The sequence below is a fragment of the Elaeis guineensis genome, chromosome 12, assembly GCF_000442705.2.
Source record: "Elaeis guineensis isolate ETL-2024a chromosome 12, EG11, whole genome shotgun sequence".
NCBI classification, from domain to species: Eukaryota; Viridiplantae; Streptophyta; class Magnoliopsida; order Arecales; family Arecaceae; genus Elaeis; species Elaeis guineensis.
Genome location: NC_026004.2, coordinates 19,199,160 through 19,271,248, shown reverse-complemented (window position 1 = coordinate 19,271,248; position 72,089 = coordinate 19,199,160). Strand labels below are relative to the sequence as shown.

At 39.2% G+C, this 72,089-nt stretch overlaps 2 protein-coding genes and 1 pseudogene across 2 annotated transcripts; all 3 read right to left on the bottom strand.

Moving 5' to 3' along the window:
* Nucleotides 1-4,043: 4,043 nt before the first annotated feature.
* LOC140850890 (uncharacterized) lies at nucleotides 4,044-21,497 on the bottom strand. The gene is made up of 3 exons (XM_073246380.1): nucleotides 20,584-21,497; nucleotides 4,977-6,633; nucleotides 4,044-4,459 (listed from the first exon to the last, which is right to left on the bottom strand). The coding sequence occupies exons 1-3, from the start codon at nucleotides 21,460-21,462 to the stop codon at nucleotides 4,044-4,046; spliced, it is 2,952 nt and encodes a 983-aa protein (XP_073102481.1). The 5' UTR covers nucleotides 21,463-21,497.
* Nucleotides 21,498-40,064: 18,567 nt separating this feature from the next.
* Nucleotides 40,065-43,801, bottom strand: LOC105036435 (receptor kinase-like protein Xa21). The gene is made up of 2 exons (XM_010912204.4): nucleotides 41,038-43,801; nucleotides 40,065-40,530 (listed from the first exon to the last, which is right to left on the bottom strand). The coding sequence occupies exons 1-2, from the start codon at nucleotides 43,784-43,786 to the stop codon at nucleotides 40,157-40,159; spliced, it is 3,123 nt and encodes a 1,040-aa protein (XP_010910506.2). The 5' UTR covers nucleotides 43,787-43,801; the 3' UTR covers nucleotides 40,065-40,156.
* Nucleotides 43,802-50,896: 7,095 nt separating this feature from the next.
* LOC105036664 (actin-7-like) lies at nucleotides 50,897-70,703 on the bottom strand (annotated as a pseudogene).
* Nucleotides 70,704-72,089: the final 1,386 nt, after the last annotated feature.

The following is a 72,089-nucleotide window of genomic DNA, read 5'->3' as shown; positions in this document are numbered from 1 at the left end:
CGACCCGGATGTTGGGTTCGGGGCGTAACATTATGAAAGTTGAAACATGCAATATCCTGATTTTTTTTTATCGCACGAATCTCAAAGCAGTCTAAAATGAAAAGGAAAAAAAAGAGAGGAAGCAAACGAAGAAGACTCCCAGCGGGAGTCTTCTTCCACCCAAAATCATCAGCGAAGTCGAATCCAGAGGGGATTTGGCCTGCCCTTCAACCTATAAATCTGTTCTCCTCTCCTTTAAAGCTGGCCATGACGAGCATCGAATCTCCCTTCTTATTTTCTTCGATTTTTCTTGTTGAAGCCGCGAACGCTCTTATCATATTCATCTCAAATCCTCGCTAGAGACCTCATCGGTGGCGAAGGTAAGCCCCAACCCTCCTTCCTCTCTTCCTTCCCCTCCATTCCACGACGTCGTGCACCCCTCCGACCGTCGGATTCATCAAAAAATCCATAAAAAGAAGAACTCCTATTTTTCTCTATTTTGAATGAGCCTTCTCCCTCCCTTTTCCGACTACCAGTTCCGCCGCCCATGGTGCCGCACCTCTGGATCATGACCTCCACCTCCCTAGCTTCCTTCTTCAGAGGTTTAGCCATCGATGATCGATCGATGATTGGGAGAATCAAAGAAATGGGGGTGCATTCTCTGTTTTTCAAGATATGCCTGTGAATCCCGCCATTCAGCCCTTCTCACCGGCCATCTCTTGCCCCACCATCGTCGGCCACCACTGTCAGACCTCCGATCGTGCTGTCGCATCATCGAAGCATGAGCCACCAAGCCACCCCTGATGTCCCTCTGTTCGGTCAGGAAAAGAAAGAAGAAAAGAAACGAAAGAAGAAGAAAAGGAAAGGAAAAGAAAAAAGAAGAGAGAGAAAAAGATTTTCTCTCTTTTTCTCTCTCTAAATCTTTCTACTCTCTCTCTTTCTCTCTCTAACTGCATCACGGATCCTAAGACAAACTTGAGATGAAAATAAAATGACTTGAAATTGCTTCAAAATTCATGTAGTAGGTTGGATCCCAGTCCGGTCCTTATTCAAAATTTATAGTATTTGATCATAGTTAATCCATATTGAGTCACCTTGATATGATCTCTAATGATTTCAATCATGATTGCCTCTTCTGAAGAATACAAAAATTTTCTCTTCACTTTCTCTCTCTATTTTCTCTCTCATGACCGACTTACTCTCTTTAAGAAGATCTATGAATCCTATACTAAGTCATTCCTTCATCTTTTAGGGACTGATGTTGACTCCAATAAAATGATCCGAAGCCACTTTGATATTCGTACTGTATATCAACCTCATTTGGCCATATCAAGTATCTTTCAAATCCATTATTAATGAACCCTATTGATTGATCTTGATCCGATCTGTGCTTCATGATTCTTTGATCAAGTCACTTAAATCTGATCCTCAGCTCAGAGATCATGAATTGCTCTGGTGTCTAGATGGTTCGATACGTCCGGTCAACAATCCTCTTTCCTTATGATTTAATCTTATTATATTTATCGAATAGAAATTGATGATGATTTGATATTTTAAATAGAATTAACTGATTCTTCTAACGAAGTCGAAAGATCTAAGACGAACGAAGTAAGTAGATCTTACACTCCTAATTTATTTTTAAATTTTCATACATATGTCTTTTTGTTGACGAAATCATATTTTTCATAAAATAAGGATCAGTATATGTGACATGAAAAAGTATATTTTATTATGAGCATTGATTCTATGAATGTATTTTATGAAAATCACATGATTATGAAGCATGAATTTTATTATTTTTTTATCTATGTATATGTATGTTTTAAAAAATATATATAAGGATTTCAAAGGTTCTTAGATAGCTATGGTGAATCCCTTCAGAAAGATCGACATCTGGAGCTAACATCCACACGAAACATGACCCCGCTAACGAGTATAAAATTGGCATACGAAACAAGAACTCTATCGATTAAGAAATATAGCCCTGTCACGGGTATAATAGTGACCTTAGCACAAATATCTGTGAGCAATATTTTGAAATATGATACGAATATCTGACAAGAATAATTTATGATTCATATTTATGAAATAATCATGATTTATGCAAGCATGATTTGACTTATAACTTATTTTATTATATACTTTATGAAATATTTATTTTTATAATATCTGTTATATTTTTGTAATATTTGTTACTTTTTACATATTATATTATTATAAAAAAATTTATGCTTGATCCAATAAAGAAACACTAGTTCTATTTACTGGACTAGTGTAGCTCATATTCTTTTTATTTTTTTTTTTACAGAGAAAAATGGTTAGGATCAATAAAGGATTTAAACTTGGGGATCTGCGTAGTAAGCTTGAAAATTTGGTAGCAAAAGTTTAATTTATTTTATGATCATGGATTTGTAGTTTTTTATTTACGAATATTAAGGTTTGGGTTGGTACTTTTGGATTTAGATGCTCTGAACCAATATTAGTTTAATTTTTTAATGAATAATAGAATCAAATTTTTTATTTGATGGATTTTAGCTGATTATGATTGATTGGCTTCGTATTATCATGGGCCCCATCTCTCAGTAGCATGGCCGTATTATGTCTCAGATTTAGGACGTGACAAAACACTCCAAACTCTGATAGATATCATAAAATTTTCTTGAGACCTTGGGTTCAAAGATTCTTTTAACAGCAACTCAATTATATTTGAACATGAATCAAGAGGACCATTTAATATGCTGCGCAATACTTCCATCCAATACTAAATACTGATGGAATTTTTGTAGATGGAATAAGCATGGAATTTTCAACAGTCAAGAACACATATACTATTTTGATAAATGGTGGCAAATTATCTCCTGTTGCATCATTTTCTTGGAAAACATATCTACCTAAAAGGTTAAAAATTGTATTATCCTGTAAAGAACTCGATACAGTTGATAAACTCTGAAACAAAAAATATTTGGTCCTTACATCTGTGTGCTTTGCAAAAATCATGAAGCATATTTGGATCATTTATTCCTTAATTGTCCTTTCTCAGCCAGCATCTGTAAACAGTTTTAATGTTGACTCAACCTACCCAATTTACCATGCAAGGTTTTAGCCTGTGGACAACTTGGAGACAACAAATTATCAAGAAAAAGATGAACGAATTAGTTGGGACACTATTTAGAATATATGTGCTAGAGATTATCCATTCAATTTCTGTTTTGAATGAATGGACTGGTCTTGTGGCTCTAAAACACAGAAATATTATCTTTCAATAACTTTTGTAATTTCTTCCACCTTCATCTTTCTTCTTCCCCCTCCAGTTCTCTTCTGTAATCTTCACTTTAATTTACTGAACAAAGGCAATGAGAACAATTCAAAAAAAAAAAGGAGGCAATGAGGCTTTTGCCTGCTCTTTTCTTAACTGAAAAAAAAAAAAAAAAAGAAAAAAACCTGGTCCAAGAGAATCTTTCAAGTCAATCATTCCCTTCTTGTATTTAACCATTCTAAAAATTAAGGAGACTCATGATTGCTAAAAATGAATTTAAAATGATTAGGTGCAGTGGAAAAATTGAAGACATTATTGAGATGCATAAGCATCATATATATCATAACTTATGTGTTATCCAAACCTTTTTCCATAAAGATTACAAAATCTAAAAAATCCAAGAATAATTAACGTCCAAAAATAAATACATAAAAGCATCATGTAAGCAGTACTGACCTTTAAAATAGTTACATGTGTATAACAAAAAGACTTCTTTGAATTTTCAAAAGAAAAAAACAGTCACATTCTTTTCAAAATTCAGAATGAAGGAGTTCTTCCAGGGCAAACAAATGCAGATATGCCTCTGATTCATTCTCAAAAGTGATTAGATTATCATTGACTTATCATATTTCCATTCTCTTCTCACTTCCCCAGCAAAGCACAACACTAAAACAGTGAAATAAGGTAAAAACAAAAGACAAACCAAACAATGAAAACAGATCGAAAGAGATGAGCGCAAGGAGCAACAACAAGAACAAGCGGCTTAAGGAAGTAGCAGCAGCTATATAATGTATGTTTATGTAAGTCTTCATAATGTCTTACCAATATTTGTGGACCATTCTCTATGACTTTTGACCCTACCAATTATCTCTCTCGCTTCAGTCAATTTTTTTACAATATCTCCTGTATGCATTCGTTCTTCGGCTAATTTGTTGGAACATTGTAGCCCAACGTTGATCACTGAAATTAAGCATTCTAGTATCTTGTATTGTTTAGACCTTTGTTGTATGTCATGGACAATCCCATACTCTTCCTTTCGTATCAACTGCGGATCTATGATGTTCATAATTTGAGTAGGAAAGGCCGTCTCAACGAATTGATGAAGATCTAGGCTTTCATTAAAGATTTCATCAGTGGGTCTCTTTCCCGTAAACATCTCCAAGAGAAGTATTCCATAGCTGTACACATCTCCTCGAGTTGATATTTCGCTTCCCAAACCGTACTCTGAGATTCATTTTCAAACAAGGTTATGTGTTTGTACAAACACTATGTCAAAAACATAATTAACCGTTGAAGATAATGTTTCGCTTGGAAAACAAAACAAAGAAATGGATCATGCCTCCGTGCCACCCAAAGATTATATTAGAAAGCATAAATTCAAATCATAAGGTGGAAATATGTTGTAATATAATCAATGAGCCAGATTATTTAACGTGCGAGTAGATGGCATGAAGATATATCGAAAATGATCAAACTCAAACTCGAGAACCGGGAGTCCACACAATAGAAGCTTAATATGAATGGGACAATCATGAGTTAAATAAGACTTGCACAGAGATTTTCAACTACATACAATTTGCAAATGGAAAATGATGTATTAGATTCAAGTACGAATAATGTTCAAACTATGGCAATGTTGCTTATATTTCTTCGTACCGGTCAGCTTTCTTCCTGTCTTTAGCTTCTCACTATTAGTAGAAAAGTAGAAAATGACAAGTAGAAAAATTGTGTGGAGTCTCACCTGGGGCAATATATCCAACTGATCCTTTAATTGCCACCAAGCTTGCAGATATGGAGAATGAGTTAGTAGATCCAGAGAGAAACTTTGCCAGCCCAAAGTCACTCACACGGGCAGTCATGTCATCATCCAGAAGAATGTTGCTCGGCTTGAGATCACGATGCACAATTGGCACTGGGCTGTGATGATGAAGGTAATCCAGTGCAGAAGCCACATCAATGGCTATGCTCACTCTCTGTTCTAAATTCAAAATCCTCATCGAGAATCGCTCATTCAGTTTTGGATGCAACCATTGTTCCAAGCTTCCATTCTCCATAAATTCAAGAACCAATGCTTTGAAATCATTACCTCTAAAATCAACACCAGAGCATGCAGTTACGATTTTGACCAGGTTCCGATGACGGATGCTCCTCAAGGCCTCACATTCAGCTATGAAACTCCTTGAAGCCCCCTGCTGCTGAAGGTTCAGTATCTTTATAGCAGCCATCTTTTCATCATCCCACTCCATGACCCCTTTATATACGGAACCAAAGCTCCCAACACCAATCAGATTTGCTGAAGAAAACCCATCAGTTGCTTTGACAAATTCGGAGTAGGAGACTCTAATAAGTTCTGTTCTCAAGGTAGCCATGGATGGATGTCTCTTTCTTGATTTTTGTGTCCAGTAAAGTAAAATGAAGAAGAGAATCAGAGTCAAACCTAGAACTCCACTGGCAACTGTGATGATCACTGCCGAGATAGCAGCTCTGTGTTTTGTCCCATTTGGTTGGGCAGAGGAACAGGGTGGTAGGTGCAGTTCAGGGATGCCACCACAGATCTTTGGATTCCCAATGAGTGAAAATGCACTCATATTTGCAAAGACCCCGTCTAACGGAACCTCGCCTTCAAAGCTGTTGAAAGAGAGATTCAGAAATTGGAGCGAGTGAAATATTTGGAGATATCCTGGTACATGCCCCGATAGGTTGTTGCTTGAGAGGTCCAGAAATTGAAGGCCTTTTAGATTGCCCAATGATGTCGGGATGATCCCTTCAAAAAAATTACCACTCATATCGAGGTTTGCAAGGACCACGCATTTGCCAATGCTATCAGGGATTTCACCATACAATCTATTCTCAGAAATATCGAGGTTATTGACATTTATCAGGTTGCCAATTTCGGAAGGTAGGAGCCCATGTAATGCATTGTGTGATAAGTATAGGCCTAAGGATAGAGAAGGCAGGCTAAGAATCTCTATGGGTATAGTGCCTGTAAGCTGATTGTCAGAGAGAGCGAGAAACTGCAAGTTCTTGCAGTTTCCAAGTTGGGTTGGAATGCTTCCACTCAATTTGTTTCCTTGCAGTTCAAGCCGATTCAATTGACTAATGTTTCCGAGTGAAGGTGGAATTTGGCCGAGGAAATTGTTGTGAGACATATTCAGTACATGCAGTGCATTAAGATTTCCAAGAGAGGCAGGAATATTACCTGTGAGAAGGTTTGAATCCATGCCAAGTGCCATCAGGTTTTTCAGGTTCCCTATATTTGAAGGAAGGCTTCCAGATATCTGGTTATTGGAAAAAGCAAGGACCTGGATTTCTGTGGAGAGGTTGGATATTGAATTGGGTAAGACACCAGCAAGACTATTCTCGTCGATATATAGTTGTAGCAACCCGTTTACTTGGGCCTGTAGCCCAGATGGCCCAACAACACAAAAAAAAAAAAAAAAAAAAAAAAAAAAAAAAAAAAAAAAAAACAGAACAGAGAAGGAGGAAGACTCCTAGCCGGAGTCTTCTTCCTTCATGATTTCCGGCAAAATCGGACTCAAAGAGTCCGGCTAGGGTAGAAAACCTCCACTATAAGATCCTCCAACCTTCCTTTAGGAATTTACAACAAAAATTTCGAAGTAAATCAAGGGATTTGAGGGATTTTTCTCAGAGATTTCCGTGGTGGTTGATCGGAAGAAAAGAGGTCGCCGGAGCTGTTTTGGCCGCCGGAACAAGGTATTTCCTCTTCTCCTTGTTATTCTCCGGTCACCGGTGTTTTTGGAAGCCGGCGAGGTGCCGGTTCGGGCTTCCGGTCGGGCTCAAACAGGGATACCCTGTTTTTATGATTTTCTTCCTTCTCTGCCGCAAGCAACAAGGAGGGTGACCCTGCCGCCGGCCAGCTTGCATGCTCGGCCGTCGTTGCCGGATCTCCGGCCAAGTCGTCGGAGCCCGAGCCACCCTCTTTTTCCTCCCCTGTTTTGGCCCAACGGAACCCGTGGGAAGAAAAGAAGAAAGGAAGAAGAAGAAGAAAAGAAAAAGAAAAGAAAAAGGAAAAAGAAAAAGAAAAGAAAAAGGAAAAAGAAAAAGAAAAGAAAAGAAAAGAGAAAAATAAAAATAAAAATAAAATAAAATAAAATAAAAAAAGAAGAAGAAGGAGAGAATTTTCCTCTCTCTCCTTTCTCTCTTCTTTCTCTCTTTTCTCTCTCCTCTCTCTACCTTCTCTCTCCAATTTCTCTCTCTAGATTCTCTCTCTATTTTCTCTCTCTAGATCTTTCTCTCTTTTTGTGAATTTTATCTCTCTAGAATCTTTCTACTCTCTCTCTGATTGCATCACAGACCCTAGGATATATTTGAATTAAAAATATGATGAATTGAGGTTGCTCTGAAATTCGTGCAGTAGGTCTGATCCCAATCCAATCCTATTTGAAATTTGTAACACTTGATTCATATTAAGTCACCCTGATAGGACCTCTGATGGTCTCGACCATGATTGCCTCATCGGAAGGATACGAAGGTTTCTCTCTTCACTTTATCTTTCTACTTTCTCTCTCTAGAATTTTCTCTCTCTTCATGGATTTTCTCTCTCTAGAAGTCTTATGAATCAGTGGAGGATCCAGATACTTAGGTAAATCCTAATTTTGGTTAATCCTAAGAGAGATCCTAGATTTGTGTTATCAGATCGATTATCGATAATTTTCTCCATGTATGTGATCTTTATATTGATCAGGGTTATGAAGAGATGATTGTCTGCATATGATATCGAGTGGAATATCTTGTTAGAGAAATTCAAAAATCAAAGAAGAACATTAATTTCTGTGTTTGGATCAGTCACCGGTAAAGATAAGAATCCCTGTACATGATCACTATTATATATGCTATTTTACTGTTGGTCTTGCATTATTGGTTTTGCGTTATCGGATTTGAGATCGATGAATTTATTATACCTGAGATACTGTTATTTGATTTTGAGCATGAGTATGTTATGTCAATATATATGTATCAGAGATTGATGGCATGATTATATGGATATGACATATCTGAATTGATCATAATGCAAGACAGAATTGATTGATGAAATCAACACATAATGATTAAATGAAAAGAAAGAGATATATGGTATGGACTAGCCTTGTCATGTGGAACAGCCGGCCAGGAGCTTATGCCTGGGACAGCCCGCCAGGAGCTTATGCCTGGGACAGCCCCCACTGGCTTACAGGTGGATCAGCCGGCCAGGAGCTCATGCCTGGGACAGCCCGCCAGGAGCTTATGCCTGGGACAGCCTCTCACGGGCTTTGGTACGTGGGACAGCCGGCCAGGAGCTCATCCTGGGACAGTCTTGAAAGACTTTTTAAAGTGGATTCGATCCGGATGATGACTGAGGTATAGACTTGGATAGTCCAGAGCCAGAAAGAAAATGTTAAAATCATATGATTATGAAAGGAGAAATGAAAGATAAGATATGAAACAATTGTTGAACAAAAGTGTTTCACCGGTTAACATATGATGATGCATCTATTTTGACAAGACAGAAAATTTATGAATGTTTGCATTATTCTGGACATTGAACATGAGATTTTATATTTTATTGCTTATCCTTATTTTCAGACTATATTACTATATCAATGTGATATGGGAATTCTTACTGGGCTGTAAAGCTCACACCCCTTCATCTTTCTTTTTCTTCTCAGAGTTGCAGGATGACTTAGATTGGCTATGGCTTGGATTTACGGGTGAGCAGAAGGATAAATAGAGTGTCATAGTATCTAATCAGAGAATTGAAGGAATGTTAATTGTTATTATGCAAGTTTTATGAATTACTGTTGAAATTAAATATTATGGTTGATAAGATTGTAATGATTTATTTTGGCCTTGCATATTCTTTAGGGCTTGCTCTAAAGAGTGTGTGGCCATCACGTATCCGACCCGGGTGTTGGGTTCGGGGCGTGACAGAATGGTATCAGAGCATAGGTTAGGATCGTTAGAGATTATGATATAAGTGATTAGAATATTATAGAGTGATATTAGAGCTTAGGTTATGATCATTGGAGATTACGATATAAATGATTAGGATGTGATAAAGTAATATCAAAGCTTAGGTTTAAAATTCCTAAGATTATGAAGTGATATTAAAACTTTATGTAAAGATCAGTAGGATGTGACGGAGTGGCATTTGAGCTTAGAGCTTAGGTTACGTTTATTCGGAGACAATGATACAAGTGATTAGGATATGACAGAACAGTACTAGAACCCAAGTTTAAGGTCACTAGGAATTGTCATATAAATGATATCAAAACTTTGGGGTTATAATCACTAGAGTATGATTGATAATATCAGAGTTTAAGATTTGGATCATTAAAGGTATGATAGAATGATATTAGAGTTTAGGTTATGATCACTAGAAAATATGATTTAAGTGGTATTTGAGTTTAAGGTTATAATTATTTAAAATTGTAATTCTAGTGATATTTAAACTTAGGTTATGATCATAAGGAACATGATAGACATAAAACAAACGATCCGGTAATTAGATTTTGAATCAATAGATATTAAGATAAAATTTATGCATAAGTGGCATATGATATCTATAATAGAATTGACGAGTTATATCTTGGATTTCAATTAGTAGGGTGGCCTGAATATAAGAAGAGTTGACCTTGGAATGAAGTGGGAGGTATTGATAAGTTATGTTGAGTATACTAGATGATTTTGGAATGTTAAACTTATATGATTGAAGATCATGATACTTTTCTAATTTCGATAATAATTGTCTGAGCATTATGAATTTTGGACTTATCAAAAGAAAGTTAATTAGGGTATGGTCTAAGAAGAAATTACATCATATGAGAGAGAAATATTTTTGAACACTGAACTTATAAAAGGTCATATATGAAACTCAATCTTAGATGAAAATATACTTAAATTTTATTATGAGAATATGAGATACACATCTTGATAAAATTTTTGGTTACTCAAAATATCATATTCTGAATATGATTCTTTGATCTTTCAAGTTGCATTGAATTTCAAGTCAATAGTTTATTTTTTAAGTGGATCAAAAGTCTTTTGATATTGTTGTTAAATTAAAGAAGAAAATTTATTTTGTCAGAGTATGATATACAGGTTATGATGAAATCTTTAATAATTTGTATTATTATCTTTGGATTAGATTTTTTTTTTTTGTGACTGTTGAAGATGATGAAGTGTATTAATTATTCAAGTCAAAGTTTGAATTTTTAAATTGATCTAAGACATCTTACTAGTGTTAAAGTTTGAATGACTTATACAAGGGACAAGATTTTGTATAGATTTATTGATTAATATTAAGAGTTATGATGAAGAGAATTCTATAAGAAATAATCAAGTTGATTCTACTTAAGGATGTTGGCTTGAGTCCTTCTAGTTTGTCAAGTTAGAAGTAATTCTTTTAAAAAGAAAGATTGATTTAGAAATTATCTAGATGATTGTAAGGTAAATCTAAGGTTAACTCCAATCGATTCTAGACATGTCGGATTCTTGAAAGAGTGATGAAACTTATACAATAATTTCAAATATAGGAAGTAGATCAAGATTTAATTTTTATATGCTATACCCAAAGGTAGTAAAGATGAAGAAACTTAAAATTTTGCCCTAAGTTTTATCTGAAATTTGAAGGTTGGATCTATCTTGGATCGATCTAACATATAAGGATATTTTTATCTTTGATATAATTATATAATTTGATAAACCAAGATCAGAGTGCGCAGCAAAAGCATGGTGGGTTAAATTGATTAGAAATATTAATCTTTTAAATCAAAAGATATTATGATGGAATACATTAGTTGTTAATAAAGAATAATTTTTTAATCTGATCATAGTCGGATAAATTTTGTTAGTAGGTTGCTTCATTGTAGATAATGCCAAGAAATTTTAGATATCTCAAGTTTATTAATAACTTGATAGTTCTGATATTAGTTCAAATTTAGAATGTCCTGACATAGATCTCATATTTTTTTTTAAATTTAATATTATTACTCGAACTGATATAGAAGATTGAGATTTTTCTTAAGATGAGAGTCTATATATAAAATTTGTTGGAAAATCAAGTGAAGAAAGAAATCGATGATGGTAAAGAGTGCTCGATGTTTGATCTTTATTTATCAGGGGTAGTACGAGATAATTATGAATTTCGAGTGAAATATATTAGACAAATAACGGTGGTATATTAATACAAGTTTAAAATGTTACAGTTCTTCAAAAAGTTGAGAAATCAATAAGAAGGGATGAGTTTGAAATTTTAAATAATTTTGTTATAACAAGATCATGAGAAATAAATAATATATATGATATTATCGTAAGCTTGAGAATGACATGAAGAATGTATACTTTGAAATAGATATCTCAAACAACATAATCTAATTTCGAGGACGAAATTTTTTTAAGGGGGGGAGATTGTAGCAACCCGTTTACTTGGGCCTGTAGCCCAGATGGCCCAACAACACAAAAAAAAAAAAAAAAAAAAAAACAGAACAGAGAAGGAGGAAGACTCCTAGCTGGAGTCTTCTTCCTTCATGATTTCCGGCAAAATCGGACTCAAAGAGTCCGGCTAGGGTAGAAAACCTCCACTATAAGATCCTCCAACCTTCCTTTAGGAATTTACAACAAAAATTTCGAAGTAAATCAAGGGATTTGAGGGATTTTTCTCAGAGATTTCCGTGGTGGTTGATCGGAAGAAAAAAGGTCGCCGGAGCTGTTTTGGCCGCCGGAACAAGGTATTTCCTCTTCTCCTTGTTATTCTCCGGTCACCGGTGTTTTTGGAAGCCGGCGAGGTGCCGGTTCGGGCTTCCGGTCGGGCTCAAACAGGGATACCCTATTTTTATGATTTTCTTCCTTCTCTGCCGCCGGCAACAAGGAGGGTGACCCTGCCGCCGGCCAGCTTGCATGCTCGGCCGTCGTTGCCGGATCTCCGGCCAAGTCGTCGGAGCCCGAGCCACCCTCTTTTTCCTCCCCTGTTTTGGCCCAACGGAACCCGTGGGAAGAAAAGAAGAAAGGAAGAAGAAGAAGAAAAGAAAAAGAAAAGAAAAAGGAAAAAGAAAAAGAAAAGAAAAAGGAAAAAGAAAAAGAAAAGAAAAGAAAAGAGAAAAATAAAAATAAAAATAAAATAAAATAAAATAAAAAAAGAAGAAGAAGGAGAGAATTTTCCTCTCTCTCCTTTCTCTCTTCTTTCTCTCTTTTCTCTCTCCTCTCTCTACCTTCTCTCTCCAATTTCTCTCTCTAGATTCTCTCTCTATTTTCTCTCTCTAGATCTTTCTCTCTTTTTGTGAATTTTATCTCTCTAGAATCTTTCTACTCTCTCTCTGATTGCATCACAGACCCTAGGATATATTTGAATTAAAAATATGATGAATTGAGGTTGCTCTGAAATTCGTGCAGTAGGTCTGATCCCAATCCAATCCTATTTGAAATTTGTAACACTTGATTCATATTAAGTCACCCTGATAGGACCTCTGATGGTCTCGACCATGATTGCCTCATCGGAAGGATACGAAGGTTTCTCTCTTCACTTTATCTTTCTACTTTCTCTCTCTAGAATTTTCTCTCTCTTCATGGATTTTCTCTCTCTAGAAGTCTTATGGATCAGTGGAGGATCCAGATACTTAGGTAAATCCTAATTTTGGTTAATCCTAAGAGAGATCCTAGATTTGTGTTATCAGATCGATTATCGATAATTTTCTCCATGTATGTGATCTTTATATTGATCAGGGTTATGAAGAGATGATTGTCTGCATATGATATCGAGTGGAATATCTTGTTAGAGAAATTCAAAAATCAAAGAAGAACATTAATTTCTGTGTTTGGATCAGTCACCGGTAAAGGTAAGAATCCCTGTACATGATCACTATTATATATGCTATTTTACTGTTGGTCTTGCATTATTGGTTTTGCGTTATCGGATTTGAGATCGATGAATTTATTATACCTGAGATACTGTTATTTGATTTTGAGCATGAGTATGTTATGTCAATATATATGTATCAGAGATTGATGGCATGATTATATGGATATGACATATCTGAATTGATCATAATGCAAGACAGAATTGATTGATGAAATCAACACATAATGATTAAATGAAAAGAAAGAGATATATGGTATGGACTAGCCTTGTCATGTGGAACAGCCGGCCAGGAGCTTATGCCTGGGACAGCCCGCCAGGAGCTTATGCCTGGGACAGCCCCCACTGGCTTACAGGTGGATCAGCCGGCCAGGAGCTCATGCCTGGGACAGCCCGCCAGGAGCTTATGCCTGGGACAGCCTCTCACGGGCTTTGGTACGTGGGACAGCCGGCCAGGAGCTCATCCTGGGACAGTCTTGAAAGACTTTTTAAAGTGGATTCGATCCGGATGATGACTGAGGTATAGACTTGGATAGTCCAGAGCCAGAAAGAAAATGTTAAAATCATATGATTATGAAAGGAGAAATGAAAGATAAGATATGAAACAATTGTTGAACAAAAGTGTTTCACCGGTTAACATATGATGATGCATCTATTTTGACAAGACAGAAAATTTATGAATGTTTGCATTATTCTGGACATTGAACATGAGATTTTATATTTTATTGCTTATCCTTATTTTCAGACTATATTACTATATCAGTGTGATATGGGAATTCTTACTGGGCTGTAAAGCTCACACCCCTTCATCTTTCTTTTTCTTCTCAGAGTTGCAGGATGACTTAGATTGGCTATGGCTTGGATTTACGGGTGAGCAGAAGGATAAATAGAGTGTCATAGTATCTAATCAGAGAATTGAAGGAATGTTAATTGTTATTATGCAAGTTTTATGAATTACTGTTGAAATTAAATATTATGGTTGATAAGATTGTAATGATTTATTTTGGCCTTGCATATTCTTTAGGGCTTGCTCTAAGGAGTGTGTGGCCATCACGTATCCGACCCGGGTGTTGGGTTCGGGGCGTGACAGAATGGTATCAGAGCATAGGTTAGGATCGTTAGAGATTATGATATAAGTGATTAGAATATTATAGAGTGATATTAGAGCTTAGGTTATGATCATTGGAGATTACGATATAAATGATTAGGATGTGACCTTCCCGAAGGGATTCATTCATAGCCATCTGAGAGCCTTTGAAATATTTATATCTTTTTCTTAAAGCATACATATATATAGATGGAAAAACAATGAAATTCATGCTTCATAATTATGCTATTTTCATAAGACATATTCATGAAATCAATGCTCATAATAAAACATGCTTTTTCATACCACATATGTCGATCCTTATTTTATGAAAAATTATGATTTCATCAATAGCAATTCTTTGCATAAAAATATGATCATTTAAAAATAAATAAGGAGCATAGGATCTACTTACCTCGTTCATCTTAGATCTTCGGACTTCGTTAGAAGAATCAGCTAATCCTATTTAAAATATCAAATCATTATCAAATTCTATTCTATAAATATAATAAGATTAAATCATAAGGAAAGAGGATCGTTGACCGGATGTGTCGGACCATCCAGATACCAGGACAATTTAGGATCTTTTATCTGAGAGTCAGATTCAAGTGACTTGATCAAGAAATTGTGAGGCACAGATCGAATTAAAGTCAAGATCAATCAATAGGGTTCTTTAATAATAAATTTGAAAGATCTTTGATACGATCAGATGAGGTTGACATACAGCACGGATATCAAAGCAACTTCAGATCATCTTGTTAGAGTCAATATGAGCTTCTAAAAGATAAAGGCATGACTCGATACAGGATTCATAGACCTTTTTTAGAGAGAAAAAGTCGGTCATGAGAGAGAAAGTAGAGAGAGAAAGTGGAGAGAGAATCTTCGTATCCTTTAAAAGTGGCAATCATGATTGAGATCATCAGAGATCATATCAAGGTGACTTAATATAGATTGACCATGATTGATTTTATCAATTTCGAAAAAGAATCGGATCGGGATCCGATCTACTGCACGAATTTCGGAGCAGTCCCAAATCATCATATTTTCATCTCAAGTTTATCCTAGGGTCTGTGATGTAATCAGAGAGAGAGAATGACCCTAGAGAAATGAAATCCATAATGAGAGAGAAAGGTCTAGAGAGAGAAAATAAGAAGAAAATCTAGAGAGAGAAAATATAGAGAGAAGGTAGAGAGAGAAAGTCCAATTCTAGAGAGAGAAAGACTTTAGAGAGAGATGAGAAAAACTTTCTCTCACATATATTTTTTTTATTATTATTATATATATATATTTTCTTTTTCTTTTTCTTTTTCTTTTTCTTTTTCTTTTTCTTTTTTTCTTTTTAGAGAGAGACAATAGAGAGAGAGAAAGAGAGAGAAAGAGGGAAAAAGAGGGGAGAGAGGAAAATTTTCTCTTTTCTTATTATTTTTTTTTTTTTCTATTTTGCATTTTCTTTATTTTTCTTTTTCTTTTTTCTTTTTCTTTTCTTTTTCTTTTTCCTTTTTCTTTTCTTTTTCTTTTCTTTTCTTCTTCTTCCCGAGCTTTCATTGGGCCGAAACAGGAGACCTTGAGGTCCCCGTGCCTTGATCGGTCGATCACGGCCATCTCATGGCCGGTGGTGGCCGGCGGCAACGGCCGACTCTCCCGGGTTCGGAGAGACCAGGGCCGGCGGTCGGCGTGACCGTCGGCGCCGGAAAATCAGAGGAAAGAGGCGGCGAACAGGGGGTTTCCTTCTCCAACTAAATCCGGCGACACCCGTCGCCGGCCATCGTGCACACAGGCACGGGAAAGAAGGGAGAGAAGAGAGGGAGAGGAGGGAGACCTTACCACAACCTCCGGTGACCCCCACCGGCGTGCAATCGCGGCGAACACGGGTCGAGGAGTCGTGGCTTCAAACTGAAAAATCGGAGGAAATCTCCGGCAATCGACGGTGACTGAAGGGTCTACCCATAGAGGAGAGAGGGGGGTTTCTTATAGGGTTCGTCCTAGGGTCTTTCAATGGCCCTAGGACTCCGATTCTTGATCGGAGAAGAGGAAGACTCCGATCGGGAGTCTTCCTGCTCTATTTTTTTTTCTCTTTTTTTTTTTTTTTTCGGGCTTAGTGGGCTTTTGGCCCATCGGGCCGGGTTATCACATTCTATCCCCCTTAAAAAAATTTCGTTCTCGAAATTTAACATACCTTCATTATCAAATAAGTGTGGATATCTCGTCTTTATATCATCTTCAAGCTCTCATGTGGCCTCTCTCTCTCTTCATGATTACTCCAATGAATCTTCACATATGGAATGATGTATCATTTTAGCATTTTTTTTTTGATCAATAATTCAGAGGAAAAACTCTTCATAAGTCAAGTCTTCATGAACTTGCAATGGCTCATACTTTATCACGTTATTTGGATCAGGTACAAACTTTCTCATTAGTGAAACATGAAAGACATTGTGCACTTTGGATAAATCTGTTGGTAAAGCTAGTTCGTAAGCAATATCTCCTACTCAGCTCGAAATTTCAAAAGATCTAATATATCGCGGACTCAGCTTGCTATGTCTCCCAAACCTCATGATACTTTTTGCAGGTGATACTTTTAGAAAAATATGATCACCGAAGTGAAATTCCAATTCTCTTCTTTTTCTATCTGCCCAACTCTTCTGTCTATCCTGTGCTGTTTTGAGTCTTTCTTTGATCAAATAGATTTTCTCTTTAGCATCCTTTTATTATCAGTAAAATCCTTCCTTATTTACAACTAACGTATTTCATAATATCTTTTGATTTAAAGGATTAATATTTTTAATCAATTCAAACCATCACGCTTTTGCTGCGCACTCTGATCTTAACTTACCAAATTATCTAAGTTTATTAAAAATAAAAATATCTTTATATATTAAATCAATCAAAGATAGATCCAACTTTCAGATTTTATATACAATTTAGGATAAAATTTAAGATTTCTTTGTCATTACTATCTCTTAGGTATAGCACATCAAAATTAAATCTTCATCCACCTTCTATGTTTGAACTTATTACATAAACTTTACCACTCCTCAAGAATCCAATATGTCTAGAATTAATTTGAGTTAACCTTCGATTTACCTTACAATCATTTGACAACTTCCAAACCAACTTTTCTTTGCAAATAAATTAACATCAAAATCAGCAAAGTTATCATGTCCTTTATCCATATAGGTTTAGCATTCTAATGTCATCAAATATACCAAACATAATATATCAATACCTCCCACTTCATTTTAGGATCAACACTTCTCGTACTCAGGTCAACCTTGCTAATTGAAATCTAAGATATAACTCGTCAATTCTATTATAGACATCATATGCCACTTATGCATAAATTTCATAATACCTATTGATTCGAAATCAAATTATTGAATCCTTCTTCTTTTTTTTATATATATCTATCATGTTCCTCGTGATCTTAGCCTCAAGTTCAAATATCACTAAAGACACAATCCTGAATAATGATAACCTTAAGTTCAAATACCACTTAAGTCATATTCTCTAGTGATCATAACCTAAACTTTATATCATTCTATCACATCCTTAATGATCATAATCTTAAGCTCTTGATATTATCCATTATACTCCACTCGATCACATCCTATTGATCATACATAAAGTTTTGATATCACTTTATAATCTCAATGATCTTAAACCTAAGCTCTGATATTATTCTATCATATCCTAATCATTTATATCATAATCCCTAATGATTATAACCTAAGCTCTGATACCATAAAATGTCACGCCCCAAATCAGGGACATAACACGGCGATGCTACCGAGGGATGGAACCCACGATAACACGAAGCCAATTCATCATAATCATCTAAAATCCGTCAAATAAAAAGATTCAATTCTATTATTCATCAAATAATCGAACCAATATTGATTCAGAGCATCTAAATCCAAAAGCAAGTACTAACCCGAATCTCAAAATTCATAAATAACTACAAATTCATGATTATAAATAAATTAAACTTCTGTTGCCTAATTTTTCAGCTTGCTATGCTGATCTTCAAGCTTGGATTCCTTTTTGCTGATCCTAACCTTATTTTTCTGTTCAAACAAAAAGAAAACAAAAAGAATATGAGCTACACTAGCCCAGTAAGTAGAACTTGCACTTCCTTATCGGATCAAGCATAAGTTTTTCATGATAATACAATATTTAGAAAATAACAGATAATACAAAATAAAGCATTTCATAGAGCATATAACAAAACAAGTTATAAACTCATCATGCATGCATAAATCATGTATATTTCACAATCATGAATCGTAAATCATTTTCATCATGTATTCATGTCATGTTTCAAAACATAGCTCACAGACATTCGTGCTAAGATCACTATTATACCCGTGACAGGGCCATGTTTCTTAATCGACAGAGTTTTTAATTCATGTGCCAACTTTATACCCACTGGCAGGGCTATGTTTCGTGTGGATGCTAGCTCCGGATGTCGACCTTCTCGAAGGGATTCATTCATAGCCATCTGAGAGCCTTTGAAATCTTTATATCTTTTTCTTAAAGCATACATATATATAGATGGAAAAACAATGAAATTCATGCTTCATAATCATGCTATTTTCATAAGACATATTCATGAAATCAATACTCATAATAAAACATGCTTTTTCATATCACATATGCCGATCCTTATTTTATGAAAAATTATGATTTCATCAATAGCAATTCTTTGCATAAAAATATGATCATTTAAAAATAAATAAGGAGCATAGGATCTACTTATCTCGTTCATCTTAGATCTTCGGACTTCGTTAGAAGAATCAGCTAATCCTATTTAAAATATCAAATCATTATCAAATTCTATTCCATAAATATAATAAGATTAAATCATAACGAAAGAGGATCATTAACCGGATGTGTCGGACCATCCAGATACCAGGGCAATTTAGGATCTTTTATCTGAGAGTCAGATTCAAGTGACTTGATCAAGAAATCGTGAGGCACAGATCGAATTAAAGTCAAGATCAATCAATAGGGTTCTTTAATAATAAATTTGAAAGATCTTTGATACGATCAGATGAGGTTGACATACAGCACGGATATCAAAGCAACTTCAGATCATCTTGTTAGAGTCAATATGAGCTTCTAAAAGATAAAGGCATGACTCGATACAGGATTCATAGACCTTTTTTAGAGAGAGAAAGTCGGTCATGAGAGAGAAAGTAGAGAGAGAAAGTGGAGAGAGAATCTTCGTATCCTTTAAAAGTGACAATCATGATTGAGATCATCAGAGATCATATCAAGGTGACTTAATATAGATTGACCATGATTGATTTTATCAATTTCGAAAAAGAATTGGATCAGGATCCGATCTACTGCACGAATTTCGGAGCAGTCCCAAATCATCATATTTTCAACTCAAGTTTATCCTAGGGTTTGTGATGTAATCAGAGAGAGAGAATGACCCTAGAGAGACGAAATCCATAATGAGAGAGAAAGGTCTAGAGAGAGAAAATAAGAAGAAAATCTAGAGAGAGAAAATATAGAGAGAAGGTAGAGAGAGAAAGTCCAATTCTAGAGAGAGAAAGACTTTAGAGAGAGATGAGAAAAACTTTCTCTCACATATATTTTTTTTATTATTATTATATATATATATTTTCTTTTTCTTTTTTTCTTTTTAGAGAGAGACAATAGAGAGAGAGAAAGAGAGAGAAAGAGGGAAAAAGAGGGGAGAGAGAAAATTTTTCTCTTTTCTTATTATTTTTTTTTTCTATTTTACATTTTTTTTTATTTTTCTTTTTCTTTTCTTTTTCTTTTTCCTTTTTCTTTTCTTTTCTTCTTCTTCCCGAGCTTTCATTGGGCCGAAACAGGGGACCTTGAGGTCCCCGTGCCTTGATCGGTCGATCACGGCCATCTCATGGCCGGTGGTGGCCGGCGGCAACGGCCGACTCTCCCGGGTTCGGAGAGACCAGGGCCGGCGGTCGGTGTGACCGTCGGCGCCGGAAAATCAGAGGAAAGAGGCGGCGAATAGGGGGTTTCCTTCTCCAACTAAATCCGGCGACACCCGTCGCCGGCCATCGTGCACACAGGCACGGGAAAGAAGGGAGAGAAGAGAGGGAGAGGAGGGAGACCTTACCACAACCTCCGGTGACCCCCACCGGCGTGCAATCGCGGCGAACACGGGTCAAGGAGTCGTGGCTTCAAACGGGAAAATCAGAGGAAATCTCCGGCAATCGACGGCGACTGAAGGGTCTACCCATAGAGGAGAGAGGGGGGTTTCTTATAGGGTTCGTCCTAGGGTCTTTCAATGGCCCTAGGACTCCGATTCTTGATCGGAGAAGAGGAAGACTCCGATCAGGAGTCTTCCTGCTCTGTTCTTTTTCCCTTTTTTTTTTTTTTTTTTTTTTTTTTTTTTTTTGGGCTTAGTGGGCTTTTGGCCCATCGGGCCGGGTTATCACAGTATAGACAGGGAGGAATCATGCTTGATAACTGGTTTAGTCCTACAGCGAGGACAATAAGAGAGGGTAGACGGCATAAGGAAGATGGAATGGCTCCCGACAGGGTGTTCGCTGCAAGACGAATATTGGTGGCAGAGGACAGGTTCCCTAACCAAGGAGGGATGCCGCCTGTAATCTTGTTGCTGGACAGGCGGAGGTAGTCCAAAGAGGAGAGGTTGGTGAAAGAAGTTGGGATGCCTCCCGTAAGATCATTCCATCCGATGTCCAAGACAATGAGCTGAGGAAGTGATCCCAACTCATGTGGCACTTGTCCGTTTAGAAGGTTCTTATGTACGTCAAGTGTAATTACCTGTCTGCAGTTTCCAAGACTGGATGGAATTTGTCCTTCCAGAGAATTCAGGCTTAGATTGAGATATCGCAGCCGATGCACAAGGCCAAGCTCTTGTGGAATGTATCCGTTGAGTGTGTTTTCTTGGAGACTGAGTCTTCGGAGGAATGTGAGGTTGGCTATGGATGGTGATATGGTGCCAGCTAGGCCAAGAGAGGGTAAGTTCAGAGCAACGACCCTCTGAGGGTGCCGACTGCCACATGTGACACCTTTCCACTGGCAGAAATGAAGCGACTTGTTGTCCCAGGAGGACAGAGCCCCATATGGATCATCATATATATTAGACTTGAATGAAATGAGAGCCAAGTGGTCACTCCCGCTTCTGCTGTTATTCCCCATCAAGGGGGTTGCACTGCTGGTGATTGCAGGGAATTGGGGAGATGGGAGCAAAATATGACATAAGAGTAGAAGGGTGGCATGCATGAGAGAGGACCACCAAGATGCCCTCTTTGAGTTGCAGAGACAACCCATGTACGCTAGGAAGTTGAGAGGAAAACAATGAACGAGATAACTTGCGGGAAGCTTGATTTGGATGACCTTCTAAAAGCTAGCATGCAGACTTTATATAGGATTTCTTGGCCAGCTGATGTCTGGAGGAGTCTCTATTTAGTCAGGCTTAGCGTGGTTGGTGGGTCTCTAAAAAAGAAACTGAGGAAAGATGAATGAAATTACGTGCCAGCTGGCGTTCTAGCGGAAGGAATTTCTGCCGCACATCCATGCACAATAATTGAGCGTGAATGATGGAAGAACTAAAGAAAGAAGCAGCAGTCTTGTCTTATAATTGCATCGCATGCATCCTTTCAAACTTGAAGTTTTTAATGTCTCAAATACTTGGACGCAAGAAACATTTCAAGATAACTTTCTCACATTTTATACCACCAAATCACGATGCATTTATAATTACATATTTGTTTCTAACATTAATTTGAAAATTGATTATCAAGCCTATATAATAATCAGCAATCTTTTTTATAAACTTAAACATAATTATTCATTATATGTATATCAATAAACATATGCGTAGACATGGAAGATACAGATGTGTTTTCGTGTCTGATTTTAGATGATTCCTGTGCTGGATTTTTGTTTTTCTGGAACACCTGACATCTGGCACCTATCTCATGTCCAGATTACATTAACCAAATGCTCGGTTAATAGAAAGATCATTCTTGTTTTAAGAAATTCAGAAATCTCATTCAAAGAATTCGGTCCCATATGGTGAGTTTGTAATGCTAGTGCTGAGTATTTCTTTGAGCGATAAGGGACGGCACAAGACATTATTTTCAGGCACAAGTCTTTTCTTTTCTTTCTTCTTCTTCTCCTTCTTCTTTTTTTTTTTTTGGTAGCAAAGAGAAGCTTCATTTATATTGCACTGAAAGATACATGGAAGTAACAAAAGCAGGTTGCTGTGTACACAAAGGAGCAACCTTATGCAGGGATAATCTTTTGACTGAAGTCTTTTGACTGACTTGCCGTGGAATAATCTGTGAGAGCTGAGACCAACCCTAAGGGACGAAAGCAGGTCTTCAAGACTTACCATCGTAGCGGGTCTTCCACGCAGAAAGTTCTACGACTCCTGTTTGGTTGCATGTCTCACGCGGAGGACATCCTCACGGCAGAAAAGTTAAGAAGAAGACAAACAAATGGACGATGATCCAGATGTGCACTTGATTAAGCCCGAGAGGACCTATCGCTATCGTCTTGGACAGCCGTCGAAATATCAGATAACGTCACTTTCAGCAATTTGACCGGCTGATATTACTATAACATTATATGCGCTAAATCTCGCCCTGATCCCTTCCCTGCGTTTTAACCATGATACTAAAAAAGTACCATAAAATACCGTACATGATTCAACATCATCCATCTTAAGATAGATGGCCACAAAAGTGTATTAAAAAAAATTAAAAATAATAAAATTTATAAATCTCAAGAATATTTGATAGTTTAGATAGCCGTCCATTATAAATAATGAACGGTATCTAACCATGCACAATATTCTATGGCATTTTTTAAGTACCATCGAAAATCCTATTCCTTCAACCATATGATCATTGATATCGTTCTCGAACAACGACGACTGCATGCATGATATTTACATGTGCCAGCAATCAAGGCTGTTGAATAATTTGCTGGAATCCAATCGCAAACACAAGTTTCTATGCGAGATTAGTCAGTTTAGGACCATTCCCTCTACGTAATGTCATACTTTATGTATAAATACAACTCGACAGTTATATAAAAATATATTATAAATCATGTATTATTATAAATCTATCATGAATATCACCTGTGATTTCATCTGATTTATTATTCACATATCGTTAACATGATTCAAGTCAATAATTATCTTTTAGTTTTCAACTAATCATGTTCATACTTCGGCCTATGACTAGCAAACCATAATCCATACTTCGATTTATGATAGCAAACCAAAATATCCATATTTTGACCTACAATAATAAATCAAGATATCCATCCTTCGACCCACGATGGCAAATCTAGATACCCATATTTCGACCCACGGCGGCAAATCAGAATGTTATGGTTTAGCTAAAATATCACAATCCGACCCGTGACTGACAGTCCACATCATCATTAGTCTAAATCCTCTTACATGATTAATAAATCATTCAATAATTTCAAATTATATCTTTTGCTCCATTTCAAAATAGCCAACATCTTATACCAAACAATCAACAAATGATACATATATATAATAAAGAACCATATGCTTATATATTCGTATCAATGATCATACTCTAATGATAATCATTTAGCACAAAATCAAAAATTATCATATATAATAAAAAATATATATACATACATACAGATGATCATGTAAAGAGATCATTATCCCTATCTATTTCAGACTCAAGCACAGCAATTGATCAACTCCTTGATCAACGAATCCCAGGACAAGATGTTCCATCCCGACACCTTGTGCAAACAACTACACCTTTACATAATCAACGTCAACCTATAAATCATAGACGATTATGGACAGTGAAAATATTAAGATAGCACTGTAGGCCTATGACTCTTTCCAAGGTCAATTGATTAATCTAGATTTGTCTAGATTTTGGATCCTCCACTGATCTATAGAGTATTTAGAGAGATAAAGTAAGAAAATAAAGGGAAAGTAGAAGAGAGAGAAAGTAAAGAGAGAGAGAAAAAAAGAGAATGATTTTTTTTTCCTCCTAAAATATTTCTCTAGTTTTCTTCTCTTCTTCTCGTCGCAGGGAAAAAAAAAAATCTCAGACCGACCACCTTTCCAGCGACAGTGACCCCAATGACTGATGATAGTGGCTCTAACCTAGGCTACCCGATTATAGCCATGTCTCACAAGGATGGTTGTCCTAGTGGAAGAAAAAAAAAATAAGAATAGGAGAAGGCTCAATCCAGAGCTAATGGCTCAATCAAGTCATCAAAGTCTTTCTAGGATTCAGAAAAAAGAAAAAAAATGAACAAGAATTGAAAAGCAATACCACAACTTCGATAATAAATTGATAGTGGCTTAACCGAAATGCTCAATAAAAAATTGAATAAATTCCATGGATTTCGTCAGTGGTTTGAGTAAAGATCAGGGAGATACTTAGAGGAAGAAGGGAGGAAAATTTATAAGCTACATCCTAAGGCTTTCATTAGAGTTCTATGGGCCTTCTAGGACTCTTCTTCTCCATCAGAATCGAAGAAGATGATTTTGATCTTGAGTCTTCCTCCCTCGTGTTAGGCATATGAGCAGTGGCCTGAGTGGCCATTCTAGGCCCATCTTTGTTGGACCAGTCCCACAAGGAAACAGGTCCTTGCATCAATTCTACACATGATGCCTTAATCAACACCGGTGCAGAGGAATAAATGAACCGCAATCTCATCAACAACCACCTAACATGCAGAAGTGCGTCCTGCTTTGATAGTCAGATTGCATAGCACCAGCTAGAAAAAGGAAAAAACAATCTTTGGGCTAGAAGACTGAAAAGAACAGGATAAACTAAACAATCAATCTAAACATGATCAACAGAGGATGCGGTAGCATTGTAGAAGCATCAACGTTCAGAGTAGCTCACTCCAAACAACTTGTACAGGTACCAACCACCATATTTAGACAACAATATATCTGACATAACAAGGCAAGAAAAAAAGCTCACAATCCCCACCCCACGACCCTTGGGGGGGAAAAAAATCAAGAAAAAAAAAGAAAAAAATAAAAAATAAAAATAAAAACCAACCAACCAACCAGACATACCTTAAACCAACCAATCAGACGATACTGAACATGATAGTGATGCTGCTAGACCTATCAAACATAGTGGTATAGGAGAATTATTTGTTGATTTACATAAGGGTGCTTGTTCAAATGTACGCATGAGTACTACTACATTTGAAAGCAATTCTGATCATAAACATAATATCTGGCTTGAGGTAGAAGGGACTTCTGAATAGTTTGCAAAGCTTGTAAGGGATGCATGAGAGCCACTCTATCCAAATTGTACAAAGTTTTCTAAGTTGGAGTTTTTGATAAAATTCCTTCATATTAAAATCGTGAATTGATGGAGTCAGAAGTCATTGATCAAATTTTTACATTGATTAAAACAGCTCTTTCCAATGTAAAGAGACTTTCGAAATCATATTTTTGAAGCAAGAATATATATGCGGGAATTACGACTTGGCTATATTTCTATACATGCCTGCAAAAATGACTGTATATTATTTTATACGGATAATGAACAAGCAATTGAATGTCTGAAATACGGTGAGCCTAGATACAAAATCGATAATAAAAAAGCAAAGGAGATACTTCAAAAGATTTTGAGATATTTTTCATTGATTTTAAGACTTCAAAGGTTGTATATGTCCATAAAGACAGCTGAAGAAATGAGATGGCATTATGAGCAGCGAGTTCTGAAGGAGAACATACTTAACCACCCGACCAACTCTTTAGTATGGAAAGACTTTGATGCAAAGCATCCGTACTTTGTGAGTGATCCGTGCAATATCCGACTTAGTCTAGCGACAGATGGATTTAATCCCTTTGACAATCTGAGTACCTCTTACAGCATGTGGCCTGTGATGCTAGTTGTATATAATGTGTCACTTTAGAAGTGCATGAAAGAATCATTTATTTTTATGTCACTATTAATTCTGGGTTCGAAACCACCAGGTAATAAAATTAATGTATATCTACGATCTTTAATCAATGATCTGAAGGAGCTATGGGAAGACGGGATACAGACATATGATTCTGTGAGTTGAAGTAATTTTAAGTTGCATGCTTCAATTCTATGGATCATAAATGATTTTTCTGCATATGAAAACTTATTTGGATGGAGCACCAAAAGATATGTTGCATGTCCAATATGCAATAGGGATGCATCCTCATTACATTTAAATCACGGATGAAAAATATGTTTCATGGGTCATCGACAGTTTCTCCCTGTAATCATTCTTGGAGGATCCGTTATAATCAATATTTTGATGGTAAGTTCGACCGACGTCCGCCATCTAAGGAGTTAAGTGGAGCAAAAATTTTAGAACAACTTGAAGTCATTAAAAATATCCAATTTGGAAAATCATCAGGTACTTACAAGTGAAAACATACTGAAGCTGAGCTGAATTGGACGAAGCGAAGTATCTTTTTCGAACTACTTTATTGGAAGCAGCTACTATTTCATCATAATCTGAATGTAATGCACATTGAAAAGAATATTTATGTTAATATCATCAGTACTGTATTGAACATCTCAGAAAAAATAAAAGATGGTACAAAAGCTCATTTTGATTTATAAAAAATGAGAATCTGATCGGAGTTGCATTTAGTTCGTCGAGGTGAGAGATTTTTTATGCCACCTGCATGTTATTCACTGTTTGGTGAGGAAAAAAAAATTTTTGTGAATGGTTTAAAATCATAAAGTTATTTTATGCATACGCTTCAAACGTATCGTGGTGTATTAGGAACAACAACGGCAATATCTCTGGCATGAAAAAACATAACTCTTATATGATGATGCAACGTTTGCTTCCTGTGGTCATACGTGGCTATTTAGGTGGTGATGTTCAGACTGCATTGATTGAGCTGGGAGTGTTCTTTCGAGAACTGTATTACCAAAAATTGAAGATTAACTTACTTGAGAGATCTGAGAAGGATATCGTTCTCATTCTTTGTAAGTTAGAAAAAAAAATTTTACCATCATTTTTTGATATTATGGTGCATCTAGCTGTTCATCTTCCAAAAGAAGCTCTTTTGATTGGACCGATACATTATCGATGGATGTATCCTGTTGAAAGATAAAAAAATTATATGTACTTTGTCATATCACTTATAAGATGTAAATATATTTCTAAAATTTAAATTTTTTTTTATTTACAGATTCTTGTGTACCTTAAAAAAGTATGTGCGTAATAAAGCAAGGCCTGAAGGGTCTATAGCGGAAACATATGTAGCTACGGAGTGTGTCACATTCTACTCAATGTATCTTGACAATATCGAAATAAGATTCAATCGTACAGATCATAATGTAGACTGTGAATGGGATGATAATGAACCGACGTTGTCTGTATTTAAATAAATGGTTCGACCTATTGGTACAAGGAGATATAAATTTATGAATGTGAATGAGCTATCCAAGGCACACTTTTACGTTCTAAATAATTATGAAAAAATTGAAGATTTCATTGAGTAAGTACTATCTTAGCATATTGTTTAATATTTTAAGTAATTTTTTCATATCGATGTAAAGTTAAAAATCATAACTTGTTGCAGTGAGCACAAGAGTATCCTATGTAGAGAGAATAATACGGATGCTGATGATCAACATAGGAGAAAATTTGCAAAATAGTTTGATGATCCTGTAAGTTGCATTAATGGTACATTATTTATTTAATTATAAATAATATTATTTGAACCAACATAATTTTTTATGTTATGGTGCAGATGAAACATAAGTATTTCAATAAAGAAGTGGGTGCGACCGATGAGTTGTATGATTCAGCATATGGTCTCGATCGAAAGATTAATCACTACGCATTCTGTATCATTGGAGAAATGAGATTTCATACAAGAGAGCTTGAGATGCAATGACGGACCCAGAATAGTGGGATTGCTATAATAAGATATGAAGGAGAAGAAGAGATTGAATATTATAGTGTACTGGTAGATATCATAGAACTGAAGTATGGATCTAGTAATTCTGTATTCTTATTTCAGTGTGAATAGTAGGATATTAGTAATAAAAAAAATTGATATTCATATCGATTCACACTTTATTAGTGTAAATTTTGTACGAACATGGTACCAGAATGAGCCGTATATATTAGCAACTCAAACGAAACAAGTAATATATTTGAAGGATCTAAAGTATCGAGGTAATTGGCATGTTGTATAAAAAATAACACTTAGAGACGTATATGATATACCAACCTGATTAGAGACGGATGAAAATTTGGATTTACATGAAGAGGAAGCTTTTTCGCAAAAAGAACAAAAATTAGCCAAGCTTTTTATTGATGAAAAACTTGTAATGGCATCCTTGAATAGGGCTGATCTGTCGTCCAACGAAGTTGAAGCTGATTTTGTATTTAATTTTGATGAGTCAGAGGGCGACGATCAGTTGATAAATGACGATGAGAAAGAAGATGACACATATATCAATTATTGTGATTCGGAGGAGGATCTACATATCGAGGAAGATATGAATATTGATAAGTAGATCTGTATTCTTCATTCAATCTTCTTTTGCAATAATAGTATGCGATATAATTGTATTCATTAGAATATAATTTATTTATTATTATTATTATTCAATATTATATTTATTTATATATCAATTATTACAGATATGGCACCAGGAGACAGACGACGATATTCACGTTCATAGTCTACTTCAAAGGTTAAGCCACCTTCATCAATCTCCGTTGCCGCACCGACTTCATTGTCAAAGGGTCCTGCACTGGCAGGTCCCAGTGAGGTAGGTCCCAGTGAGGCGAGTCCGAGTGAGGCGAGTCCGAGTGAGATGGGTCCAAGTAGTATTATTATACTTTTTATATAATAAAATTTGATTCTTTTATTTAGATAGCTATCATACTAATGATTTATTTATTGTTGTTTCATGTCAGTCTTCATCAGTAGTGAGGCGAGGGCAAGGTCCATCGAAGAACTTCGCTCTAGAGCATTGGAGATGCGAGCACCCAGGACAGCGTCTCCATATCGAGATATCAGTCGGCTACACCAAGCCCATTAGGAGATGGTGCGAGCCGTGGCAGACTAAGCTGGGCATCATATGCCGCAGCTATGTCCTCATGACGCTCTTCAATTGATGTCACATTCTACCAGCTCAGAGAGAGATTTTCTATACCCACTTACAGATAAAATAATTTTTTTATTATGAATATTTAATTTGCATAGTATTCTTCTAATATTTGTTACTGGCAGGGTGTATTCGACATCATTAATTTTAAGGAGGATCGTGTGAGGTGAGCCATGGATACTCATTTATCATTATATTTCAAGGATTATCACCATCACATGCATCAATATTGGTATCATGTGGTGCAGGATCATGGGGAGGAGGCAGCACGACAGTAGCCCTATGACAGCATCACTATGGAGGATTGGACTGTTATATATCGGCATTACGAGGATCCAGCATATCAGGTTACACATCCAAACTTTTTTTTTAAACTTAATGACTGAATCATTTATTCTTAAATTAAATTTATTATTTACTAATTTGACTAGTAACTGTACAGAGAAGATGTGCCCAGAATGCTGCGAATCGGGTAAGACAGACTATACCACATTATGGGGGTTCGAGATCGTTCGCTCGTCACATGGAGCACATGATAGGTAATTTTTAATTTTTAATTAGCATATAATTCTCTAGTTATTTAAAAATTTTTTAATTAATTCTCAAATTGCAGAGAGATGCTGAGAATGGGGAGCTTTCTGGTAGGATCGATATCTACAAGCGAATCCACCAGCAATGGTCAGGGGAGTGGATGATGGGGAGCCAGGAGTTCTTTATAATTTTTTTAATTATTTTTTATTTATAGTCTAATTTTTATTACAAAATTAAAATAGCTATAACTTTAATTTTCAAGACCGTATGACAGACATGAGATCCTAGCCTACCCTTGAGGACTCAATTGCACCTACAGATGATGAGATCTATGATCGGGTGCTTGGCACGAGACCCTGTTATGTTAGGAGTTTAGAGTATGGGATCACTGCTCCCTCATCCTCACGGTTATCTAGGGCTGACATTCATTTTGCGTGCGAAGCTCGGCTGACGGAGGTACAGAGGTAGGCTGTCGAAGATCGACAGCAAGCTACCGTGGATCGACAACAGACTGAGCAGCGAGCTTAGGAATTGATTGCATGCGTCGACGAGTATCAGCAGCTCTAGATCCAGATGATGGAGCTGATGGTGTAGATGGAGCAGACGATATAGCTGATGAGGCAACAGCAGACCAATCCGAGCTCTTTCGAGCACTCTCCTTTTCCAGCTCGTTCTCCAGATGCCAATACTTGACGGCTTCTTCGTATATTTTTTATTTTTATTTTAAATTTTTTATAATTTTAATTTAATATAATAAAATAATAAATTTTTTTTATCAATTTATTGTATAAATTTTTCACTTTTATTTTTTTATTTTTTATTTTTAATTTATAAAAAATATTACAGATATAAATTAAAAATATATATTCATATATTATTTTTTAAAAAAAATATGTTTAAATTGTTAGCAATAGAATTATTTACGATGAAATATTGATCGTCAAAAATATTTTAGTACCATAATTTAATTTTTTAATAAATATAAAATTATTAAAATTTTATATATAATTAATAACGGTGAAAAATTATTCATCGTAAATAATTATTAGTGACAGAAATATTCATCAAAAATTATCATATTTATAATGTAAGTTTTTCATCACTAATATTATTTAAATTTGATTTTTTAAAAATTTATTATTAAATTAATAGTGATGAAAAATTTTCATTGCAAAAAAAATTTTTTGCGATGCAAATTTCTCATCGCTAAAAGTTTTTAAAAATTTTATTTCAAAAAATATTTTAATTAAATTAATAGCGATGAAAATATTTTCATCGTTATTAATTTTTTATTTATTAGCGACGTTATTATTCATCGTAAATATTTTTTTACGATTAAAATTTTTCATCAAAAATATTTTAACGACGAAAATTATTCATCGCGAATAACTTTTATTAGCAATGAAATATTTTTTTCATCGTAAAATATTATCAATGATGTGATTATTTATAACTAAATATTAATAATAAAAATATATTATTAGTGATGAAAATTATCGTCACTAATGACCTATTTTGTTGTAGTGTCAGCGACAATGCAGACCATTGGCTCTAAAAATGGAGCATTGCAAGAACATTCACTGTTAATAAATGCTATTTGTTCCCTAAGTATGGTGGGGTAATCTCCCCTCTTGGTAATTTCTTTTGGAGATTACCAGTGCCGAAGAAGATCAAGCTCTTTGCATGGCTGAGTTGCTTCGATAAAATACTGACAACTTCAAATCTCAGGAAGAAGGAACTGGCATTGTCAGATCACTGTTCTCTCCGTGGTGAAAATAGAGAGATAATAGACCGTATCTTTCCACAGTGCAACTACTCCAAGATGTTCTAGTGATCACTCTTCAAGGACCTCAGAGTTCCTCAATTTCCTAAGAGGTACATGGAAGTATGGGATGCTTGGGGAAAGCATACAACCATCTCTTAACTTTTCCTTGCTATAGAAAGTTTTTTTGCCATCGGGTGTTGGTGTTTGCGGAGGGAACGCAACCAACGAAAATTCAGGTTTCAACCAGAAGCGGTTTAAGGCAACTTGGTAAATCTTACAAGGGATAGGAGCTCGCAAACATGGAGCTGGAGGGGACCATACGTCTGCAGGGATGGTGAACGACGCAACTAGCTTCTGGGGACCTTGTCTCCCAATGGGTTATCGACTGTTCTTAGGTAGACAAAAATACTGTCCACTTTCTGTCACGCCCCGAACCCAACATCCGGGTCGGATACGTGATGGCCGCACACTCCTTAGAGCAAGCCCTAAAGAATATGCAAGGCCAAAATAAATCATGACAATCTTAACATCCATAACAATTAATTTCAACAATAATTCATAAAACCTTGCATAATTACAAATTAATTTTCTTCAATCCTCTGATCAGGTACTATGACACTCTATCTATCCATCTGCTCACCCATAAATCTAAGCCATAGCCAATTATGAACGTCCTGTAACTTTGAGAAGAAAAAGAAAGATGAAGAAGTGTGAGCTTTACAGCCCAGTAAGAATTCCCATATCACATTGATATAGTAATATAATCTGAAAATAAAAATAAGTAATAAAACACAAAATTTCATGTTCAATATTCAGAATACTGCAAACATCTATAAATTTACTGTCTTGTTAAAATAGATGCATCATCATATGTTAACAGGTGAAACACTTTTATTCAATAATTATTTCAAGTCTTACCTTTCATTTCTCTTTTCATAATCACATGATTTTTAACATTTTCTTTCTGGCTCTAGACTATCCAAGTCTATACCTCAGTCATCATCCGAATTAATTTTCACATAAAAAGCCTTTCAAGAATGTCTCAGGATGAGCTCCTGGCCGGCTGTCCCACATACGAAAGCCCGTGAGAGGCTGTCCCAGGCATAAGCTCCTGACGGGCTATCCTAGGCATGAGCTCCTGGCCGGCTGATTCACCTGTAAGCCAGTGGGGGCTGTCCCAGGCATAAGCTCCTGGTAGGCTATTCCACATGACAAAGCCAGTCCAAACCATATTTCTCTTTCTTTTTATTTTCATGAAATTATAATATTTGACTTCATTAATCAATTCAACTTTTGCAGTGTAATAAATATGTCATACCCATATAATCATGCCATCAATCGCTGATACATATGTATTGATATAACGTACTTCATGCTCAAAATCAAATAACAATATCTCAGATATAATAAATTCATCGATCTCAAATCCGACGATGCAAAACCAATAATGCAAGACCAATAGTAAAATAGCATATTTATAATGGTAATCATGTACAGGGATTCTTACCTTTACTGGTGACTGATCCAAGCACAGAAATCAATGTTCTTCTTTGACTTATAAATTTTTTTAACAAAATATTCCACTCGATATTATATGCAGACAATCATATCTTCATAATCCAGATCAAATATAAAAATCATATATAGAGAAAATTATCGATAATCGATCCTATAACACAGATCGAGGATCTCTCTTAGGATTAACCAAAATTAGGATTTGTCTATGTATCAGGATCCTCCACTGATCCATAAGACTTATAGAGAGAGAAAATCCATGAAGAGAGAGAAAATTCTAGAGAAAAAAAGTAGAGAGAGAAAGTGGAGAAAGAATCTTCGTATCCTTCAGATGAGGCAATCATGGTCGAGATCATCAGAGGTCCTATCAGGGTGACTTAATATGAATCAAGTGTTACAATTTCGAATAGGATCGGACAGGGATCAGATCTACTGCACGAATTTCGGAGCAATCTCAATTTATCATATTTTTATTTCAAATATATCCTAGGGTCTGTGATGCAATCAGAGAGAAAGAAAAGATCCTAGAGAGACAAAATCCATAAAGAGAGAGAAAAGTCTAGAGAGAGAAAATAGGGAGAGAATCTAGAGAGAGAAGGTAGAGAGAGAAGAGAGAGAGAAGATTTTTTCTCTCTTCTTCTTCTTTTTATTTTATTTTATTTTTATTTTTCTCTTTCTCTTTTTCTTTTTTTTTTTTTCTTTTTTCTTTTTCCTTTTTCTTTTCTTTTTCTTTTTCCTTTTTCTTTTCTTTTCTTTTCTTCTTCTTCTTCCTTCTTCTTTTCTTTTCTCTTTTTCTTTTTCCCGTTTTCTTCTTCCTTTCCTCTTCCTTGGCAGAACATTGGGGAACCAGAGGGAAAGAGACTCGATGGCACGAGCTCCGATGAGGTGGACGGCATCACGCGACGGCGACAAAGCAAGGCCGGCTGACGGTGAGATTCGGCCAGCGAGCTGAAGGGTTTTCGAAAAACAGGGGACCGTCCCTATTCTTTTTATTTTTCAGTCATTGGCCAGTCACCGACGGCCAAGACTTTCAGGGAAGGAAGAGTGAGAGATGAGGGTCTGGTCTCGGGGATGGAACACCGCAACCGACGGTGCCGGTGGCCGAAAAAGAGAGGAAGATGGCCCGGCCGAACAGAGCAAAATAGGGGTGATCTTGTTCATAGATTTTTCGGCAATCTCGAAGGCCGGAGAGGGTGCACGAAGCCGTGGAAAAGAGAGGAAGGAGAAGAAGGGTTTACCTCAAGCTTCAGTAGCGTCGTCGGCTTCAATTTTCGACGAGCATGAGTACGAGAGGTCACGGCTTCAACGGAAGAAATCAAGAGATCAAACTCAAAGATTGTCGGTGATGAGTCTTAAGGGAGGGAAAGAGGGTTTATAGGGGAGCTATCCTACCCTAAACTGGACTCGATGGGTCCGATTTCATCGGGGTCGGAGGAGAAGAAGACTCCGGTTAGGAGTCTTCCTCCTCCTCCCGTCGGGGCTCGACTTTGGGCTTTTCCAATGTTGCCAGGCCCAACAGCCCCATGGGCTGGGCCGTAACAATCTCCCCTCCTTAAAATAATTTCATCCTCGAAATTAAGTTGTGTCGTTCGAGATACATATTTCAAAGTATACATTCTTCATGTCATTCACAAGTTTACGATAATATCATATATATATTATTTATTTCTCATGATCTTGTTATAACAAAAATTATTTGAAATTTCAAACTCATCCCTTCTTATTGATTTCTCAACTTTTTGAAGAACTGTAACATTTTGGACTTGTATTAATATACCACCGTTATTTGTCTAATACATTTCACTCGAAATTCATAATTATCTCAAACTATCCTTGATAGAAAAATAAATAAAGGTCAAACATCGGGCACTCTTCACAATCATCGATTTCTTTCTTCTCTTGACCTTCCAATAAATTTTATATGTAAACTCTCATCTTAAGAAAATCTCAATCTTCTATATCAGTCCAAGTAATAATATTAAATTTTAAAAAAATATGAGATCTATGTCAGGACATTCTAAGTTTGAACTAATAACAGAACTATCAAGCTTGTTAATAAACTTGAGATATCTAGGATTTCTTGGCATTATCTACAATGAAGCATCCTACTAACAAAATTTATCCGACTATGATCAGATTAAAATCATTCTTTATTTACAACTAATGCATTCCATAATATCTTCAAAATCAAAGAATTAATATTTCTAGTCAATTTAACCCACCATGCTTTTGCTGCGCACTTTGATCTTAATTTATCAAATTATATAATTATATCAAAGATAAAAATATCCTTATATGTTAGATCGATCCAGGATAGATCCAACCTTCGAATTTCATATAAGACTTAGGATAAAATTTTTAAGTTTCTTTATCTTTACTACCTTTGGACATAGCATATAAAAATTAAATCTTGATCTACTTCCTATATTTGAAATCATTATATAAGTTTCATCACTCTTCAAGAATCCAACATGTCTAGAATTAATTGGAGTTAATCTTAGATTTACCTTACAATCATTTAAATAATTTCTAAATCAATCTTCCTTTTTAAAAGAATTAATTCTAACTTGACAAACTAGAAGAACTCAAGCCAACATCCTTAAGTAGAATCAACTTGATTATTTCCTATAAAGCTCTCTTCATCACAACCCTTAATATTAATCAATAAATCTATACAAATTTTTTTCCATTGTATAAGTCATTCAAAATTTAACACTAGCAAGATGTCTTAGTTCAATTTAAAAATCCAAACTTTAACTTGAATAATTAATACACTTCACCATCTTTAACAATCACAAGAAAAATTAAAAAAATCTAATCCAAAGATGGTAATATGAATTATTAAAGATTTCATTATAACCTATATATCATACTCTGACAAAATAAAAAAAAAAATTTCATCTAAATTGAGTTTCATATATGACCTCTTATAGATTCAATGCTCAAAAATATTTCTCTCTCATATGATGTAATTTCTTCTTAGACCGTACCCTAATTAACTTTTCTTTTGATAAGTCTAAAATTTATAATGCTCAGATAATTATCATCAAAATTAGAAAAATATCATGATCTTCAATCATATAAGTTTAACATTCCAAAATCATCTAGTATACTCAATATAATTTATCAATACCTTGCACTTCATTCTAAGGTCAACTCTTCTCATACTTAGGTCAACCTTGCTAATTAAAATCTAATATATAACTCATCAATTTTATTATAGACATCATATACCACTTATACATAAAGTTTCATCATAGTATTTATTGATTCAAAATCCAAATATTGATTCCTTTCTTTTATGTCAATCATGTTCCTTATGATCATAACCTAGGTTTAAATATCACTAAAGTCATAATTTCAAATAATTATAATTCTTAAGCTTAAATACCACTTAAATTATATTTTCTAATGATCATAACCTGAACTATAATATCATTCTATTACATCCTTAATGATTATAACCTTAAACTCTAATATTATCTATCATACTCTATCGATTATAATCTCAAGTTTTGATATCATTTATATGACAATCCCTAGTGACCTTAAACTTAGGCTCTAGTATTATTCTGTCATATCCTAATCACTTGTATCATTATCTCCAAATGAACGTAACCTAAGTTCTAAGCTCAGATGCCACTCTGTCACATCCTACTGATCTTACATAAAATTTTAATATCTCTTCATAATCTCTAGTGATCTTAAACCTAAGCTTTGATATTATTCTATCACATCCTAATCATTTATATCGTAATCTCCAATGATCATAACCTAAGCTCTGATACCATTCTGTCACGCCCCGAACCCAACATCTGGATCGGATACGTGATGGCCGCACACTCCTTAGAGCAAGCCCTAAAGAATATGCAAGGCCAAAATAAATCATTACAATCTTAACATCCATAACAATTAATTTCAACAATAATTCGTAAAACCTTGCATAATTACAAATTAATTTTCTTCAATCCTCTGATCAGGTACTATGACACTCTATCTATCCATCTGCTCACCCATAAATCTAAGCCATAGCCAATCATGAACGTCCTGTAACTCTGAGAAGAAAAAGAAAGATGAAGAGGTGTGAGCTTTACAGCCCAGTAAAAATTTCCATATCACATTGATATAGTAATATAATCTGAAAATAAAAATAAGCAATAAAACACAAAATTTCATGTTCAATATTCAGAATACTGCAAACATCCATAAATTTACTGTCTTGTTAAAATAGATGCATCATCATATGTTAACAGGTGAAACACTTTTATTCAATAATTATTTCAAGTCTTACCTTTCATTTCTCTTTTCATAATCACATGATTTTTAACATTTTCTTTCTGGCTCTGGACTATCCAAGTCTATACCTCAGTCATCATCCGAATCAATTTCTATATAAAAAGCCTTTCAAGACTGTCCCAGGATGAGCTCCTGGCCGGCTGTCCCACGTACGAAAGCCCGTAAGAGGCTGTCCCAAGCATAAGCTCCTGGCGGGCTGTCCCAGGCATGAGCTCCTGGCCGGCTGATCCACCTGTAAGCCAATGGGGGCTATCCCAGGCATAAGCTCCTGGTAGGCTATTCCACATGACAAGGCCAGTCCAAACCATATTTTTCTTTCTTTTTATTTTCATGAAATTATAATATTTGACTTCATTAATCAATTCAACTTTTGCAGTATAATAAATATGTCATACCCATATAATCATGCCATCAATCGCTGATACATATGTATTGATATAACATACTTCATGCTCAAAATCAAATAACAATATCTCAGATATAATAAATTCATCGATCTCAAATCCGACGATGCAAAACCAATAATGCAAGACCAATAGTAAAATAGCATATTTATAATGGTGATCATGTACAGAGATTCTTACCTTTACCGGTGACTGATCCAAGCACAGAAATCAATGTTCTTCTTTGACTTATGAATTTTTTTAACAAAATATTCCACTCGATATCATATGCAGACAATCATCTCTTCATAACCCTGATCAAATATAAAAATCATATATAGAGAAAATTATCGATAATCGATCCTAATAACATAGATCGAGGACCTCTCTTAGGATTAACCAAAATTAGGACTTGTCTATGTATCAGGATCCTCCACTAATCCATAAGACTTTTAGAGAGAGAAAATCCATGAAGAGAGAGAAAATTCTAGAGAGAAAAAGTAGAGAGAGAAAGTGGAGAAAGAATCTTCGTATCCTTCAGATGAGGCAATCATGGTCGAGATCATCAGAGGTCCTATCAGGGTGACTTAATATGAATCAAGTGTTACAATTTCGAATAGGATCGGACAGGGATCAGATCTACTGCACGAATTTCGGAGCAATCTCAATTCATCATATTTTTATTTCAAATATATCCTAGGGTCTGTGATGCAATCAGAGAGAAAGAAAAGATCCTAGAGAGACAAAATCCATAAAGAGAGAGAAAAGTCTAGAGAGAAAAAATAGGGAGAGAATCTAGAGAGAGAAACTGGAGAGAGAAGGTAGAGAGAGAAGAGAGAGAGAAAATTTTTTCTCTCTTCTTCTTCTTTGTATTTTATTTTATTTTTATTTTTCTCTTTCTCTTTTTCTTTTTCTTTTTTTTCTTTTCTTTTTTCTTTTTCCTTTTTTTTTCTTTTTCTTTTTCCTTTTTCTTTTCTTTTCTTTTCTTCTTCTTCTTCCTTCTTCTTTTCTTTTCTCTTTTTCTTTTTCCCGTTTTCTTCTTCCTTTCCTCTTCCTTGGCAGAACAGTGGGGAACCAGAGGGAAAGAGACTCGATGGCACGAGCTCCAACGAGGTGGACGGCATCACGCGACGGCGACAAAGCAAGGCCGGCCGGCGGCGAGGTTCGGCCAGCGAGCTGAAGGGTTTTCGAAAAACAGGGGACAGTCCCCATTCTTTTTATTTTCCGGTCATTGGCCGGTCACCGACGGCCAAGACTTTCAGGGAAGGAAGAGTGAGAGATGAGGGTCCGATCTCGGGGATGGAACGCCGCAACCGGCGATGCCGGTGGCCGAAAAAGAGAGGAAGATGGCCCGGTCGAACAGAGCAAAATAGGGGTCATTTTGTTCATGGATTTTTCGGTGATCCCGAAGGCCGGAGAGGGTGCACGAAGCTGTGGAAAAGAGAGGAAGGAAGAGAGGAAGGAGAAGAAGGGTTTACCTCAAGCTTCAGCAGCGTCGTCGGCTCCAATTTCCGGCGAGCACGAGTACGAGAGGTCACGGCTTCAACGGAAGAAATCAAGAGATCAAACTCAAAGATTGCTGGTGATGAGTCTTAAGGGAGGGAAAGAGAGTTTATAGGGGAGCTATCCTAACCTAAGCTGGACTCGATGGGTCCGATTTCATCGGGGTTGGAGGGGAAGAAGACTCCGGTTAGGAGTCTTCCTCCTCCTCTCGTCGGGGCTCGGCTTTGGGCTTTTCCAATTTTGCCAGGCCCAAGAGCCCTATGGGCTGGGCCGTGACACTTTCCTTGTTTTAGTATAGGAGGCGAATTAATTTTGAGTGTTCGCATTTTTACTTGGGGTCTAGTTTTTTAGGTGCTTTGATAGGACTTCTTCATGCACGGTGTTGTGAGCTTGGCTCTTACGTAAAAGTGCCCCATCTTTTCTTTTAAATACTCTTTCTTGTGTAATACATTAAATTATCTAATGCAATTCTCATGACGGGGAAGTAACTTACTTCATCCTTGTTTCTCTCAAAAAACAATCATTAATAACAATACGAAGCAGTCAATTAAATAAGTGTACCCAAGAACAACAGGACTTGTTCAACTATGACAAGACTTGCTCAACAAAAGCATACAAATCACAAAATGCCCTCTCCGATATATCAAAGGAAAAACAGGACATGTTCAACTATGATAACATTCATTACAAATCCATGGAACAGTTCATCCCGATGTTTGTTGGCCTCGTGATGGTAGAGGATCCAAAGAGAACCCCGTCAAACGAAAGCAGGAACATGCGGCTTAAGGAAGTAACAGCAGCTATATAATGTATGCTTATGTCAGCCTTCATAATGTCTTACTAATATTTGTGGACCATTCTTTATGACTTCAGACCCTGCCAATTATCTCTCTCGCTGCAGTCAATTTTTTTACAATATCTCCTGTATGCATTCGTTCTTTGGGTGATCTGTTGGAACATTGTAGCCCAACGCTAATCACTGAAATTAAGCACTCTAGTATCTTGTATCGTTTAGAGCTTTGTCGTACGTCATTGACAATTTCATACTCTTCCTTTCGTATCAATTGCGGATCTATGATGTTCATAATTTTAGTAGGAAAGGCCGTCTCAACAAATTGATGAAGATCTAGGCTTTCATTAAAGATTTCATCAGTGGGTCTCTTTCCAGTAAACATCTCCAAGAGAAGTATTCCATAGCTGTACACATCTCCTCGAGTTGATATTTCGCTTCCCAAACCGTACTCTGAGATTCATTTTCAAACAAGGTTATGTGTTTGTACAAACACTATGTCAAAAACATAATTAACAATTGAAGATAATGTTTCGCTAGGAAAACAAAACAAAGAAATGGATCATGTCTCCGTGCCACCCAAAGATTATATTAGAAGCATACATTCACATCATAAGGTGGAAATATGTTGTAATATAATCAATGAGCCACATTATTTAACGCACGAGTGGATGTTCGAAAATGATCAAACTCAAACTCAAGAACCGGGAGTCCACACAATAGAAGCTTAATATCAATGGGACCATCATGAGTTAAATAAGATTTGCACATCAATTTTCAATTACATATAATTTGCAAATGGAGAATGCTGTATTAGATTCAAATATGAATAATGTTAAAACTACGGCAATGCCGCTTATATTTCTTTGTACCTGTTAGCTTTCTGTTTGCCTTTAGCTGCTCACTATTAGTAGAAAACTAGAAAAATGAAAAGTAGAAAAATTGTGCGTGCAGTCTCACCTGGAGCAATATATCCAACTGATCCTTTAATTGCCACCAAGCTTGCAGATATGGAGAATGAGTTAGTAGATTCAGAGAGAAACTTTGCCAGCCCGAAGTCACTTACATGGGCAGTCATGTCATCGTCCAGAAGAATGTTGCTCGGCTTGAGATCACAATGAACGATTGGCACTGGGCTATGATGATGAAGGTAATCCAGTGCAGAAGCCACATCAATGGCTATGCTCACTCTCTGTTCTAAATTCAAAATCCTCATCGAGAATCGCTCATTCAGTTTTGGATGCAACCATTGTTCCAGGCTTCCATTCTCCATAAATTCAAGAACCAATGCTTTGAAATCATTACCTCTAAAATCAACACCAGAGCATGCAGTTATGATTTTGACCAGGTTCCGATGACGGATGCTCCTCAAGGCCTCACATTCAGCTATGAAACTCCTTGAAGCCCCCTGCTGCTGAAGGTTCAGTATCTTTATAGCAACCATCTTTTCATCATCCCATTCCATGACCCCTTTATATACGGAACCAAAGCTCCCAATACCAATCAGATTTGCTGAAGAAAACCCATCAGTTGCTTTGACAAATTCGGCGTAGGAGACTCTAATAAGTTCTGTTCTCAAGGTAGCCATGGATGGATGTCTCTTTCTTGATTTTTGTGTCGAGTAAAGTAAAATGAAGAAGAGAATCAGAATCAAACCTAGAACTCCACTGGCAACTGTGATGATCACTGCCGAGATAGCAGCTCTGTGTTTTGTTCCATTTGGTTGGGCAGAGGAACAGGGTGGTAGGTGCAGTTCAGGGATGCCACCGCAGATCTTTGGATTCCCAATGAGTGAAAATGCACTCATATTTGCAAAGACCCCGTCTAACGGAACCTCACCTTCAAAGCTGTTGAAAGAGAGATTTAGAAATTGGAGCGAGTGAAATATTTGGAGATATCCTGGTACATGCCCCGATAGGTTGTTGCTTGAGAGGTCCAGAAATTGAAGGCCTTTTAGATTGCCCAATGATGTCGGGATGATCCCTTCAAAAACATTACCACTCATATCGAGGTTTGCAAGGACCACGCATTTGCCAATGCTATCTGGGATTTCACCATACAATCTATTCTCAGAAATATCGAGGTTATTGACATTTATCAGGTTGCCAATTTCGGAAGGTAGGAGCCCATGTAATGCATTGTGTGATAAGTATAGGCCTAAGGATAGAGAAGGCAGGCTAAGAATCTCTATGGGTATAGTGCCTGTAAGCTGATTGTCAGAGAGAGAGAGAAACTGCAAGTTCTTGCAGTTTCCAAGCTGGGTTGGAATGCTTCCACTCAATTTGTTTCCGTGCAGATCCAGCCAATTCAATTGACTAATGTTTCCGAGTGAAGGTGGAATTCGGCCGAGAAAATTGTTGTGAGGCATATTCAGTACATGCAGTGCATTAAGATTTCCAAGAGAGGCAGGAATATTACCTGTGAGAAGGTTTGAATCCATGCCAAGTACCATCAGGTTTTTCAGGTTCCCTATATTTGAAGGAAGGCTTCCAGATATCTGGTTATTGGAAAAAATAAGGACCTGGATATCTGTGGAGAGGTTGGATATGGAATTGGGTAACACACCAGCGAGATTATTGTTGCCGATTAGTAGTGATGTCAATTTGCTGCAGTTGGTTAGCGCAGTGAGGAAGCTCCAATCATTGGCCTCCCTGGCTGCTAGTTGGTTCCCAAAAAGTCTCAAGGCTGACAGGTTCTGTAACTTTCCAAGGTTGCATGGGATTTCTCCACGGAGATTGTTCACTTGGAGCTGAATGTAATACAGCCCAGAAGCATTAGATAATGAAGAAGGGATACGTCCGGTGAACTGATTGAAGGCCATGTCGAGCCAACGGAGGTGGGGAAGAGTGCTGCCTATGTGAGATGGGATAGTCCCTCTGAGATTATTATGTCCCACACTCAAAGCCTTGATACTTGAGAGATTGTATAGACAGGGTGGAATCGTGCTTGATAACTGGTTTAGTGCTACAGCAACGACAATAAGAGAGGGTAGACGGCATAAGGAAGATGGAATGACTCCTGACAGGGTGTTCGTTTCAAGATCAAGGATGGTGGCAGAGGACAGGTTCCCTAACCAAGGAGGGATGCCGCCTGTAATCCTGTTGCTGCCCAAGCGGAGGGATTCCAAAGAGGAGAGGTTGGTGAAAGATGTTGGGATGCCGTTGAGAAGGTTCTTATGTAGGTCAAGTGTAATTACCTGTCTGCAGTTTCCAAGACTGGATGGAATTTGTCCTTCCAGTGAATTCAGGCTTAGATTGAGATATCGCAGCCGATGCACAAGGCCAAGCTCTTGTGGAATGGATCCTTTGAGTTCGTTTTCTTGGAGACTGAGTCTGCGGAGGAATGTGAGGTTGGCTATGGATGGTGATATGGTGCCAGCTAGGCCAAGAGAGGGTAAGTCCAGAGCAATGACCCTCTGAGGGTGCCGACTGCCACATGTGACACCTTTCCACTGGCAGAAATGAAGCGACTTGTTGTCCCAGGAGGACAGAGCCCCAAATGGATCATTATATATATTAGACTTGAATGAAATGAGAGCCAAGTGATCACTCCCGCTTCTGCTGTTATTCCTGGCCACCAAGGAGGTTGCACTGCTGGTGATGGCAGGAAATTGGGGAGATGGGATCAAAATATGACATAAGAGTAGAAGAGTGGCATGCATGAGAGAGGACCACCAAGATGCCCTCTTTGAGTTGCAGAGACAACCCATGTACACTAGGAAGTTGAGAGGAAAAGAATGAATAAGATAACTTGGGGGAAGCTTAATTTGGATGACCTTCTAAGAGCTAGCATGCAGACTTTATAATAGGATTTCTTGGCCGGTTGATGATTGGAGGAGTCTCTATTTAGTCAGGCTTAGCGAGGGTTGTGGGTCTCTAAAAAATAAACAGAGGAAAGATGAATGAAATTACCTGCCAGCTGGCATTCTAGCGGAAAGAACTTCTGCCGCACATCCATGCACAATGATTGAGCGTGAATCATGGAAGAACCAAAGAAAGAAGCAGTAGTCTTGCCGGCTCATGTACGTTTCCGGTGCACGGTCTGGTCCCATAATTGCATCGCATGCATCCTTTCAAACTTGAAGTTTTTAATGTCACAAATACTTGGACGCAAGAAACATAATTATTCATTATATGTATATCAATAAACATATGCGTAGACATGGAAGATACAGATGTGTTTTCGTGTCTGATTTTTAGATGATTCCTCCGTTGGATTTTTGTTTTTCTGGAACACCTGTCATCTGGCACCTATCTCATGTCCAGCTTGCATTAACCAAATGCTCGCTTAATAGAAATCTCATTCTTGTTTTAAGAAATTCAGAAATCTCATTCAAAGAATTCGATCCCATATGGTGAGTTTGTAATGCTAGTGCTGAGTATTTCTTTGAGAGATAAGGGACGGCACAGGACATTATTTTCAGGCAGAAGTCTTTTCTTTTTTTTTATTTCCTTTTTTTTTGGGGTAGCAAAGAGAAGCTTCATTTATATTGTACTGAAAGATACATGGAAGTAACAAAAGTAGGTTGCTATATACACAAAGGAGCAACCCTTATGCAAGGATAATCTTTTGACTGGAGTCTTTTGACTGACTTGCTGTGGAATAATCAGTGAGAACTGATACCAACCCCAAGGGACGAAAGCACGTCTTCAAGACTTACCATCGAAGCGGGTCTTCCACGCAGAAAGTTCTTGGACTACTGATTGGTTGCATGTCTCACGCGGAGGACATCCTCATGGCAGAAAAGTTAAACAGAAGACAAACAAATGGATGATGATCCAGATATGCACTTGATTAAGCCCGAGTGGACCCATCGTTATCGTCTTGGACAGGCGTCGAAATATCAGATTCGTCACTTTCAACAATTTAACCGGCTGATATTACTACTTTAACATGTGCTAAATCTCGCCCTTGTTAGGATTTGACGCCTCGAGATTCAGCCCACATTGAGCCCACAGCGAGGTTCGCGGTGAAAAACGGAGTCCAACGAGACCAAGATCACCTGAAACGGAGCTCGGATGGAGGAGATACGAGCTTTTGAAGTCGGCACGAGAATCGAGACGGCGGAGGACCGCCGGCGACCAGCGGCGGACGGCAGCGGCGCGGCCGCAGGCGGCGGCGCACGGGACGCGCGACCCAGGCCAGCGCGGGACGCGCGACCCAAGCCCAGGCCCACGCGGGACGCGCGACCCAAGCCTGTGTGGGACGCGCGACCCAGGCCCACGCGGGACGCGCGACCCAGGCCCGCGGCCCCTTTGCCCCGGTCCACCGTGGATCGGGCGGTCCACAGCGGGGCTTGTGGACCGCGTGGGTATTTCCCATGCATTTCTCGCGGTCCACGGCACTATTCCGTGGACCGGAGCGCGATCGGAGGGCCTGGGACGTGATTTGGGTTGATTAAGGAGTCCTAATAAGGTCTATAAAAGGCACTGTGAGGTAACAGAGAGGGAGTGGTTGGGTTTTCTCGCCGCCGTACGAACCAGAGGAGAGAGAGAGGTGTGAGGCTGCTGTGAGAGAAAGAGCAGGAGGCTCCTGGACAGCGGTCGCCAGGCTCTTCAGGGGTTCAGGGGGGTCTCCAAGAGAGAGATAGCTTTTGTGAGGGAAACTTCTAGTGATAGAGAATTGGGTGTACAAGGGTTGAGTGTGAGGTCTCCTCTTGTAAAATTTCTTTTTCATAGTGAAGTTTGCATGCCCCGTGGAGGTGAGCCCTTTTGTGGCTGATCCACGTATTTTGATTGTTTTCCTTTTTGTTTTGTTTCTTCTTTCTTCCTGCTGCATCGCGTGGTACTGAAAGGATCTTGGGAGGTGGTGCCCTGGCCAGACATCCACCCAACAAGTGGTATCAGAGCAAGGTGGTACAAGGACGCAGATTGCAGTGGTGGTGAGCAAGACTGAAGATGGAGAAAACAGGAACAATCAAGATGGAGATCAACAAGTTTGATGGTAAGAGCAATTTCTCCTTGTGGCAGGCAAGGATGAAAGACGTGCTCATCCAACAGGGGTTGATCGATGCTCTCTTGTGCGATGAGAAGCCGACCACCATGGAGGTGCGGGATTGGAAACGGCTACAGATGCAGGTGGTGAGTACCATCCGCATGTACCTGGTAGATGAGGTGGTGATCCATGTGCTGAGCGAGACTTCCCCGACGGTGCTGTAGTCGAAGCTCGAGGAGTTGTACATGGCGAAGTCTCTCACCAACACTCTTTTTCTCTGGAGGCAGTTTTACCAACTGCGGATGACTGAGGGACAGAGCGTGCAGGAGCATCTGAGCCACTTCCAGAAGATCCTCACCAACCTTCTCAGCGTTGGCGAGAACGTTGAGGAGAACACCAAGGTGCTGGTTTTGCTGGCGTCGATTCCCCCTTCGTACGAGTCCTTGGTGACTGCTCTTCTAGTGGGGAAGAGCACTATCAAGATGGACGAGGTCACCATGGCGATACTCCAGAACAAGATTCTCAGGAGGGAGAACCCAGCTTCGAGCTCAGGTGGCGATAGCTCAGCTTTGGTGGCTTCTGGAGGAGCAGGAAGCGGTAGACGGAGCGACAGGAGATCGCAACGAGGGCGATCTAAGTCCAGGAGGGACTTGAGCAAAACCAGGTGTTACCGGTGTGAAGAGTTGGGGCATCTAGCCAGAGATTGCCCTCAACTGAAAAATCAGATGGTGGCTGCTGTAGCGACGGCCGACAGTGATTTAGATGGAGATATCTTTGAGATATCTGATGAGGTATCTACTTCTTCCCAGCAGTGGATATTAGATTCTGCATGCCCCTATCATGTGTGTTGCAGAAAGGAGCAGTTTGACTCCCTGAAGAACAGTGACGGCACTGTATATCTGCCGGATGGATCGAGCTGTGCGATCAGAGGCATTGGGACGGTCAGCTGGAGGACACATGATGGTGCAGTGAGGAGATTGGGGGAGGTCCGATACATACCCGATTTCAAGCGGAATCTTATCTCACTTAGCAGACTGGATTCGAGAGGTTACAGGATGGTAGCTGATGGAGGAATCCTGAGGGTGCTATGCGGGGATAGGATTGTGCTGGAGGGGAAGAAGAGGAGCAGAGGATATTATTACCTGGCAGGGAGCCCAGTGCGAGGTAGAGCTTCGGGAGCCAGGCGGAGCCCAGAGTGAGGTGGAGCTCCAGGAGGCGGATCGGGCACGAGACAGGAGACTCGGGAGGATGAGAGGCGACGTCTCAAGGTAAAATTTCTATTGCCGCAGGATGATGTCCCGAGCAGGTCTCAGGTCAGGAGGAGCACAGCATACGACGGAGATGGGATCGAGCAGCCTGGCTCGACTCCCATGTTTGCCCATCCATGATCAGCAGGCGATTGCCCCAGGGCATGGGGGTGAGGTGATCCAGAAGCTCTCGAAGTTTGGAGGAGGCCGAATATCGAGTCGAGGTGGAGATTGTTAGGATTTGACATCTCAAGATTCAGCCCACATTGAGCCCATAGCGAGGTTTGCGGTGAAAAATAGAGTCCAACGAGACCAAGATCACCTGAAACGGAGCTCGGATGGAGGAGATACGAGCTTTTGAAGTCGGCATGAGAATCGAGGTGGTGGAGGACCACCGGCGACCGACGGCGGACGGCAGCGGCGCGGCCGCAGGCGGCGGCACACGGGACGCGTGACCCAGGCCTGCGCGGGATGCGCGACCCAAGCCCGCGTGGGACGCGCGACCCAGGCCCAGGCCCACGCGGGACGTGCGACCTAGGCCTGCGTGGGATGCGCGACCCAGGCCCACGGCCCCTTTGCCCCGGTCCACAGTGGGGCCTGTGGACCGCGTGGGCATTTTCCGCATGTTTCTCACGGTCCACGACACTATTCTGTGGATCGGAGCACGATCGGAGGGCCCAGGTGGCTTCCGATCTTGATCGGACGGCCTGGGACGTGATTTGGGTTGATTAAGGAGTCCTAATAAGGTCTATAAAAGGCACTGTGAGGTAACAGAGAGGGAGTGGTTGGGTTTTCTCGCCGCCGTACGAACCAGAGGAGAGAGACAGGCGTGAGGCTGCTGTGAGAGAAAGAGCAGGAGGCTCCTGGACAGCGGTCGCCAGGCTCTTCAGTGGTTCAGGGGGGTCTCCAAGAGAGAGAGAGCTTTTGTGAGGGAAACTTCTAGTGAGAGAGAATTGGGTGTACAAGGGTTGAGGGTGTGGTCTCCTCTTGTAAAATTTTTTTTTCATAGTGAAGTTTGCATGCCCCGTGGAGGCAAGCGCTTTTGTGGCTGATCCACGTATTTTGATTGTTTTCCTTTTTATTTTGTTTCTTCTTTCTTCCTGCTGTATCGCGTGGTACTGAAAGGATCTTGGGAGGTGGTGCCCTGGCCATACATCCACCCAACAGCCCTGTCCCCTTCCCAACATTTCAACCACAGTACCCTTCCCCACGTTTCAACCACGATACTAAAAAAAATGCTGCAGGATGCTGTACATGATTCGACATCATCCACCTTAAGATGGATGGCCACACATGTATGTTAGAAAAAAATTAAGAAGAAATTTATAAATTTTAAAAATATTTGATAGTTTGAATAGCCATCCATTATTCATAATGGATAATATCTAACCATGTACAATACTTGCGGTATTTTTTGAGTATCATTAAAAATCTCATTCCTTCAACCATATGATCGTTGATATCGTGCTCGAACAATGACAACTGCATGCACAACATTCATACGTGCCAGCGATCAAGGCCACTGAAGCTGGAACCCAATCGCAAACACAAGTTTCTATGCGAGATTAGCCGACCTGGAGCCATCCCCTCCACGTGATGTCACATCTTATGTATAAGTACAACTCGACAAGTATATAAAAATATATTATAAATCATGTATTATCATAAACTATCATGAATATCACCTGCGATTTCATCTGATTTATTATGCACATCTTGTTAACATGATTCAAGTCAATAATTATCTTTCAGTTTTCCACTAATCATGTTCACACTTCGGCCTATGACTAGCAAACCATAATCCATACTTCGATTTAATCAAAATATCCATATTTTGGCCTACAATAATAAATCAAGATATCCGTCCTTCGACCCACGATGGCAAATCTAGATACCCATGTTTCGACCCACGGCGGCAAATCAGAATGTTATGGTTCAGCTAAAATATCACAATCCAACCCATTACTGGCAGTCCACATCATCATTAGTCTAAATCCTCTTACATGATTAATAAATCATTCAATAATTTCAAATTATATCTTTTGCTCCATTTCAAAATAGCCAACATCTTATACCAAACAATCAATAAATGATACATATATATATAATAAAGAACCATATGCTTATATATTCGTATCAATGATCATACTCTAATGATAATCATTTGGCACAAAATCAAAAATCATCACATATAATAAAAAATATATACACATACATACAGATGATCATATAAAAGGATCATTATCTCTATCTATTTCAGACTCAAGCACATCAATTGATCAACTTCTTGATGAATGAACCCTAAGATAAAATATTCCACTCGACATCTTGTGCAGACAACTACATCTTTACATAATCAATGTCAACATAAAAGACATAGACGGTTATGGACAGTGAAAATATTAAGATAGCACTATAGGTCTATGACTCTTCCCAAAGTCAATCGAATAATCTAGATTTATCTAGATTTTGGATCCTCCACTAATCCATAAAGCATCCAGAGAGATAAAGGAAATGGAAAGAGAGAGAGAGTAGAAGAAAGAGAAAATAAAGAGAGAGAAAAAAAGAATGATTTATTATTTTTTTTTTCTCCTCTATCTTTCTCTAGTTTTCTTCTCTTCTTCTCGTGGAAGGGGAAAAAGAAAGATCTCAAGCCGACCACCTTTCATGGCAGCAGTGACCCCAATGACTCTACGATAGTGGCTTTAACCTGGACTGCCCGATCATGGCCATGTCTCACGACGATGGTTGTCCTAGTGGAAGAAAAAAAAAACAAGAATAGGAGAAGGCTCAATCCGGAGCTAAGGCTCGTCAAAGATTTTCTAGGATTCAGAAAAAAAGAAAAAAAAAAGATGAAAAGGAGTAGAAGAGCAATACCACAACTCCGATGATAAATTGACAGTAGCTTATCCGAGACGCTCGATAAAAAACCGAATAAATCCCATGGATTTCATGGGTGGTTTGAGTAAAGATTAGGGCAATACTTAGAGGAAAAAGGGAGGAAAATTTATAGGCTGCATCCTAAGGCTTTCATTAGATCCCTATGAGCCTTCTAGGACTCTTCTTCTCCATCAAAATGGAAGAAGTGGATGACTCTGATCTTGAGTCTTCCTCCCTCGTGTTAGGCATATGAGCAGTGGTCTGGGTAGCCATTCAAGGCCCATCTTTGTTGGACCAGGCCCATATGGAACGGGCCCTTACATGCAGCAACTCTACACATGATGCCTTAATCAACACCTGTGCAGAGGAATAAATGAACCACAATCTCATCAACAACCACCTACTAACATGCAGGAGTGCGTCCTGCTTGATAGTCAGATTGCATGGCACCAGCTAGCCGAAAGAGGAAAAAACAATCTTTGGGCAAGAAGACTGAAAAGAACAGGATAAACTAAACATGATCAACAGAGGATGCAGTAGCATAGTAGAAATTTCAGCCAAGCATCAACTTTCAGAGTCGCTCACTCCGAACTAATTGTACAGGTACCAGCAATCATATTTAGACGACAATATATCTGACATAACGAAGCAAGAGCTCACAACCCCCACCCCACCACCCTTGGGTGGAGGAAAAAAAAAAACCAAGAAAAAGAAAAGAAAAAACAAACAAAAAACATAAAACCAACCAACTAACCAAACATACCTCAAATGCATCATCAGATAGCCGGTCCAGATTCATCATATATCCTGAAAGATGCAAAAACAATATCCTGAAAGAACATCTAAAAGCACTTCCTGTGAACAATGGCCGGTCCAGATTCATCATATTCTGCCTTTGATATCCACATCTGAAATGCATTTAGTATAAAAGGGCAAGCAAAGAAAACCATCAGAAGATAAGGAAAATAAGGCACCAAGGCAGATCCAAAATGGGGGAGAAAAGACAAATGATGATGGTTTACCTGCTAGAATGTGCTAAGAGAAGCCAAGATGGAACCTCCAATCCACACACTATACTTCCTTTCAGGTGGTGCCACCACCTCGATCTTCATGCTGCTAGGAGCAAGTGCAGTGATCTCTTTGCTCATACGGTCAGCAATGCCCGGGAACATAGTGGACCCTCCACTAAGCACAATGTTCCCATACAAGTCCTTCCTGATATCTACGTCACACTTCATGATAGAATTGTAGGTAGTCTCATGGATACCAGGGGTTTCCATACCAATGAGAGCAGGCTGGAAGAGCACCTCAGGGCACCTGAATCGCTCCGCCCCAATGGTGATGACCTGGCCATCAGGTAGCTCATAGCTTTTCTCAACTGCCGAGCTGCTCTTGGCAGTCTCGAGCTCTTGCTCATAATCAAGGGCTACATGAGCAAGCTTCTCTTTAATGTCACGAACAATTTCCCACTCGGCTGTGGTAGTGAAGGTGTCACGCCCCAAACCCAACACTCGGATCGGATACGTGATGGCCGCACACTCCTTAGAGCAAGCCCTAAAGAATATGCAAGGCCAAATTAAATTGTTACAATCTTAACATCCATAATTATTTATTTCAACAATAATTTGTAAAACCTTGCATAATTACAATTTAAATTTCTTCAATTCTCTGATCAGATACTATGACACTCTATTTATCCTTCTGCTCATCCGTAAATCCAAGCCATAGCCAATCATAAGCATCCTGTAACTCTGAGAAGAAAAAAAAAGATGAAGAGGTGTGAGCTTTACAGCCCAGTAAGAATTTTCATATCATACTGATATAATAATATAATCTAAAAATAAAAATAAATAATAAAATATAAAATCCGATGTTCAATGTCCAGAATAATGCAAATATCCATAAATTTTGTCTTGTTAAAATAGATGCATCATCATATGTTAACAGGTGAAACACTTTTATTCAACAATTATTTCATGTCTTATCTTTCATTTCTCCTTTCATAATCACATGATTTTTAACATTTTCTTTCTGGCTCTGGACTATCCAAGTCTATACCTCAGTCATCATTCGGATCAAATCCACTTAAAAAGCCTTTCAAGACTGTCCCAGGATGAGCTCCTGACCGGCTGTCCCACGTACGAAAGCCCGTGAGAGGCTGTCCCAGGCATAAGCTCCTAGTGGGCTGTCCTAGGCATGAGCTCCTGACCGGCTGATCCACCTGTAAGCCAGTGGGGGCTGTCCCAGGCATAAGCTCCTGGCGGACTGTCTCAGGCATAAGCTCCTGACCGGCTGTTCCATATGACAAGGCTAGTCCATACCATATATCTCTTTCTTTTCATTTAATCATTATGTGTTGATTTCATCAAATCAATTCTGTCTTGCATTATGATCAATTCAGATATGTCATATCCATATAATTATACCATCAATCTCTGATACATATATATTGACATAACATACTCATGCTCAAAATCAAATAACAGTATCTTAGATATAATAAATTCATCGATCTCAAATCCGACGATGCAAAACCAATAATGCAAGACCAACAGTAAAATAGCATATTTATAATGGTGATCATGTACAGGGATTCTTACCTTTACCGATGACTAATCCAAGCACAGAAATTAATGTTCTTCTTTGATTTATGAATTTTTTTAACAAAATATTCCACTCGATATCATATGCAGACAATCATCTCTTCATGACCCTGATCAAATATAAAAATTATATATGAAGAAAATTACCGATAATCAATCCTAATAACACAAATCTAGGACCTCTCTTAGGATTAACCAAAATTAGGATTTATCTAAGTATCAGGATCCTCCACTGATCCATAAAACTTTTAGAGAGAGAAAATCCATGAAGAGAGAAAATTCTAGAGAGAGAAAGTAGAGAGAGAAAGTGGAGAGAGAAAATAGAGAGAAAAAATTTTTATATCCTTCAGACGAGGCAATCATGATCGAGATCATCAAAGATCATATCAGGGTGACTCAATATGGATTAACCATGATTGATGTTATCAATTTCGAATAAGGATCGGATCGGGATCCAATCTACTGCATGAATTTCGGAGCAGTCTCAGGTCATCATATTTTCATCTCAAATTTTATCCTAGGGTCTATAAAACAATCAGAGAGAGAGAATGACCCTAGAGAGATAAAATTCATAAAAAGAGATAAAAAGTCTAGAGAGAGAAAATAGAGAGAGAATTTAGAGAGAGAAGATGGAGAAAGAATGTAGAGAGAGGAAGTCCAATTCTAGAGAGAAAAAGACTTAAGAGAGAGAGATGAGAGAAACTTTCTCTCACATGTATTATTATTATTATTATTATTTTCTTTTTCTTTTTCTTTTTTTTCTTTTTCTTTTTTTTTTCTTTTTCTTTTCTTTTTCTTTTTCCTTTTTATTTTCTTTTTTTTTTTCCTTTTTCTTTTCTTTTCACGGGAGCAGAGGACCTATGTGGTTCTCTTCTTCACGGAATAGGGGAGGTCCTTTCTCCCCCTTATTCCCGAACTAAGGGCCTCCCCCCAACTGACCACCACTCCGACTGGTGGAGCAGTCCCGACGACGTCGAGAGATCGGGTCTGGTGACCGACGACGGCAACCAGTGACGAAAAGAAAAAAAAAAACAAGGTAACATGGAGAAAACAGGGGATCTTCTTTAGAATTTATTTCCAGCAAAATCGATGGCCGGCGGTGAGGTCTGGGGTTGTGAGAAGATGAGCAAGAGAGAGAAAAGGAAGGATTGGGACCGTACCTTGGTTCCAGTGGCATCTCCGGTCTTGATTTTTGATGGGCACGGTGAAGGCAATCAACGACTCCATCGAAAGAAAGAAGAGAGAGAAAGCATGATGTTTTCATGGCTTGCTTATGATAAAGAAGAGGGAATTTATAGATGGGATCTAGGGCTCCTAGAGTCCCAATCCCATTCTGATTCAAAGAGGGAAGACGGACTCTATCAGGAGTCTTCTTCCGTTCTCTTCTTTCTTATTATTATTATTTTTTTTAAATCTGAGTTATTACATTCTCTCCTCCTTAAAATAATTTTGTCCTCGAAATTTAAGTTATATCGTTCGAGATACATATTTCAAAGTATACATTCTTCATATCATTCTTAAGCTTACGATAATGTCTTATATATTATTTATTTCTCATGATCTTATTATAATAAAAATTATTTGAAATTTCAAATTCATCTCCTCTTATTGATTTCTCAACTTTTTGAAGAACTATAATATTTTGGACTTGTATTAATATACCACCGTTATTTGTCTAATACATTTCACTCAAAATTCATAATTATCTCAGACTACCCTTGATAGAAAATAAATAAAGGTCAAACATCGGGCACTCTTTACAATCATCGATTTCTTTCTTCTCTTGACCTTCCAACAAATTTTATATGTAGATTCTTATCTTAAGAAAACCTCAATCTTCTATATCAGTCCAAGTAACAATATTAAATTTTTAAAAAAAATATGAGACTATGTCAGGACATTCTAAGTTTGAACTAATATCAGAACTATCAAGCTATTAATAAACTTGAGATATCTAAAATTTTTTGACATTATCTATAATGAAACAATCTACTGACAAAAATTATCCGACTATGATCAGATTAGATCAAAATTTATAGCATCCTTTCATTATTAATAAAATCCTTCCTTATTTACAACTAATGTATTTCATCATAATATCTTTTGATTTAAAAGATTAATATTTCTAATCAATTTAATCCACCATGCTTTGCTGTGTACTCTGATCTTAATTTATCAAATTATATAAGTCTATCAAAGATAAAAATATCCTTATATGTTAGATCAATCCAGGATAGATCCAACCTTCAAATTTCATATAAGAGTTACGATAAAATTTTAAGTTTCTTTATCTTTATTACCTTTGGGTATAGCATATAAAAAAATTAAATCTTAATCCACTTCCTATATTTGAAATCATTGCATAAGTTTCATCACTCTTCAAGAATCCAACATGTCTAGAATCGATTGGAGTTAACCTTAGATTTACCTTACAATCATTTAGATAATTTTTAAATCAATCTTTCTTTTTAAAAAAATTAATTCTAACTTGACAAACTAGAAGAACTCAAGCCAACATCCTTAAGTAGAATCAACTTGATTATTTCTTATAGAGCTCCCTTCATCACAACTCTTAATATTAATCAATAAATTCATACAAAATCTTGTCCCTTGTATAAGTCATTCAAAATTTAACACTAACAAGATGTTTTAGTTCAATTTAATAAAAAATTCAAACTTTGACTTGAATAATTAATACACTTCACCATCTTCAACAACCACAAGAAAAATTAAAAAAAATCTAATCCAAAGATAGTAATACGAATTATTAAAGATTTCATCATAACCTGTATATCATACTCTGACAAAATAAATTTTTTTCTTTAATTTAACAACAATATCAACATGCTTTTGATCCACTTAGAAAAATAAACTTTTAACTTGAAATTCAATGCAACTTGAAAGATCAAGAAATCATATTCAGAATATGATATTTTGAGTAACCAAAAATTTCACCAAGATGTGTATCTCATATTCTCATAATAAAATTCAAGTATATTTTTCATCTAAGATTGAGTTTCATATATGACCTCTTATAGGTTCAGTGTTCAAAAATATTTCTCTCTCATATGATGTAATTTCTTCTTAGACCATATCCTAATTAACTTTCTTTGATAAGTCCAAAATTCATAATGCTCAGATAATTATCATCGAAATTAAAAAAAATATCATGATCTTCAATCATATAAGTTTTACATTCCAAAATCATCTAGTATACTCAACATAACTTATCAATACCTCCCACTTCATTCCAAGGTCAACTCTTTTCATACTTAGGTCAACCTTACTAATTGAAATCTAAGATATAACTCGTCAATTCTATTATAGATATCACATGCCACTTATGCATAAATTTCATTTTAATATCTATTGATTCGAAATCTAATTACTGAATCATTTGTTTTATGTCTATCATATTCTTTATGATCATAACCTAAGTTTAAATATCACTAAAGTCATAATTTCAAATAATTATAATCTTAAGCTCAAATACCACTTAAATCATATTCTCTAATGATCATAACCTAAACTATAATATCATTCTATTACATCCTTAATGATTATAACCTTATACTCTGATATTATCTATCATACTCTATTGATTATAATCTCAAAGTTTTGATATCACTTATATGACAATCCCTAGTGACCTTAAATCTGAGCTCTAATACTGTTCTATCATATTCTCTGATATCACTCTGTCACATCCTATTGATCATGCATAAAGTTTTGATATCACTTCATAATCCCTTGTGACTTAAATTTAAGCTCTAATATTATTTTATCAAATCCTAATCACTTATATCAAAATCCCCAATGATCATAACCTAAACTCTATTATTACTCTGTAATATTTAAATCACTTATATTATAATCCTTAATGATCATAACCTGAGCTCTGTTATTACTTTGTCACATCCTATTGATCTTACATAAAGTTTTAATATTTCTTCATAATCTCGGGTGATCTTAAACCTAAGCTCTGATACCATTCTGTCACGCCCCAAACCCAACACTCGGATTGGATACGTGATGGCCGCACACTCCTTAGAGCAAGCCCTAAAGAATATGCAAGGCCAAATTAAATCGTTACAACCTTAACATCCATAATTATTTATTTCAATAATAATTTGTAAAACCTTGCATAATTATAATTTAAATTTTTTCAATTCTCTGATCAGATACTATGACACTCTATTTATCCTTTTGCTCATCCGTAAATCCAAGCCATAGCCAATCATAAGCATCCTGTAACTCTGAGAAGAAAAGGAAAGATGAAGAGGTGTGAGCTTTACAGCCCAGTAAGAATTCTCATATCACACTGATATAATAATATAATCTAAAAATAAAGATAAACAATAAAATATAAAATTCGATGTTCAATGTCCAGAATAATACAAATATCCATAAATTTTTTGTCTTGTTAAAATAGATGTATCATCATATGTTAACAGGTGAAACACTTTTATTCAACAATTATTTCATGTCTTATCTTTCATTTCTCCTTTCATAATCACATAATTTTTAACATTTTCTTTCTGGCTCTGGACTATCCAAGTCTATACCTCAGTCATCATCCGGATCGAATCCACTTAAAAAGCCTTTCAAGGCTGTCCCAGGATGAGCTCCTGGCCGGCTGTCCCACGTACGAAAGTTCGTGAGAGGCTGTCCCAGGCATAAGCTCCTGGTGGGCTGTCTCAGGCATGAGCTCCTGACCGGCTGATCCACCTGTAAACCAGTGGGGGCTGTCCCAGGCATAAGCTCCTGGCGGGCTGTCCCAGGCATAAGCTCCTGACCGGCTGTTCCATATGACAAGGCTAGTCCATACCATATATCTCTTTCTTTTCATTTAATCATTATGTGTTGATTTCATCAAATCAATTCTGTCTTGCATTATGATCAATTCAGATATGTCATATTCATATAATCATGCCATCAATCTCTGATACATATATATTGACATAACATACTCATGCTCAAAATCAAATAACAGTATCTCAGATATAATAAATTTATCGATCTCAAATCTGACGATGCAAAAATAATAATGCAAGACCAACAGTAAAATAGCATATTTATAATAGTGATCATGTACAGAAATTCTTACCTTTATCGGTGACTGATCCAAGCACAGAAATTAATGTTCTTCTTTGATTTATAATTTTTTTTAACAAAATATTCTACTCGATATCATATGCAGACAATCATCTCTTCATGACCCTGATCAAATATAAAAATTATATATGGAGAAAATTATCGATAATCGATCCTAATAACACAAATCTAGGACCTCTCTTAGGATTAACCAAAATTAGAAATTGTCTAAGTATCAGGATCCTCCACTGATCCATAAGACTTTTAGAGAGAGAAAATCCATGAAGAGAGAGAAAATTCTAGAGAGAGAAAGTAGAGAGAGAAAGTGGAGAGAGAAAATAGAGAGAAAAAAATTTTATATCCTTCAGACGAGGCAATCATGATCGAGATCATCAAAGATCATATCAGGATGACTCAATATGGATTAACCATGATTGATGTTATCAATTTCGAATAAGGATCGGATCGGGATCCAATCTACTGCATGAATTTCGGAGCAGTCTCAGGTCATCATATTTTTATCTCAAGTTTTATCCTAGGGTCTATAAAACAATCAGAGAGAGAGAATGACCCTAGAGAGATAAAATTCATAAAAAGAGATAAAAAGTCTAGAGAGAGAAAATAGTTCGGTCTCCTTCCAGCCTTCTACAAGAACCGGACTCCGTCCGAACTTCCATAGCGGATGGATATCGGATGAGCTTCTACGATGGATGGACTCCGACTGCTGGATTTCTACAATGATCGATCGCCTCCGGTGTCTGCCGAACCTCTCCAACACCATCCGAAGTCCACCGTCGCCTGATCCCCCGTCAGATTCTTTATGAAATCGGACCTCTCCGACGGATCATCTTCAGATGAGCTTCCACATCAGGCGAATCTCAGACGGACTTCTCTAGCAATCAGACGTCTACCGGACTTCACCAGCGGAAAGTCTCCATCTGAGCTTCTACAGCAGATGACTCCCACCTGTAGTATCAGCGCCTAAGATATCCGACAACAGTAGACTCGTCAGCAGCTTCGGAAACATCCAAGCTTCTCCTAGATCGACGGGATAGAGAGCCATTCCGCTCCATCAGATGTCCCAGCCGAGCTCTAGCCGATAGATCTGAACTCCCTGGAAAGTCACGACAATGGCCACTACCTTGCTCCACTCTCTGTAATGGATTCTGCGTGGCTCCACCACGCTCTGGCAAGTTGCGACAACGGATACCACTCCACTCTCCGTAACAAACTCCACGTAGCCCTGAACGACCGCTGATGCCACTACTCTCCATAACAAACTCCGCGCGGCTCTGAACGGCCCACTACCAGGTGGTTATAGACGTCACTGTCGATCAGTTATGCTCTCCATCTATAAAAAAGAATCCCCAGATACGTTCTTCTCTAAGCTCTAAACTCTATCCCAAAACTCTGCTAAAATTTTCACTCGAGCACTCCATTTCTGTTGAGGCAGAGTACTGACTTGAGTATCGGAGGATCTTGTCGGAGCACCCCCAACTCCGGTTTAGACTTCCCTTGCAGGTTCTGACGGCGACCGCGGTCATCTCAACTCCAGCAACTCCGACTTTGGCGGAATTCTGCACCAACAGAATTGGTGCTAGAGGAAGGGGCCCTGTGTCTTTGCAGTACTCTTGTTCTTAAAGGAGTGCTCAACAGGACTGTCTCCGGTCATCTTCTCCGACGTCCTCTTCTCCTTCTCCTACTAGATCTCCACCTGATGCCTCCCCGAAAGGCTTCCACCAGGCGATCCACAGCCTCCGCAGCCAGATCTCAAGCTCCGGCCTCACCTCCAGTTTCCCAAGCTCCTCCTCCTCCGGCAACGGCGGTCGGTATGGAGCAGTTCGACCTGCTGGTTCAGCAGGTCAGAGGCCTCACTGAAGCAGTGCAGGCCATGCAGCAGCAGCATCAGCCGCAGGCATCAGTGCGGTTGGAAAGAGCATCACCGGAGTTCCAAGATCTGACAGTAGGGTGGGCCACTTGGGCCAGTCGTCCTGTCTTCCCTGGAAAGAAAAATTCGAGGGTGGAGAGCCCTCAGTCTGATCACGATTCTACTCCCGGAGGATCCCTACCTCCACTCTATCAGAAGACCCTCGAGACTCGCAGTCGAGAGGATCTCCTGGATCGAAGGCTCCAGGAGATAAACTGGCGGATCGAAGAGCTCCGTCATGCTCCCCCTACTTATGGTGAGGATATCTGTACTGACCCTCCTTTCTCTCAAATGATCATGCAGGAACCGATCCTGCCAAACTTCAAGCTCTCCCAATTCGAAAGCTACGATGGAACCTCAGATCCGGTTGACCACCTGGAGGCCTTCCGGACAATGATGCTGCTCCATGGCGCACCAAACGCCATCTTGTGTCGAGCTTTCCCATCTACCTTGAAGGGAGCAGCAAGGAACTGATACTCGATGCTGAAGCCGGGTACTATCTTCTCCTTTGATCAGATGAGCCACCAGTTTGTGGCTCATTTTATTAGCAGCCGGCATCCTCAAAGAGGTTCGGAGTCCCTTATCAACATCAAGCAAAAGGAGGGAGAATCCATCCGAGCCTACGTCAATCGTTTTAACGTCGCCGCGTTGGAAGTCCGAAACTTGGACCAATCGATCGCGATGGCCGCCCTGAAGGGCGGTCTTCAAAAGAACGATCTACTATTTTTTCTGGAAAAGAAATATCCCAGGAACTTTGCTGATTTGCTAGCTCGGGCCGAAGGATATGCCCGAGCAGAAGAAGCCTTCAAGATAAAGGACGAGGAGGCCGCGAAGCAGCAGCAGGCGGAGGACTCCAGCAAGCCCGCAGTTGAAAAAGGGTCGAGTGAAGCTCAGCTGCATTATCGAACTCTCTCCGGACACAAGCGTGTCCAGACTCCTCCCCGAGCTTGTAGGCAGAGGAGCCCGGACCACAGAGTTCGGTGGAGCTCTCCCCCAGAAAGATTCCACAGCTACGGCCCTCTCAACGCATCGAAAACTCAAGTGCTGATGGAGGTCAGGGAGCAGCTGTCAAGGCTGGAAAGGATGCGCACACACCCCGGGAAGTGCAATCCTAACAAGTTCTGCCTCTATCATCGTGACCACGGCCATGACATGGAGGAGTGTATCCAGCTCCGAGATGAGATTGAGGAGCTCATCAAACGAGATCGGCTCGACAGATTCATTCGACGTCGACCTGAAGGTAGGGAAGATCGGCCTAGGGCCCTGCCACAGCTGGAGCCACCTAGGAGGGAGGAGCAGCCTAAAGATCGGCCTCCAATTGAAATTATCAACTCCATCTCAGGAGGACCCCGACGGAGAGCAGACCTTCCGCAGCTATAGGATCCACAAAATCTGCGGATGTATTACCAATAGCTTTGCCTTAAATAAAAGTTTTATATTTGCATATCTATCCTTTTGGCATGAACTTATAATGACAGGAAGTAACTCTCTCATTCAATCAAAATTAAGCTTGTTAGGAACAGGAGAAAAACCTCATCCTAACATGAGCAAAGTCGAAGGCCTGGTTACTTAAAGACCGGATGGGGGGAGAGGCCCTCGCAACGGCCCTTATGTGCCCCCACAGCCTTGTTAGGAATAGGAGGAGACCTCATCCTAACATGAGCAAAGTCGAAGGCCCGGTTACTTAAAGACCGGATGGGGGGAGAGGCCCTCGCAACAGCCCTTATGTGCCCCCACAGCCTTGTTAGGAACAGGAGGAGAACCTCGTCCTAACATGAGCAAAGTCGAAGACCCGGTTACTTAAAGATCGGATGGGGGGAGAGGCCCGTGCAACGGCCCTTATGTGCCCCCACAGTCTTGTTAGGAACAGGAGGAGAACCTCGTGCTAACATGAGCAAAGTCGAAGGCCCGGTTACTTAAAGACCGGATAGGGGGAGAGGGCCGCGCAACGGCCCTTATGTGCCCCCACAGCCTTGTTAGGAACAGGAGGAGAACCTCATCCTAACATGAGCAAAGTCGAAGGCCCGATTACTCAGAGATCGGATGGGAGGAGAGGTCCTCGCAACGGCCCTTATGTGCATCCACAGCCCTGTTAGGAACAGAAGGAGAACCTCGTCCTGACGCGAACAAAGACCCAGTCGATCAAGACCGGATGAGGGGGGAAGCCTCCTCAACGGCTCCTTTACGCTCTCATGACCCCGTTAAGAGCAGAGGGAAGATCCTCACTCGAACACAAAAAAAAAGGAGAGATGAAAAGAGAAAGCGACGAACAACACCAGCGATAAGTGAAAAACAAAATGCATCAAAGATACAAGGGATCTCGTCTCAACGAGAGAGGATATTCCTATCAAGAAACCCTCAATCACTAAAAGGAAACTCGACACAGGCTGAGGAGAAATCGACTTCCTCAAAGTAACGAGAAGTTCGGGTCCCCAAGCTCGAGCATCGGAAGGAAGCGTCAAACTCAAATGGCCTCGAAAAGACCTACGGTCATGAACCAAAAAGGCAAATCAATACGGCGATGATTGAAAACTTTCAAACGATGACAGCGTCGAGCAAGACAAAAGACAAAAGAAGTTCGGTAAACGACAACTCAATACCCAAATGGACAAGATAATGAAAAATTTTTTTTTCATTTCATTAGTGAAGTATATATTACAAAGCCTTGAAGGCCAAAAAGAGAGATGACAAGAAAAGAAAAAGAATACATGGAAGGATGAAAGGCAAAAAAAAAAGAGAAAGGAGCTCTAAGGAAGCCCAGCTTCTTCCGACTTCGAGCTCTCGATTTCGATCCTTATTAGGGATTGCCTCAAGTTTTCAACTTCTTCCTCTAGTTCTATCTTTCTCAGCAGCATATCCCAGTACATCTGGTGGAACCGTCGGCTCTTGCCCTCCGACTCTCGAAGCCTCTTCCTCAGGACCTCGGACTCCGCCTCGGCATCTTTGACCGCCTGCTGCTCGTAGACCAGCTGGATTTTCAGCCGCTATAGTTCGGCCTCCTCCCGCCCAAGGGCCACAGATAGTTCTGCCACGGTCCCCCTCAAGGGGCGGAGCTCGTCGGAGCCTTGTGTGGAGGTAAGCTGGACTCTCTCAGACAACTGCCTCCGAAGGCAGGCAACTTCGTCGGTCATCGTCTGGAGCTTCCTTCGATAGTCCTCTACTTGTCCGCTCCAGCCAACTCGGTAGGCATTGTAATTCGCCTCAGCATCCTGCAGCTGCTTTTGAAGGTCGGAGAACTTCTTCGATCAGTCTCGATCACGGTCGGCTTGGGTTGTGAGCCAGGATGAGCTCCCTTCCAACTGGTCGATCTTCTCTCGTGCGGCCGCCAGCTCGACTTCAAGGGAACTGATCTTGGAAGCCTGAGTCCAAGATCGATCGCTGGCACGTTTTCAGAGTTCCTCAAGCTCTATCACGAAGTCGGCCTTCCTCCGAGTGTATTCCATGAGACCCTTTCTGTGGAGGTCCTGAAAGCGAATAGCCTTTGCAGTGACTTTCGAATGGCTCTTCCTCAGCTGATGAAGTTCATTTTCCAACTTCTTGAATTTCTTCGTCAACTGACGAACTTTCCTTCTGAGGTCTCGGATCATCGACTTCAGAGGAACCCCCTGTGACAGGGGAAGAGCTTCAGCAGGACACTGTCATTGGGAGACAAAAGTGCCACGACTCAAATTAGTACAAGAAGACAAAAGAGAAGGAAAAGAATACAAAAAAAAGGGAGGGGCCCTCTGTGAAGAAGAATCTGATTTCATTGATTGAATAATTTTCAAGTACAAGAGAACGAAGAAAGATCACCATGAAGGAAAAATACAAAGCTAGAGGTTCCAGACCTTTGGGGTAGAAGCGGAGGGGCTCGACGTCCCCGGAAGGTCGGCAGCAGTGGCCGCAGCAGTCAACGAGGTTCCGACTGGAGGAGGACTGACAGCGGTTTCGGATGGTCCTGCTTCATCGTCAGATGCCTCATCCAGGAAGTCGAGATCCAGATCGGAGAACCTTCCAGCCACCTTCTTTTGGCAGAGTTCAAAACCCTTGATGAAGGCATCCTGGCCGAACTGAACCTGTAGATCCTCCATCTCGGAGGAGGCCTTGAACTCCTCCACTACTCGGGCCCCTGCCTCCGAGATCAGGGACGGAATCCACGCTTTCAGCTCAAAAACCTGCGCCTTCAACTCAGAAGCCTGCGCCTTCAGTTCGGAGCCTTCGGCCTCAGCCTTCTTTCTCTCCTCCTCCAAGGCGGTCCTTGGATCGGACGAGGTTTGTCCCTCCTTTTCCAGCACCTCTTGGAGACCTAGGACCTCGGCGATCTTCTCCTCGAGGCGAGCGGCCCCAGCCAGGCGACCTTCCTCCGCCCGAGCTGCCTCCCTCTTGATGATCTTCACCACCTCGACGTTGGCAACAAGCTGGTGCCCAATCTGCAAGAAAGGTCGGGGAGTCGATACAAAGGCTGAAGAATAAATTAAGTAAAGGAGCAAGAAGGAGAAAAAGGTGAGTTAATCTACTTCGAGGAAAGATCCCAGAGAGTCCCAGACCCGCAGCTCGAGATCAGCAAGGACGATCCTCTCGACGACCTCGGAAAAAATGCACCCTTCGACCAACCTCTTTATTAAATCTCTGTTGTTGAAGGGATTTTTCCCCAGGTCTTCCTCAGAGCCGCCGGCCCCCTCGACGGCAACCTTGCGACTGCGGCTCTTTCGGGCCAGGGTCTTCTTTCTCCTCCTCCCTTCGACCCCGAGTGCCCCCTCGGGACGAGCCTCTGGAGCGAGATCCTCGGTTGGAGGGCTCCTTGAAAGGGCTCGGGGGACTTTAGGTTCGGCGTCGGAAGGGACTTCGACGGCAACGGCCACCGGAGTAGGCGCGGCCGAGCTTGTCCCTTCTGTCCTGGCTTTCTTCACCGACCCCGAAGTCGAGGCATCTTTTCTCTTGTGGGTCTTGAGACCCTGGGCTAACCTCCGAGCCACGCCTGCGTCCATGTCTGCAATAAAAGAAGATCAACATGGCTTAGGGATGGAATAAGAGAAAGGAGAAGCAGCAAAAAAAAAAAATGGTACCGGCAGGGTTAAGAGGACTCAGGCCGACGTTGAACAAAAATTATTCCTTCAGAAGTTTGGGGAGGAGGGGGGCTTGATAGGCCTCAAGCTTTTTGGAGGCTTCGAGGTCATCCCTTTCTAGGCTAGAAATCTGACGGACGAAATCTCTCAGAGAGTCCCAAGGGGGTAATCCTAGCTCCAAGATCGGACATTGGACATAGAAGAACCGCTCCTTTCAGTTGTGGATAGAAGAGGGGGTGCCTTTCAGCAATCTCTTTCTACCGAACTGAGGGGAGAAGTACCACCAGTCCTTTGCCGAGGGATGACGCTTAAAGATGTAGAAATTCCTAAACAAAGAAAGAGTCGGCCGAACTCCAGCTAAACTACAAAGAGAAAGAAATCCTATCAAAAACCTAAAGGAGTTCAGTGCTACTGAGACTAGAGAAATATTCAGAAAACGAAAGAGGACGACGACAAAAGGCAAAAGTGGAAGCCGAAGTCCGGCACGGAAGGCCTCCTGATACAGACAGAAGCGGTCGGGAGGAGGGGCGCTAGCTCGGTCAGTTGGCCTAGGAAGCTCCAGCTCGTACTCTGGAGGAACTCCATACTGAATCCTTATCAGTGAGAGTTCATCCGGAGTCCAAGAGCTGGGGATGGTGTCTGGTGCAAAGACCAGATGAGGTTCGGTTCTGGCTACGGGTCCATCTATGGTACAAGGACTCTGGGAAACTGGGGCTGACAAACTCCTAGAACCGTTAGAGGAGGAGATATCGAAAGACATTTTGGATCAAATAGAAGCCACAAAAATCCCGAAAAAAAATTGAGAAAAACAGCGAACAGGCTCTCGAGGGAGCTAAACGAACGGAATACGAAGAAGAAAGAATAGAAAAATGGCAAGAAGTTTCGAACTAACCTAGGTTGGCTCGAGGAGTGCAGGAAGACGGCAAGGATGGTAGAAGTCGACTCGGAGGACGCCTAAGGCCGAGAAGAATGCTAAAGAAGGCTGGAGCTCTCAGGAAAGAGGAGGAAGCCGAGGGACTCTCTCAAGCAAAGTGAAACCCCTGAAAGAGGAGGACGTGTTTAAATAGGCAACAGGACGCGGGACAGTTATGATCGCGGATCTCCTCTGGCCGACCTACACTTGTCGCGTGTCCCACTCACTATGACAGGCTGCTGAAAATGATTGACAGCTGACAAAATCATTATTGCACCGTACCTAGAGCCACGCCCCAGCAGAAATTCCAAAAAAATCTTTTCGGATCGCGTTGATTTGAAAAGACTCCGGCACCAGCGCGCCAAATGCCAAAATATCTAACAACCATCGAGTGCGAAAATCGAGGTGGGACAACTTCAGCTGTGAGAATTTCTCTGTACTTTCTTCTTTCGGAATCCGAACTCGAAAGTAGGGAGACTGGTGTTGGGTATAAAATACCCCCAGCCGAAGTTTGTAAAAGACCGACCTTTCCAGGACTTTTCCGGCTTCCGACCTTGTGTGGCATCTCTCTGAACCCTCTCGACCGTCCGGACTTCCATAATACCGTCCGAACTTCTCCGACAATGAGCTTCTCCATCCATCTACCGGGCCGCTCCAAAGGCTCTCTAGGCCTCACTATCAGCTGACCTTCTACAGTGATCAACTATTCTCCGAACTTCTTTCGAACTTCGTCAATATCCGAGCTTCTTCGACAACGAGATTTCTACAGTAATCAGACTCCAGCCAAGTTTCTACCGTGGTCGACCGCCTTTAGGATTCCAACCGAGCTCCTGTGAGAGCCGAACTTCTACTACGAGCGGTCTACTCCGAACTTCTACTATGAGCGGTCTACTCCGAACTCCTACAGCGGGCGGTCTACCCCGGATCTCTATTGTAAGCAAATTCCATTCGAGCCTCTACTATAAATGCATTTCTTTCGAACTTCTATTACAGGTAGACTTCAGCCAAGCTTTTTCGTAGCCGAATCCCAGACGAGCTTCTACAATGGGACAAGACCCACCGGCCAGGTCGCTGCTCCGAGCTCCCACGACAACCGATCTTCGATCGAGCTTCTACAATAAGCGATCTTCTTCCAACCTTCTACAAGAATCGGACTCCGTCCGAACTTCCATAGCGGATGGATATCGGACGAGCTTCTACGATGGATGGACTCCGACAGCTGGATTTCTACAACGATCGATCGCCTTCGGTATCTGTCGAACCTTCCCAACGCCATCCGAAGTCCATCGCTGGCCGACCCTCCATCAGATTCTTCATGAAATCGGACCTCTCCGGTGGATCATTTTCAGATGAGCTTCCACATTAAGCGAATCCCAGACGGACTTCTCTAGCAATCGGACTCCTACCGAACTTCACCAATGGAAAGTCTCCATCCGAGCTTCTACAGCAGATGACTCCCACCTGTAGTATCAGTGCCTAAGATATCCGACAACAGTAGACTCGTCAGCAGCTTCGAAAATATCTGAGCTTCTCCTAGATTGACGAAATAGAGAGCCATTCCGCTCCATCAGATGTCTCAGTCGAGCTCCAGCCGACAGATCTGAACTTCCTGACAAGTCACGACAATGGCCACTACCCTGCTCCACTCTCTGCAACGGATTCCATATGGCTCCACCACTCTCTGGCAAGTCGCGACAACGGAAACCACTCCACTCTCCGTAACAAACTCCACGTGGCCCTGAATGACCCCTGATGTCACTACTCTCCGTAACAAACTCCGCGCGGCTCTGAACGGCCCACTACCAGACGGTTATAGATGTCGCTATCGATCAGTTACGCTCTCCATCTATAAAAAGGGACCCCCAGATACGTTCTTCTCTAAGCTCTAAACTCTATCCCAAAACTCTGCTAAAATTCTCGCTCGAGCACTCCATTTCTGTTGAGGCAGAGTACTGACTTTAGCGTCAGAGGGTCTTGCTGGAGCATCCCCAACTCCGGTTTAGACTTTCCTTGCAGGTTCCGACGGCGACCGCGGTCATCTCAACTCCAGCAACTCCGACTTCGACGGAATTCTGCACCAACATGTTGATTTCATCAAATCAATTCCAATTTACAGTGTGATTAAAATAGATATATCATGCTCATATAATCATGCCATCAATCTCTGATACATATATATTGACATAACATACTCATGCTCAAAATCAAATAACAGTATTTCAGATATAATAAATTCATCGATCTCAAATCCAATGAAGCAAAATGAATGATGCAAGACCAACAGTAAAATAGCATATATATATAATGATGATCATGTACAAGGATTCTTATCTTTACTGATGATTGATCCAAATACAAAAATCAATGTTCTTCTTTGATTTATGAACCTCTCTAACAGAAAATTTCACTCGATATCTTATACAGACAATCGTATCTCTTCATAACCTTGATCAAATATAAAAATCATATATAGAGAAATTATCGATAATCGATCCTAATAACATAAATCCAGGACTTCTTCTAGGATTAATCAAAATTAAGATTTGTCTAAGTATCTGGATCCTTCACTGGTCCACAAGACTTTTAGAGAGAGAAAATTCATGAAGAGAGAGAAAATTTTAGAGAGAAAAAATAGAGAGAAAAAGTGAAGAGAGAATCTTCGTATCTTTCAAATAAAGCAATCATGATCGAGATCATCAGCGGTCATATCAGGATGACTCAATATAGATTAACCATGATCAATGTTATAAATTTCGAATAAGGACCGGATCGGGATCCAATCTACTGTATGAATTTCGAAGTGATTTCAGATCATCTTATTTTCATCTAAGATTTATCTTAGGATTCGTGATGAAATCAAAGAGAGAGAAAGACTCTAGAGAGAGAAAATTTGGAGAGAAAGTAGAGAGAGAATTTAGAAAGAGAAATTAGAGAGAGAAAGATAGAGAGAGGGGAGAGGAAAGAGAGAGAGAAGAGAGAGAGAAAATTCTCTCTTTCCTTCTTTTTTTTCTATTTTTTTTTTTCTCTTTCTATTTTTCTTTTTTTGTCTTCTTTTTTCTTTTTCTTTTTCTTTTTCTTTTTCCTTTCCTTTTCTTCTTCTTCTTTCTTTTCTTCTTTCTCTTCCTGACCGAACAGAGGACGGACCGAGGGGGGCTCGATGGCTCGGCTCCGACGAAGGGCGGCAATATGGCCGGATGTCCAGCAGCAGGTGGAGGTGGCGGTGGAGCAAGAGATGGTCGGCGGCAAGGTTTGGCCGGCGAGAAATCAAGAAGAGATCAGAAAAACAAGGGACCGCAGCTTTTTCTTTTGTTTTCTGGTCATGGGCCGATCATCGGCAGCCAAGACCCTCAGGAAAGAGGGATAGAGAGATGAAGTCCTATCCTACGGGTGAGATGCCGCAGATGGCGCACCGGTGGTCGGAAAAGAGGAGGAAAAGTGTTCGGCCAAACAGAACAAAACAGGGGTTCACCTTTTCATAGATTTTCCGACTATCCCGACGGCTAGCGAGGGTGCACGAAGCCTTGTAAAGGAAGGAAAGGAAGAGAGGAAGGAGGGCTGAGGCTTATCTCAAACTCCGATGAGATCGCTAGTGAGAATTTGAGGCAAACACGAGAAGAGCATGGACGGCTTCAACGAAAAAATCCGAAAGGAAGAAGAGGAAGAAACTAGTGCTCGTCCTGGCCGACCATGGAGGAGGAAGGGAAGATTTTATAGATGTCTTCCTAGGGTTCCTAGTGGTCCTAGGAGTCCTTATTCTAATCGGCAAGAGGAGGAAGAAGAAGACTCCTGTTGGGAATCTTCTCATTCCATTTTTTTTTATTTTAGGCGGGCTTAGTGGACCTAAATCTAGATGGGCTTGATCAAGGGCCCAATAGGCTGGGTTATTACTGGTTTCTCCAAGAAAACCATAACTGAATGAAGGCATGGCACTAAATACCGCATCAGAGAGATTCGGATCCTAATAAGTCAGTCTAGTTCTGGCTGAGAAGGAAGATAAAATGGTAGCAAACAGATTGCTGTTTTCCTAAATTTGATCACAAATTGAAACACCAGAAAATTACCATAAATCTAATGATCCCTGAAAATGATGAATGTAAAACAAAGAGAGAGAATCAGAGCTTAATGAAGCAACCAGAAGGTTAACTCGTGGTGACCAAGGTAGCAATAACAAAAGAGAGGAAAAATTTGATGCCATGTCTTTTGGCAAATAATCTTGACCAGTTCTTGGATGAAAGAATATACAAACATTCAAAAAACCTTTGATTACTCACATACCAATATAGCACAACTAAACAGAATAATCTAAAAATTGGAAGAAACAGAAAAACTATGTCGAAGCACCTTGACAGAGGAGGTTCAATAACCTAACATTCAAATAAAGAATATAAATAAACATACTTGTTGTACGTCCGCTGGCATAAAGGGAGAGGACAGCTTGAATAGCAACATACATGGCAGGAACATTAAACGTCTCAAACATTATTTGTGTCATCTTTTCCCTGTCGGCCTTTGGATTCAGAGGGGCTTCTGTGAGAAGAACTGGATGTTCTTCAGGTGCTACATGGAGCTCATTGTAGAATGTATGACGCCAGATCTTCTCCATATCAAAGTCAGTATACCTCTCTTGGAGTGGGCCTCATCACCAACATATGCATCTTTCTGTCCCATCCCAACCATGACACCAGTGTGGAGGGGCCGACCAACAATACTTGGAAAAACAGCCCGGGGAGCACCATCTCCAGCAAATCCAGCCTATTGCAAAGGATTCAGGGCAATTTAGTTAAATACAATACACTATATGAAAACATTAAATGCAACTATGAAAACATTAAATGCAACTTCCTACATTCTTTCCTAAATATCAGCCCGACAGTATGATACCAAACATATTTCTCACCTTCACCATCCCCGTTCCATTGTCACAGACAAGGGGTTGAATGTCCTCGGCATCAGCCATACTTTATGTTAAACCTGCAAACAGCCTATCCATGAGAAGGTCAGAAGTTAAATAATGCCCGACAACTTTAAGCAGGTAATGGTGGTAAGATGGAAATCTTGCAACAAGAAAGGGGGATGCAAAGAAACTTCTCAATGCTGGTCTACAGGAAATTATGAAGTAGAAGAATATCCGAAATTCAAATAAATAAAATACATCTCTAGTAAGAATCATTCCCAGTTTTCATGCACTCATTATGATACTCGAGCAAACGGTTATTTTATCTGATTCAAGTGAATAAGAACGAACCTTACTTCACCATTTTCTCCATGTTCCATGTTTACAAGATAATAAGAATATGATAAAGAAATGCAAAGAACAACAACCAAATATTGCGAGTAACACAAGCTGGATTCACAATTGTTATAAAGCTTTATACTAAGCGGACAATCAAGTTTTTCATTTCTTTGATATTCAAAGAATGTACCAACTCTTATCAAGCACAAGACCGTACCACTTTGGAACTATACATGAATAAAAATGAATGACATAAAAAAACAGCTCCTGAAGTTTTCGAAGACCACCAGAAGATCATGCTCATGTGAGCCAAAGGGAAGTTGATATAGGTAGGCACCATGATGCATTTGATGGTCAGAACATGAGATCAAACCACAGCCAAGGCAACTTCCATGCAGAGCTACATTATCTTATTTTATTTTTTAGATCAGAACATTCAAAGCTACAATGACAACAAAAACAAAATGGAAACAACAACTTCCAAAAGTTCATCCTTGCGCATCTAGACTAAAAATTCAGAATTACTTGGAACAGTGGGGTCATTATGCTATTTTGGATTAAAAACATGCTCACTGGATGTCTCTGTATTTACCTTTTCTCAACATTTTGCTAATATATTAAAGTGAGGAAATAGGTAGAGATAGAAGTACAACGAGAATCCTCAATGATAGAAGAAAATCATCAACAAAGTAGCATTCTTTTATTAATGTGGTGCAGCTTTTATCCATACTCTAACCAAATGCACCAGCGCCTTGACAAAAGAAAAAGGTGCAGCAAAAGTAGAAGGTAAGTTTCCTTTTAACTTTTGGCATCTTGACTATCAGATTTCTAGGCATGCTAATACGGTAAAGCAGTGAATAGGAATCCTGATTTCCCAGCTCGCGTAAAGGAAGGACAGCCACACTGACAAATAATCCAACATTCAAATACCATGTAGAAACTTCACTGAGGCATTTCATGACTACCATCTATTCCTTCCAAAACAGATATTAGCATCTTAGTATGTTTTGAGAACATTGTGACACATTTCTAATTAATTAATAAGGCTGGTGTAACTAACTCTGGAATTAGATGGCAGCAAATATGGGTTTGAGCCATTGAATGGAATCTATTGGTTAAACTGAGAGAGATTAGGA

Coding starts and splice junctions, on each gene's coding strand:
- LOC105036435 (XM_010912204.4), bottom strand. CDS start 43,786: ATGGGTTGTCTCTGCAACTCAAAGAGGGCATCTTGGTGGTCCTCTCTC. Junction 40,531..41,037: donor AGTTGGATATATTGCTCCAG/GTGAGACTGCAC, acceptor AATGAATCTCAG/AGTACGGTTTGGGAAGCGAA.
- LOC140850890 (XM_073246380.1), bottom strand. CDS start 21,462: ATGGGTTGTCTCTGCAACTCAAAGAGGGCATCTTGGTGGTCCTCTCTC. Junction 6,634..20,583: donor GTGATAACCCGGCCCGATGG/GCCAAAAGCCCA, acceptor TCTGGGCTACAG/GCCCAAGTAAACGGGTTGCT. Junction 4,460..4,976: donor AGTTGGATATATTGCCCCAG/GTGAGACTCCAC, acceptor AATGAATCTCAG/AGTACGGTTTGGGAAGCGAA.